Below are 72,089 nucleotides of genomic sequence, written 5' to 3'. Positions count from 1 at the left end.
CCGTTCCATGATACCTTGTGAACATATTTATACGTGATTGCGACATTGAATCTCCTCCATTAACTCAAAATAATCTTCATTTACTCGGGTTATTTTCTTTTCATTTTTATCACTGATATTGATTTTCACGCGTTCTGAAGCTTCCATATTGCCATATTTAACTTCTTCACACTCCAAATAGTGGTTAGGTTCTTCCAAACACGAGCATCACACGTCTAACTCGCTGTAATCCCGTGGATATCTTCTTCCGTGTACGTGCTTCCCTGTTTTCTTCTCACGGATTTTTCAGCCAAACTTGATCGAAACAAACACCCATACCAGCTTTGTTATGACATATCACGTCTACCCATTAAGTTTCAGCCCTTTAGTCTACCCAGAACTCCTTCAAGAATCGGTCGAAAGTTACACAGTTGAGAATAAAATTTTCCCGCTAAAACGAATTTTTGAAATGTTGAAGATGGTGTCCCCCTAACCAAACTGGGTGTGCGAATAGCAGGTGCCCAACTGAGATGTCCGTAATCCAAATTGACAGTGCCCCTTATCTAAATTGAGGGTGCCTTTAGTACTTTTCTCCGGGAGTCCAAATAGCACTTTTTGAGCAACTTTTTCCACACAAGTGTATTTCTCCAAAAACACCTACAAACACAAAAAGCATCAAAATTAGTACAAAAATCGAGCACTAACAACAGAGACATTGAGTACAATTTAGACACAAAAATGTGTCTATCAGTTGTTCATATTAAGAGACTCAAAAATAAGGTAGCGGATCGACTTGCACGTCGGGCTAGAAAGTTTAAGTTGAAAACTTCTTGGGTTTTTATTCCTCCCTTTTTGAACTCTTTGTTGAGGAAAGAACCTTTCTCGGATGTTTGTAATCTTCTTCTCAGTTAATGCCATGGTGTTGTTTCTTAGCAGAAAAAAAAAATACAATACAGAAGATTGGTTGAAGTATTATTTTTTCATTTTCGATATTTGTGTTCAAATTGCACTTTGGGAGGTGCTTGTTAACGGAAAACCAATCACTTGTTGTGCCCAAAATTAGCAATTTATCAATGATAGTGGGTGGTTTTATAAAGAACTCTGTAGATAAGAAGGAAGAAGGAAAAAAATATAGGAAATGCCGATCTAAGAGAACTTTAAAACTATTATATTCGGAAAAAAAAAATCAAATGCTTTAGGCTAAAGGGAAACAAAATCACACGAGAACTTAAATTTGAGAATTCTCAATTATGCAAAGAAAAATTAGAACAATTTTGGAAAGTATGCAATTTCACAGGGACCCTTATCCTTTTTATTTTTTAATAAGAAAACAGGGGAAAACCTTGAAGTTACATGACAGACAGAACACAAGTAAAGACAACGCTATGCGATTTCCCAATGATAGAATCTCGTAACCAGAATCCCGTAACTAGAATCCAATAATAATAATCGGACCATCGAACGGTAGCAGTGACAGTAACACCCGCAAATCTATATGGGAGAGATGATCGTTGGTGCATGATCAGACTCAGATGAATTTTTTTTCCAATAAAACTGACAAATCCTCCTCCACAAGGAGAGATGCTAAAAAGCCAAAATTGATCCATTCTTCGCACGACGTGCAGATTCCACTCTTCAGAGCTCCTCCACCGGCTAGAAAAATGCAAACCAAAAATGAGGTAATAAATCTCCAGTAGAAGACCATCACCAAACTTGTAGCAAATAATCATCAGTTCACAAACAAGCCAAACAATCAAAACTACAGACACAATCACAGGATCTAACAAATTATTAACCCTAGTTGGTAAACAAAGTACCCCTGGAAATAACAACTACCGATTACAGCACAACAAACTTCCCTAATTGATAAACGAAGAACCCGCCGGAAAAGCTTGTTACGAAGAAGAAAACCGTTGCAAATCACATTTATTAAAGACCAACTAAAACAAACTAACATAAGTAAATCTAACAACACAACCATATAAACTAACAGGGACCCTTATCCACTCAGGCCATCTATTACAACGAGCTAAGGGATATAATAGTTATAGTTAATGATCTAGATGCCCCTTACTTAAATTCAAAACTAATAACTTAACCGTAAAATGAGTCATTTGTCCAAATATTTTTAAAACATGGTTCTAATGGACGAGTAAAAATTAGTTTGGGTGAAATGGACATCAAAGAAATAGCAAGAATGAAACTGAATTCATCCTGGCTTAAACTTGAAAAAGAGCGAGGATAAAACTGGATGCATCCTGATGTAAATTAAAAATAAGAAAAAGCATTTGAAAATGGGTAGGATGAAACTGTTTACATCCTGGCTATTTTTTAATTTTCGTCCATTTAAACAGTATCAAATTTTACATGTCTTTTTCACCCAGGAATTAAAGTTATTGGGTTAATTGACCAATTTTGTGTAACTTAAACTTAATAACCTAATTGAAAATTTGGCCTATAAACATAAATACACAATTTTTCAACTAGCCTTTTTTCATTTTAGATTCTTCTCTTCTTGTTTTTCTTCTATTTTCATAATCGTTTTAAATATGGATTTTTGAAAATGTGTACATTAGAGGTACTTTCGGCTAACTAATATCTTCTTTACATATTTGTGATTGATAAATTGAGTAGTAATCATAAAAATTGAAGTTGCAAAGAGAAGTTCGGGTGAGAATTTTGTGAAAATGCTACAGTAGAACAACCTGATGGAAATGATGAACACGTTCAGAAGAAGAAAAAAAATCCTAATTGAACTTTCTGTAAATTTATGTTTGGTTTTCTCTAAAGTTCAACTAGGAAAAAGGTGGTCTTGACATTTCTTAACATAACTCTATTAAACTCAAAATAGAAATTCAGTCGGCTTAACATTTAAGATCATTTTCTTTTGGAGGAAATTTCATCAGGTCAATTAGAAAAAAAAATCTACCGAATTATGGATCATGCTTTTATGATCTTAGTGTTATTGTTACCATTACTAGTTGATGACCTAGTTATCATTATTGGATTCTGGTTACAGGATTTTGACTACAAAATTTTTTTATTGTTTGGAAACCACTTAATTTGCCGTCCTATATTCTGTTCTTGCTTTATCTATTTCAAAATGAAAATTATAATATACAGGTACTTCAGTGGGCAGTGGAAGATTTATTCTTCTACCATCTTCTTCATTGAATAATGTGTTCCTTTTAAGCATTGATGATGATGAAGTACTGGTCCAAGATATGGTTGCATTTATATGACAAAGAGAAAAGTAGAGATGATGACTAACTTTTCTTCTTCTTGAAATATATATCATGCATCCAACAGACTTCCTGTGGCTGTTCATTAAATGATATACATGTAACATGTGTATCCCTTCTTTTTCCATCGAAGAAATTAAACTGCGCTTCCTTGTGTTGCAACTTGCTAAGAGGATTAATGTGATGTTTATTCGAGACTTGCGACGAAACTTGGCATGTTCTTGTCAAGGATTAAAGATGTAAATTGGGTTGTGCCAGCACGAGCACGGTTTATCACAGCACGTTAAAATCTGAGTCTAGCCCAGTCCAGTACGTGATTTAGCCTAACACGTTAGTTTCGTGGGTTGTGTTGGGTTAGCCTAATCGGCACAGTAGCACAGCACAGCACACGGCACGGATAAGCACGTGACCCGGGCCAGCACAACACGTTAAGAAAGCACGTCATAGCATGCACAAATAACCATATAACATGACATAATGCATCACATTTTGTGTATATTTCACAAAAGAGTCACTGTTCTAGCTAATTTTTGACATTTTATGGTGACTTATTTTTATAACAACACATATAATACCTTAATATTTGGAAAATATATTTTAATATCGTTGTTATAATGTCGTTACCTATATTTGACTAGAACATTAATTTACATGACAATGATCCAATTTTATATTTGATGGGCTATTTCTTTTTATTGAATAAGCTTGTTAATTTTACTTGAAATAATTTCAATGATATGTTGTCTATTTAAATTCTCGTGATAATGTCCGACTTAATGCATATCATTAAGTGATTTCAAATTGTTTATAGCACGTGTACCAGCGCGGCACGGCACAACACGTTTATTCGTGTGATGTACCCGTGGGCTGTGTTGTGCCTAGATTTTGGTTAGTAAAACACAGCACGGCACAACACGTTTAAATCGTTGGCACAGCACAACACGACACATGACACGTGAAGCACGCGACTTCATGTGTCGGGCTGCGCCGGGCGGGCACGTTTTACACCACTATCAAGGATGACGCGCAAGAGCTAAGAATTAGTCCAAAAGAACAAAAACAGCGGATGTCAATGTAATTCATACTACCACGTAGATCCAGGTGCTGTGTCATCACCTCCCTATTAAAATCCTGATGAGTATTGCAATTAAAATTAAAGGCAGCTAAGGTGTGTGCATATTTTTCCTTTTTTAATATACGGATGTTGTTAGAAATAATGTAGTCAATCAAGGTCAGTCTTGTTGACCTTGACTTAATTTGTCCAGGACTCCAGTCTGTCATTTAGAACTTTCTCTAGTCGTCCCCTCTCTATGTATTATAGTTGTCTGAATTCATTTTGTAACGGTTAATCAAGAACCCTTACTCCAAGTATACGGTTTCTATATCACTTTTCATGGTATCATATTCTTGATTCCATTTAATCAATTAAACTATACTAAACATCAATATCACTTAAACATCATTCATAACTAAACACAAATTTGCCTATTTTTTTAGAGATGGACGAAGTATCAATTTAACATCAATTTATCTATCAATTAAACATCATTCTTCATTGTTTTTCATCAATTAAACATCTAAATGTTCTCTAATTCATCTTTCAGTTTTAGATCTACTTCTTGTTTCATTTTAATGGCGACTACCGGGAGTACGGCACATAATAATAATCACCACAATCAGTTTACTCAAAATCCTTGGGGAACAACTTCTAACTCTTCCGTTGTTTGTACCTCTGATTCCTTATCGATTTCTTTTTTACCTTTCACCAACATCTCCAATTTCATCTCAACATAACTTACAAGAGATAATTACTTACTATGGAATGACCACTTTGAGTCTATTCTCATCTCTACAGATCTGTATGGCTATGCTGATGGAGATATTCAAGAACCTCCTAGAGAAATTTTCATCGATGGATCTGCTTCTGTGAATCCGAGATGGTTATATTTGCGTAAGGCTTATCGCTTTGTAACAAGTTGTCTCAAAGCTACTTTTACTGAAACGATTTCAGGTGACGTTCTTGGTCTCCCATCTGCTCGTGAGATTTGGTTATTTTTAGAGGCAAGTTTTCGTAATCAGTTCACTGCTCGTCGTAACATGCTTAGAAATCAATTACACGGTGTTCGAAAGGGAAATATGTCAATATTGTTTATTTGCATAATATCAAATCTATCGTTGTTTCTCTTTCTGCAATCGGTGAAAAGGTTAGTCAATCAGATATCACAATGTATGTGCTTGATGGCCTAGGTAGAGCTTGTGACAATTTTGTGATATCTGCCAAGAATAGAGAAACACCTTTCACATTTGCTGAGTTAAAACCAAGATTACTCAATCATGAGAAGTGTTACTTGAGCAAGATCAAGATAATTCTATGGTTTTTGACTCACAACATCCAGCAGCTTTTTATAGCAGAAATGACAATAACTATAGTGGTGGAAAAGGAAAACCTAGGCCTTCTACTGACACTTTTTCATAGTCATTTTCAATTTGGTTCATCTTCACATGGTAGTAATTTTGGTTCTTCTAGTGCTCCTGCTCCCTCTACTGGAAGAAGATCTATGCCAGATTACTCTCATGTTGAGTGTCAAATTTGCAGACGCCTAGGATATCTTGCAAACATATGTTATTACATATGTGCACCTGACAATAAGAAATATCATTCTGCTAATGTTTCTTCTGAGGATGAGGATTTTTGTTAGAGCACTGCTCGGTCGAACTCGCATGCGTTGCTATCTCAAGCATGTTTGTCAATGTTAGTGATCAAAACTATAAGTCTTGATTTCTAGTGTACTATTAGCTAAGTCTCGGACTGGGATAAAAAGTGTAGTTGAGCTCAAGACTCTATGGCGATCATCATACAAAAATGAAGAACTACTTAAGGAACATGTGGAACTTCATCGATTAAAAGGTATGTGGAGACTTGAACTTATCTATCACTCAAAAGTCTATCTAATATATCTCATATCTTGAGACAAAAGTCGTTTTGCTATATAGACTATGATTATACACATTTTCTATTTCGAGCCGAGTTTATCTCGCTTATCTATTTCTCGAAATATGTGTTAGTAAGCTTTCGCTTTAGCCAAGTTCATCTTTACTAGTGAAGAAAGTCATATTAGTTTCAATTACTTGAAAATGGCTTTGACAAAAAATGGTTTGTGAATAACAACTATATAATGTCCTCTAAGAATGTTTCAATGATTTAAATGAGAGTTTAGAATATATAACCTTGGAAGGATATATACATTGTGTAGTAACACATATGAGTAAGTCCTTATTCCTTGAACCAAAGTATGCGTACTTTGCTGCTCAGGAAAACCGGAACTAAAGTCCGCGTACCAGTACACGCACCGTCGGAATGCATAATTGCAAACCGTGGCTATAAAGTTCATGAATTGATTCGGGTGAATCAAATCATTTTTACTTCGATTGTGTCTTGTATACTTATATAAGATCTAAACAATTGAACAACTCTCTAACTAGTTCATTTGAGTCATTTGAACTAGTTGTGGTAAAGAAGATATTGGTTGATATGAAAGTGCTCAAATGGCTAACCATTTGGTTAACTATTGTTGAACCAACTAAATGTACATGTTTGGGTACGGTTACACAAACCTAAAACGTGCATTTCATTTGTGTGTAACAAGCTAAGTTTCAATCTAACGGTTGAAAGATAATATCTTGTATCTAATCAGGTTTTCATCTAACGGTGAATATTGAATACTTTGTTACTAAGCTAACATTGATTGTAAACCCTGATTTGAAAGACTATATAAAGGAGAACTCTAGCAACTGGGAAACCTAATCCCCACACCTCCTGTGTGATACTAGTTGTATTAGCTAGAGTCGATTCTCCTTTAACCTTAGGTTTCTTCTCGAGACCCTGTAGGTTAACGACTTGAAGACCTCATTGGGATTGTGAAGCCAGACCCAACTATTTTCTCTGTAGTTGCCCGATCTGATCTTGCTGTTTCCATCGTATTTGAGTATAATCGTAAGATTGATTTGAGATTGATTTCTCCGATAGGAAAGATATAAAAGAAGTCACAAACACCTTCGTCTCATCGTTTGTGATTCCGCAATATCTTCTTTCGCTATTCGATTAAGATTATTGTGAGGTGATTGATAATTCTAGGCTGTTTTTCGGGAATATAAGTTTGGGTTATCAATTGGTTCTTGTTCACCTTGATTTATGAAAAGACGGAACAAAAACTCGTAGGTATTTCTGTGGGAGACAGATTTATCTATTATCGTAGACGTTTACGTGTGATACAGATTTGTTTATTAAAGTCTTCGACTTTGGGTCATAGCAACTCTTAGTTGTGGGTGAGATCAGCTTAGGGAATCAAGTGTGTAGTATTCTGCTAGGATCAGAGACATAAGGAGCGCAACTACACCTTGGATCAATGTGAGATTGATTGGGGTTCAACTACAGTCCAGACCGAAGTTAGTTTGTAGTAGGCTAGTGTCTGTAGCGTCTTAATACAGTGTGTGTTCAATATGGACTAGGTCCCGGGTTTGTTCTCCATTTGCGGTTTCCTCATCAACGAAAATTCTGGTGCTTGTGTTGTTTCTTTTCCACATTATATTTTGTTATATAATTTAAATATCACAGGTTGTGCGTTGAATTGATCAATTGGGAAATCCAACCTTTGGTTGTTGATTGAAATTGATTGATCCTTGAACATTGGTATTTGGTACCGTTCAAGTGATTTCTCTTGTATTTAATTAGACTCGCAGATTTCTATTTGCTTGAGTAAGTATTGAATCAAGAAAGTGAGATATAACTCTTTGATATACTTTTAATAAGATTGAGTCTCACTGTCTAGTTGATTCTCTTAAAAGTTTATTGGAATTAGTCCATACAGATTTCTAAGTGAAATATTGGGTGTGGTTGTTAGACCCCCACTTTTTCAATTGGTATCAGAGCAGGAAAACACGTTTAAAGACCTTACAAGTCTGTGTTTGTAGCAATCTGAGTTTGTAGGCAGAATCTCATCCCTGGATTATACGCATACCAAGATGCCTTCCAAAGCTTTTAACTATGCCAAATGTCTTGGGATCACCTCAAAGGATCATTCCTTAGCTGATTCTTCTGAATCCTGAGGTAAAAATACAGTTGATATATGTCCCTCTAATAAGACATTTGACACCATCGCAAAAGCTAAAATGGAGCTCACCAGAATCTCAAAAAATTCTACCGAGGCTATTGATTTTCAAAATCATACTCAGCTCATTGATGAATTTGAAAAGTCTCTTGGTCGAAAACGGGAACTCTGTAATATAATTGAGTCCTTCTCTAACAATATCAAAAAACTTATTCAACGAACCACTCTATAGCGCGAAAAGATTAGTGTTCTTGAGAATATTTTCAAGGAAGATTCAATTAGAGAAAAACGTTTGATCGAGGCGAATTCATCAGAAATAAATAGCTATTGTGTTGATAAAAAGAAACTCGTTGCATCTCTGCAAATTGCCCGAGAACAATGTAACTCCTTGAAAAAGGAAAACTTTGTTTTGATGATTAAGTCATCTTCTACATCTTCTCCTGATACTCACAAGGTTTTACCTAGTGTAAAGAAAAATTCCTACAAGGAAGTACCTACTGAGAATCACTTGAAAAATGTGCATGTGAAGGATGAAGGTTTGGATCAAGGCAATCATGTCTCAATTCCACGATGTTTTTCTTTCTGTGGAAAAAATAATCACTGTGCTCTTTATTGTTTTGTCAGATGTAGTTGCAGGAAATCCTACACTACACCCCTCATATGATTTCATTAACATTCAACTCATTTTAGATTAATAATTTTAATTTTATTGATGAATCTTTGAACAATCTTACAAGAAAAGATAAAGGAATTGAGAATAACCACTGCTCTAGATTTTCTCTCTCCTATTTACTTGTTTCTTACTCAAAAAAATGATCTCTCTCTTCCTTTACAACTGAACGACTATTTATAGGGAAGTACATAGTGGATGACAGCTAATCTGTCCTTTATTTTCGGATATGTCTTGCGACATTCTCGCAACCTTACAAATGTTAATCTCGCAAACTATCTTATTTTTGCAGAACCATCACATTTTTCTCATGAATTTAGCTGACGTCGTTTATTATGTCATTTCTGAAATTGTTCTGTGACGCTGTTGTGTTGTGTTGTTGATAATTTCGCTGAGGCATTATTGTTGCGAGATTCTGATCCCACATCTTGCCTCTTCTCATATCTTCTCTGCAAAGTAGAGAATGATGTGAGAAATGCCGCAGCTGTCGATCTCTTCATATTATGCATTTATCACACGTATTCTTTCTTCCATTTGTTTCTTGACACGTCTTCTATAACCGCTGCTTTTCAACCGCTCGAGTATTTTCGCCTTAATAGTGTTTATTTCTTCCAGTAAAAAAAAATCTTCTTTATATATTCTTCTTACTCTTCTTTCCATTTTCTTTTTACTTTCTCTTCTCTTTTTATTCTCTCATCTCTGCAACTCTATTATTCTTCCGTAAGTTCTGCTACTGTAATTCTTCCCTCTTCAATCTTCTTACTTTTTGTTCATTCCCATACTCTATATTCAAGTATGCCTCCAAGTGGCCATAAACATGAGAAAAACTTAAAAGACGTCCAAAAAGATCTTGTTGAGAAAGGTTTCACACTTTCTACCATTCCTGGTGAAAGTGCCAAGTCAATTCTTTCTATCAAACTTTTCTCTGATCAATATTGTGATGATCAATCAATCATAATTTCGCTAGGTCAAATTCTCGAAGGTCTCCCCATTCCTCTTTATGACCCAGATATTCCTCTGTTCTATGAAATTCTCGCTCACTCGGGATTTTCGCGAGCTATCTTCCAATTGAGTGGGGATTGCATCCGTCTGATGCTAGAGTTCGCTAACCGTGGTGCTGGTAAAGGATCTCTGTACTCCAAAGAACTTAGGGATCCTAAATTCGCAGACTTGGAGATAATTGCTGAGAAATACACAGTAGCGAGTTTCTTTGAAAATTATGAATTGATCTCCATGAAGAAAGAGAATACTCGCTGGGGTATTCGTTTGAAAAGGAAAGATAACATTGATGAAGCTAAAATACTCATGCAAGACATTGATTGGCATTCTGGTAAGAACACAACTCCTCGCCAATCCAAAGATGATAAATGGTGTGTTTTTCCCTTGATGCTAAAAGGACCTTACATTGCTGGGTCAAATGTTCTTCCTGAGAATCTCGCTACCTATCAACCTTGGGTATTCTCTTGGCCCGAGAAGAGAAAGAGGTATGTTTCTTCCAGTTTCGCTCACTTTATATTTCTTTATTTGTCTTTATTTTGTTCTGACTCTTGCGACATTCTACAGATCCAAAAACTGAAAGATAGTTATAACAGGACTGGGAAGCTAGTACCTTGTTAGCTCTTCGCTCATACACAGATGAGGTAAGAAATATTCTCTTATGATTTTAAACATATACTGTTGCTTCCATTTCTTATTTCTATCTGTGTTGAAGATTATTGCTGAAATAGAAGAACCTGCCAATGTTGCGAAGACTGGTGATAAAGGCAAAGGTGCTCTTCGCAGGGAAAAACCAACTGCTCCTCCTTCAAAGAAAGAAAAGTCCGTTCTTCCTCTCCTTCAAATATTCCTTCTCATGAAAACTCCGAGAATGATGAGGATGATGAGGATAATGATGACCTTGCTGCAAATGAAGATTCTCCATCTGAATCTTCTATGGCTAAGCTCTCTGGCCTCTTTTCTGATTCTTTGCAAGGAATGAGAGATAGTCAATTCGCTAACACCTGTAAAGCTCTCGCTACAATTGCGATGTTCCTGTTGGATGGGATAATCTTCGTGGAGTTTCTAGATCAGTGACTCCCAATTTCCTCCTGCATTCTCTTAATAGTCTGGTATGCTTTCATCCTTTTACTTCTTCATTGTTGTAACTCAAAATCTCTTTCTATTTTAAATACTTTTTATATTTTCTCGCAGGCTGGAAAAGCTTCTTTCGCTGTTGCCTCAGATCTAGAGAGGAGACGCGAAAATCTTGAAAAAGAATCTTCAATTTCGCACAAAGAATGAGGAACTGGAAGAAGTCAAATGTCTTCGCGAGAAAACAACAACTAGAAATTGATTCTTCTTCGTATAAGAACAAAATCTCTAGTCTTCAGCAAGCTAATAATCAACTCTATGGTATGTTACTTTTCTCCTTTCCTTTCATTCATTCATCCTGTTGTTTTATCTTATTTAATTGATCCTTTTTGCAGACATTTATGGTCTTTCTGATGAAGCTACCATTCTTCGTTCATTTCCTAATGCCTTGGATAATGATACCCTTCTTGAGCGTCTTAATAAATCTTTAAATAGTTTCTCAAATGATAAAATTTCATCTCTTTCTCTGAATGAACTAAGATCCAAATTTCGCCTCTTAGAAATTGACCATAGATCTAGTTTAGGCTTAGCCAACCGATTTAAGCGTCTCTTTCTTTCTAAAAAGAAAATCAATGAGAAAACCAAATTAGCGGTCTCATAGATGATAAGGATCGCATCTCTGATCAAGGTGCTAAGGCTTTGGCGAAATTCCAAGAGACCCTTCTTGAAGTTCAACTTGAACGAGATGAAGCTAACCGCAAGAATACCGACTCTGCGAAAGAAAAACCAAATTCGTTCTCGTCTCTTATAATAATGAGGATGAATTCGCTTGGGCTGCGAAAATCTTAGACGATGCCAGAAAAGATTTAGGTGTAAATGTTAGTCTCCAAGTTGAGCATAAGCCTTGATTAGAGATATGATTTCTGACAGAGAAGGTTATTAACTGTTCTCCAATACTAATCTTTTGTTTCTTATGAATTTTCATCAGTTATTAATTGATTGCCTTTTGCTCGCAGATTCTGAAAGTAGATATCGCAAAAGGATTGAGGAACTTGAAGCTGAAAAAGTGTAACTCGCAAAGAATATTTCTTCTCGCAACGACAATTATTCTAGATTAAAGAATCAAATCAAGATCATTGTTGCGAACTTTAAGAATGATGCTATGCATTTTCGCAATCAAACTATTCAAATGGTTTGTGATGACCATATTATTCCTCATTCTGATTATCCTTGTATCTTGGAGGAGATCCTAAAGAACATTCCTAGTATGATTATTTCTAATAGCGAAGCTGATGATTAAGAATCTGATGGTGATGAAGGTTCTGATGGAGATGAAAGTTCTGATGCAGACGAAGAAGGGAACAAGTCTGATGAAGATGATGAAGGATCAACTAAGAAGTAGTCTTTGTTTCTTTCTTTAATCTTCTGTAATACTTGTACATTTATTCCTCCTTTCTGTATATTTGCGAATTCTTTTGGTTTTCCATATTCCTTAATATATGAGTTTCTTTCATTTTGACCTGCATTCATTAAAACAATTCTTCCTTGCAATATGGTTAATCAATATAATCATTAATTTTTTAATTTTTGTGTAAATTTATCATGTGGAGACAAATAAAATTTTCTAATTTCATTCATTCCCATACTTGCCTCTGTTATTTGTATCCAAATGAGAGATTTTGCAGATTTTCTTATTGTGTGCCTCAACTTCGCAGTTGTTTATTTATAATTTCGCAATCTTATGCGAAATGAATTTTGATTCTTTTCAAAATCTCATTCCTGTGTGGTCTTATTTTTCCTTTCTAATTAAAGGTCTTATTATGCCACCTCTTGTCATTGCGACAAAATCGCAGGACGTTCTTGCACTTTCATGCAAAAACCCATTGATCTTGCCTTAACTTTTTTTTTTTTGTATTATGGCCTCTTCAAGAATGTTGCGACAATATGATAGGCCTAAATATTCTTGCGAAAATAAAGCCCCATGACATTGACGTCTTGCGACGAAATCGCAGGACGTCTTCGCACTTTCATGCGAAAAACCATTGATCTCGTCTTATCTTTTTCTTTTGTATTATTGCCTCTTTAGGATTGTTTCACAAATATGACAAGACTTAATACCCTTGCGAGTAAAAAGACTCATGACATTTGCGTCTTAAGACACTTATCAGCTCCCTAATGGAGGGTGCCGCCCTTATCTTCCACCTGGTTGCCCCTTCAAGGAGGCGTACTTCTACCATACAAGGTTAGATCCTCCCATCCAGTCTTAACAACAAACAGTCGTTTTCGCATCCTGTTATCCCTTTTACCTATAAGTCTTATGGTTACGAGACTGCACCCTAAATGGGGTTTTCTTCGGGTCGAGTGCAGTATAAGTCAATACTTGTCAATAATGGCAAGGTACGATTCAAACGCCCCTGGCACTCTTGACTCAACCCTGTACCTCAGTGCCTTGATCAGATTCTGCACTCCTTGGGAGAGTCCTTATTACCTTAGTCGCCTAACCTAAATCATATGCTTAAGCTGAGAATCCAAGGTGCCTCTCTCGGATGGGCTTTATTGACCCCAAATCTCCATGACTCAGGTTCCGGTGGCGGTGTAGCCTTTCCCTGAGTCAAGCAACAGGTACCCCCTTATATGACGTACTTTAGGTCTTACATTTGCCTCTTGCGAAATTGTATTCGCGAACTAGGATGTACGCCATAAAGGTTCACCCCTTTATCTTTTGTCATTGTTCTGTGATTGTCTTTTGTAGAATTCATTATCTCTGCGAGATTCTTGCACATCATCATATTGTATTTTCATTTCGCAATCTCAATTTTGTCATTCAATAAAATGTATTTTTGAGAATTTTATTTATAGCGAGAGTGTCGCAACAAATCAATCATTCATACATTACCTTTGCTATCCTCTACTTCTTTGTTATTTTCTGCTACTGTTTCCTTGGTAGTGGTATGTTCACCATTTTTTTTATTCTGAGCTAGCATTAGTTTCACAACATCTATTCTTCTTTTCTTTCGATTGCATCCACCATCAACCTCTCACTTCTTTGTGTCTCTTTGATTTTGTGTCGCCAATTTTCCTTCTTGTTTGCTCTTGCTTCGCAAGATTCTATCTCAGTTTCGTAACACCTCTTTCCTTCAACCCAATCTCCCTTTATGATTCCTACACCGCTGGGGTGTGGGAATTTGATGCACTGGTGGAAAGTTGAAGCTACGCCTAGAATCCCATGTAGCCAAGGTCGACCAATTAATGCATTGTAGGGTGGTTCTACATCAACGACACAGAATAGGATTTCAGAAGATATTCCCTTCAATGGAATTCGCATAGTAACCTCCCCTTTAGGCTTGTTGGCAGTACCATTAAAACCATATATCTTATATTTTAATGGTATAAGATCATCATCTCTTCCTCCCATAGTTTTATAAGTATGATAAAATAAGATGTTCACAGAGCTTCCAGTATCGATCAGAATCCTATTAATTTCCCATGAATCTTCAGCTTCATCATCCTCATCTTCTTTCGGTTTTGGATTAATTTATAATTTTACTACCAATGGATTATCATGTATCTCTTCACCTTCGGGGATTTCTTCTGCGGTAAAAGTTATAATATGTTTCTGCCATTCCTCTAGTGGTGAGATTTTCGCAATGTTCATAATTTCTCTTCCATCATTATCTCTTGCGAATACTCTACTCAAAACATTGTTATGAAAATATTCAATTGTCTTGTATGAATTTACGATAGAGTGACAAAATAGATTCTTTGCTTTTGCACCAACTTCTATGAAGAATGTTTCCTTCTTTTTCATCGTGTTTGCTTTGTGATGTTCTGGTGGTGGTGGCAATGGTTGAGATTGTGGGTGCCCTACCAAAAAGTGGTTTAGTTTTACTTGATCTATCATTCTCAGAATAATTCTTTTTACATTTCTGCAATCATTTGTAGTATGTCCATGAAAATGATGATAAGAACAAAACTCATGACTTCTGTGGTTTGGAAGTGGTTTCGTTCCCATGTTCCATGGTGTTGGTATATTCTCTATCAAAATTAGTGCTTCCATATTTTCTCCACACTTGCATTTAGATGTGGCATCTTGATTCCTTCCCATACTACCTTGTGACCTCCTTGTCCTCTATTATAGTTTTGTCTTCGACCTCCATAAGTTTCTTGTGGCTGATCGAGTCTTTGAATCTTTTTATTTCCACCACGATTGTATAAATTTCTTTCTCCTTCATACTCCTCTTGATCTCGGCTTCCCATATCCACCAGTTTCTGTTGATTGTTACCCGTCACCTTCTCTTGTTGTACTTGCGAAGTGTTCGCCACTGTGTTTATTATCTTGGGTAATAAGCTTGCATTCGCTGTTTGTGAACTGGTGTTCACAACTAGGTATGATTCCATTTCAATTTGCCTTTCCTCTAGAGCAATATATTCTTCTTGAAGTTCTCGCAATTTAGTCATTGTGATTGTATTCTTGACTCTGAAAATTTGGATATACAATAGGTTGGTTGCAAACATAGCATTGATAAATGATAATATAAGATATCTTTCATCTACACGGCCATCCATTTCGCTACACATAGTCCTCCATCTTTTAGTTAGGTGCTTCAAACTTTCGCCAATCCTTTGTTTTAATCCAAACACGTCTTCAATACCAGGTCGCGAAGAATTATTACTTATATATGCCCCCAGGAATGTAGTCTGCAAATGATTGAAGGATGTTTTATTGTATTCTTTGGTAGACCTTCAAACCATTTTAACGTCTCCCATGTTAAGCTGGATGCGAAAAATTTGCATAATACAGCATCATGATTTTCCCATTTCAACATGCACCTCACGTAGGCTTTAATGTGTTGAATTGCACAAGTTGTTCCCTCAAAAATACTGGTTAATGCGGGAAAATTTCATCTCGGTGGTAGTCCTCCTAGTTGTACTTCCCTTGTAAATGGAGTTTTCGCATCTTCTTCTATAGCTTCATCCAATTGTCTTCTGCCTACTTCTCCTCTATTGTTTAGCATTCCTCTCATTTCTTCTAACTCTTTCAAGATTTGTTTATTTACACCTGAATTTTGGTCCATTGGTCTTTTTAATTTCGCCTCCCTTCTTCAGCGTTCATGTATTTCTTCTCTCTCGAAATTTTGCATTTCTTCTTCATTATCCTTATCTCGTCTTCTTCTGCGAGTCTCTTCTTTATCTCTATCTTGAATTCATATGATTATGTCTCTCATTTTTCCCTTCATGATTTTGTTCATTTCTAATTAATTCCATTCGCTGTCTTTCAGCCATCCTTTGTATTCTATCATACTCTTCATTGATATTACTGTTATTCCGGTTTTGTGTATGCCTTCTTTCTCGATTGTCGTGATTGTTCTGGCGAATTGTCTCCTGAAGATCTTGTTCTTCCATTTCCGCTCTCAATCTTTCAATTTCTTCTTCAATCGTCGGTTGATTTCTTTGAGTTTCTCTTTCATGTAAAATTCTCCTTCCTTCCTCTCGATTTCCTTCGCCATCTTGGTCATTTCTTCCCTGACGTTGTCCGTTCTCTTGATTTCTACCATTTTGCCTATCATCAAAAGTTTTATTTTGTGGAACCTAACGATCATCAATTCTTTCTCTATTCTCGCGATATTCTTCATTAGGATTTGATATTTCTCCTTGAATATTGTTTCCAGCATTAATTGTGGGTGAGTTTCGCCTCATTTCTCTTCTAGTCGATCTTGAATATGATTTTGTAATACTTCTCGATCTTCTACTCTGTAGTCTCATATTTTCCATCCTTAATTCGTGATTTTGCCTTGTTAAATTCGCATGTTCTTCGGCCTCAACTCTTCTTTCTTCTTGTATTCTTCGTCTCAACGTTTCTAACGCTCCAATTTCCTCATCTCCATGTATTATTCCTTCATCTGCTTCTTGATTTCTCTCTACCTGTCTATGGTTTCTGGTTTGTTGCTCTTCTTCTACTTCTTCTTCTGAATTTGATTGCCAAGTGTGTATACTCACCCTATCATAATCTGTATTCCTCCCTTGTACTAGTGTTTGTTGAACTGGTGGTTGAATTTTATTTTCTCCATTATTTCTCATTCTAGTAGATTCTCCCATTTCACTTATTCCCTTTCCAGCAATTCTCTTGCTTCTTCTAACAGTAGTTGGTTGTTCTGATGTATTTCTTCTTCTAGCCATTTCTTCAATGTTAATGAATTGAAAGAAATTATGTAAAATTCTTAATCAATCACTCCAAATCTTCACAAATCTCAATATTAATCTTCAATTTTTTTTAGAATAATCTTTAATGTTCCCTGTTTCTAGCGCCATTATGTAGTTGCAGGAAATCCTACACTACACCCCTCATATGATTTCATTAACATTCAACTCATTTTAGATTAACAATCTTAATTTTATTGATGAATCTTTGAACAATCTTACAAGAAAAAATAAAGGAATTGAGAATAACCACTGCTCTAGATTTTCTCTCTCCTATTTACTTGTTTCTTACTCAAAAAATGATCTCTCCCTTCCTTTACAACTGAACGAATATTTATAGGGAAGTACATAATGGATGACAACTAATCTGTCCTTTATTTTCGGATATGTCTTGCGACATTCTCTCAACCTTACAAATGTTAATCTCGCAAACTCTCTTATTTTCGCAGAATCATCACATTTTTCTCATGATTTTAGATGACGTCGTTTATTATTTCATTTCTGAAATTGTTCTACGACGCTGTTGCGTTGTGTTGTTGATAATTTCGCTGAGGCATTATTGCTGCGAGATTCTGATCCTACATCAGAAGGAAATAAATTTCTAATCTTCATAATTTGCTTCTTTCTACTGTCAATGGAGTAAACCGTCGGACAACATCTACAGTGAGTTTCTTACCTACAGAAAACCAGAAATCTTATAAAAATGTCTCTCTTCAAGAAATCATCACATGTTGCATATTCCTCATTACGGTATAAACTCTTGTGCCACTAATGAAGACTTTCCCTGTATTTATAGGAGCAAATATGGTAAGTCTAGATCAACAAAATGGAAATCCTCCAAATTTCCTTTTCTAGAACTTATTTCTAGAGGTCCTATACTCAGTCCTCAGAAAAATCCTTCGGATGGACTTTTGAAAGGGTTTATGACTAATTCTTCTAGAATACGTTATAATCAATGGAAGGAAGGTAACACACAAGTAAAACGCTCAAAAAACTTGTACAACCCTTCTCCCATGTTTCGTAGTGAGATCAATTCTCACTCCTTTACCTTACTCTAGGCAACGCCATCCTTGAATCTATCTTGAGAAGTACAAGGATGATGATTATGGGAGTCGAAATAATTGTTGTATATTTTTGTGTTGTTTCTCTTTTGTCAATCAATCTGAGATAGGCAACTGACATAACTCAGGCTCTAATTTAATGATTATTGAGCTATATTGACAAACATTGTGTTTTTCTTATTAAATTCCCTTTTCCATCTTTCTCTTGTAAACGGTCTGTGAACGTCTGTGTCCTACTCCTGTGAATTCATATGGTTTCCTTAATGAGAAGTGTCTTCTCTTAGTACATATACATATTATATTGTATTAATCCATCCCTAAAAAAAACAATCATATGGAGAACTCTGCAAAATCTCAAGAGATTGTGCATCTTGATATGGAGGAAGACACTCATGGACGTGAGTCTATTCAAGAGCAAGTTCTAAAAATGATGCTTGAAAGAAAGGATTACAACTCTTGGATTGATGATTCTGTCAAGGATTTAACTCGTTTTCAGAACGATTCAAAGGTAGAGTTTGCGAATCTTCAACTGCAAATAAACCAACTCTTAGATGGTCAGGCCAGAATCCTTGCTAATCAGAATATTCTGATACGGAATCAAAAGAAGCTCATCATGGATTTTGTTAAGGTTAGACAGCTTGCTTGGGTTGTTGATCGTAAATTTAGTGTTCTAACTCACGAACATGGAGTGTCTACGGTCAAGAGAGTAAAGGAAATCAGTGATACCTTCTTTGACGGATTCATTGAAAGGTATGAGGTTCTCAGTGAACTTTGATTTTATTTTGTCTAGTAAATCTTCTTATGAGAATTTTATTCTTGAGTTTTTAGGAAGAATAACTAGAGTTTGGAATAACCATTATTGTGATTACACATAGCCATGTCCAACGTTTTCATCTTTTTTTTTAGGTTTATTTGGTTAAATTCTAAAATTGTTTGAAAGATGATTTTTGCAGTATTAATATTTATGGTTTTATATATTGCAAATATGTTATGGGATATATGTGTTTGCATCCATGAACTATGATTGTCCCATACTTTGTCAAAAGTTAAGTCTTTCGTATGTCGATATGCATGTATTGATAAAAGAATGAATGAACTTTTGACATTACAAAAGTTAAAGCCTTTTATGTCATATTTGATGGAAGAAAGGATAAAGCTTTTGTTCACAAGGATTATGTCTATTGTATGTCATTGTGCAAATAGTGATGGAAAATAGGATGAATCCTTGTCTATTCCGCAGTATTTGGTCGATCTTCGATCCACATTTTTGTACATATACTGTGTTTGTTCCATAAGGCCTATTTTGTTGAGCACAACCGACTGGGTTGATCATTCTCTTTTGATTAACTTAGTTGTTGCTCCGTAAAGTTCCTTATGTCGAGCATAACCAACTAAATTAATCATTCTCTTTTGGTTCGTTTAGTTGTTACTCCGTAAGTTTTCTTATGTTGAGAATTTCCAATTAAATTAGTCATAGTTTTTCTTGTGGTAAATTTAATTGAGTATTTTTTGATTCAAATTCATATTCGTATGTGATTTGACTATGTCTAAAGAAATCCTTCTTTTCTTGTGAAATTAAGGTCGCTCTTGTTGTTCTTTCGGGAATGACATTTTATGAGGGAGAGTTCTTAATTTAACTTGTGCTTAATTTCCAAATCTGTGTGGGGAGTAGGGATGTGGAATACCATAGGGTTTATCTTGTATCTTTATAAACTCCTTGATGAAAGCATTTAGCTTTGGCTTTATGATTGCATCTAAAAAGTTGATATGTGCTTGCTTTTGGTCATGAAATGTCTCTATGGAAATTTCATTAGGATCCCACTAGTTTTCGTACCTTTGCCAATTTTATTGACAAAAAGGGGGAAAATTAATGTAGTTCACACTACAAATACATATGGTTTTCGGATCATTATGTAAAGGGGAGTGGTTTCCATGTGAGATGGAGTATTGACTAAGGGGGAGTGATACATATCACCATAGTATTGTTGTCAAATTTGTGATACAATTAAACTTTGATGCTGTGTAATAATACTATGACACTGTGTAACAATGATTGAGAATTCTTATTTTCTCATTGTTATAGCTACGGATTTTCAACAACGATGATGCTAAACTTACAACCTTTGTAATCATTGGAGTACTTAGAAGTGACGAAGATTTCGAGTAATGTTGAAGAACCAAGGAGATCAGACATGTGGAAGAGAAGCTACAAAGTTTATTTATTTATTTTGTATTCCATATGTATTGATAGTTTTGTCACTAAAATTGACGAAGCGGGAGATTGTTAGAGCACTGCTCGGTCGAAGTCGCATGCGTTGCTATCTCAAGCATGTTTGTCAATGTTAGTGATCAAAACTATAAGTATTGAAATGAGAGTTTAGAATATATAACCTTGGAAGGATATAAACATTGTGTAGTATCACATATGTGTAAGTCCTTATTCCTTGAACCAAAGGATGCGTACTTTGCTGCTCAGAAAAAATGGAAATAAAGTCCGCGTACGAGTACGCGCACCATCGGAAGTTCACGTCCCGTGAAAATCTGCTGGAGTTTGTGAACTGAAAACAAACTTATTCCGGGTACTTAAGTCCGCGTACCAGTCCGCGTACTTAGGTTGGTTATTTTCTAAAAACAGTTATTCGTGAACTCAAACTTATATAAACTAAGGAATGCATAATTGCAAATTGTGGCTATAAAGTTCATGAATTGATTCGAGTGAATCAAATCATTTTTGCTTCGATTGTTTATTGTATACTTCTATAAGATCTAAGCAATTGAACAACTCTCTAACTAGTTCATTTGCGTCATTTGAACTAGTTGTGGTAAAGAAGAATATGGTTGATATAAAAGTGCTCATATGGCTAACCATTTGGTTAACTACTGTTGAACCAACTAAATGTACATGTTTCAGTATGGTTACACAAACCTAAAACGAGCATTTCATTTGTGTGTAACAAGCTAATTTTCGATCTAACGGTTGAAAGATATTAGCAGGTTTTCATCTAACGGTGAATATTGAATTCTTTGTTACTAAGCTAACATTGATTGCAAACCTTGATTTGAAAGACTATATAAAGGAGAACTTTAGCAACTGGGAAACCTAATCCCCACACCTCCTATGTGATACTAGTTGTATTATCTAGAGTCGATTCTTCTTTAACCTTAGGTTTCTTCTCGATACCCTGTAGGTTAACGACTTGAAGACTTCATTGGGATTGTGAAGCCAGACCCAACTATTTTCTGTGTAGTTGCGTGATATGATCTTGTTGTTTCTATCGTATTTGAGTACAATCGTAAGATTGGCTTGAGATTTATTTCTCCGATAGGAAAGATATAAAAGAAGTTACAAACACCTTCGTCTCATTGTTTGTGATTCCGCAATATCTTCTTTCGCTAGTCGATTAAGATTATTGTGAGGTGATTGATAATTCTAGGTCGTTCTTCGGGAATATAAGTCCGGGTTATCAATTGGTTCCTGTTCACCTTGATTTATCAAAAGACGGAACAAAAACTCGTAGGTATTTCTGTGGGAGTCAGATTTATCTATTACCGTAGACTTTTCTGTGTGATACAGATTTGTTTATTAAAGTCTTCGACTTAGGGTCGTAACAACTCTTAGTTGTGGGTGAGATCAGCTAAGGGAATCAAGTGTGTAGTATCCTGCTGGGATCAGAGACGTGAGGAGCGCAACTGTAACTTATATCAGTGTGAGATTGATTGGGGTTCAACTACAGTCCAGACCGAAGTTAGTTTGTAGTAGGATAGTGTTTGTAGCGGCTTAATGTATGTGTTCAATCTGGACTAGGTCCCAGGGTTTTCTGCATTTGCGGTTTCCTCGTTAAAAAAACTTCTGGTATCTGTGTTATTTCTTTTACGCATTATATTTTGTTATATAATTGTAATATCACAGGTTGTATGTTGAATCGATCAATTGGGAAATTCAACCTTTGGTTGTTGATTGAAATTGATTGATCCTTAAACATTGGTCTTTGGTACCGTTCAAGTGATTTCTCTTGTATTCAATTAGACTCGCAGATTTCTATTTGCTTGAGTAAGTATTGAATCAAGAAAGTGAGATATAACTCTTTGATATATACTTTTAATAAGATTGAGTCTGACTGTCAAGTTGATTCTCTTAAAAGTATATTGGAGTTAGTCCATACATATTGCTAAGAGAAATATTGGGTGTGGTTGTTAGACCCCCGCTTTTTGAATCATGTTCTCGATCATTCTACAAATCTTCATGCTATGGATCAATCTGGAAATGTTGTGGTGGTTGAGAAAGAATTTGCTGGCCTTTCTATGAGATTTGTCTCAGTTACTGATACTCCCTAAACATCATCTTCTTCTCATTGGTTATCTGACTCTGGTGTAATAACTCACATGGCAGGGGATCAGTCATTGTTGCAGACCTCATCTCCTAATGTTAGCAAGGATAAAGTAATAGTTGGAAATCGTAAATCTTTTTCTATTTGTTTGATTGCAGATTGAATCGAGCAATTGAGATATAACTCTTTGATATACTTTTCTTAAGATTGAGTCTGAATGTCTAGTTTATTCTCTTGAAAGTATATTGGAGTTAGTCCATTCAGATTGGCAAACGAATTATTGGGTGTAGTTGTTAGACCCCCGCTTTTTCAGCAACTTTCTCTTTATCTCATCATGGATATGTACCTCTTATTATGCTTCTGTTCCTTTATGGCATGACAGATTGGGGCATCCAGCCACCAAAATTGTTCAATTATTGCATAATTCCAATCACATTATTTTAAACTGTCTTTGTTCCTCCTCTGTATGTGATTCATGTCAGCTAGCTAAAAGTAAGAGATTTCCTTTTGCATTATCTTCTATTCATTGTCTTACACCACTCTCACTTGTTCATTGTGATGTTTGGTGAACAGCTCCAGCTTCTTCTCTATAGATATTACATTGTTTTTATAGATGATTTTAGTATATTTACCTGGATTTATCCAATGCATTTGAAATCTGATGTTGTTCAGAGTTTCTCTCACTTTAAAAATCTTACTGAAAATATGTTCTCTACCAAAATCATATCTTTTCAAGCTGATGGAGCTTCTGACTTCGTAAAAGGACCTTTTAAAACTTTTCTTGTCACACATGGCATTCAAATCAGGATTTCATGTCCAAAGACTCCTGTACTTTTAGCAATTTTATGTCATTAGTAGTGGAACTGTTTGATTCAGTCAATAAACACTTTTAGCGACTGCAGAACAATTTTAAGCAATCTTTGCTCTTTTTGAATACAATGAATAACCAATATTTCTCCAATTTTCGATTCATGATTAGCTAACTTATTTTCTAGGGTTTTGGAGTATATTTGATATGAATTATTAATAGTTTTATTTCTTAGACAATGATTACTCTATTATTTGTGTTGTTCATAACTAATAATTTCTCTTCTATAAATGCTTCGTTTTAATTGTTATGGAAAGTTTTGAAATTATTGATCTTTTATAAGTGAAGGAGGTTATATTTTTGTGTCGCGACGAGAGTCGCATAATTAATTTTAAACGTTTTATCTTCCAAATCATGAGATTTGGTTCAATATGGTTTGATTATTTTATGAGTAATTGTTTGAGATAATAAATTGTTAATTTTATAACCATCAAAAGTAGTGGAATCCAAAACCCTAGGTTAGCCTCTCCTTGATAAATAAAAAAATCAAGTTCATTAGTATTTTCTTTAGTCAATCTTAAGACTAAATCTTAGAAAATAGTCCGCGAAGCGAATCCATACTTATCACTTGTAAAAACTACATCAGGCGCTCTCATCTGTTTTTCTTTTTTTCTTTTGAATAAAATTTTAACCATTCTACTTCAAAAAGAAAAATTAAAAAAAATCATATTTTTCTATAAACATAACGAAATAAAATGATAATACCGTATACAATATTGAAGATTCATTTGTCCATTGGATTTTGTATTAATTTGCATTTTGGGTGCTTGTTAATGGAAAGCTAATTACATGTATCCCAAAATTAGTTATTCATCACGGGGAAGTTAGGCTAAGGCCCACAAAAAAAAAATTATCGTCAGGTCCAAAACATTTTTGGGTTACAGTGACACCCATAATAACTGAAATTATGAAAAACGTTTGCATGATGGGTTATGCATCCTAATTTTTCAGGAGTATAATTGTAAAGTAAACTTGAATATAACATGTCTAAAAAACCGCGCCTTAGAATTTTACGAATTTCATATCATTGGAAAGCTTTTAAAGAAAGCTACACAACCAGTACAAACAAAAATATCAAACTTTTGTTTTTCACGAAAAAAATCGGAGATGATCATCATTTTAGGCGAAATTTTCGAAAACTGACTACATATTCGTTATGCAGCCTCCAAAAAAGATGCATAACACAATATGCATACACCACAAAAGATGCATAACACTTTATGCAACCATATTTTTGTTCATGCATCTATTATTTTGGTTATGCAGCCACTAAAATGTTGTATATGCCTGAATCCAACAGAAAAAAAAGACGCATAACGAATTATGCAACCATTTTCTCGACTGAATAACAAGTTATGCATCTATAACAGGTTATGTAGCCATTGTTTTGGTTGATTTTAGTGCGGACAGATAAATTTGATGCATAATGCGTTATGCAACTGATAAGCACGTATGTGCTACATTTGACGCCCATATTTATATTATCTAGGACTCGATATGTTGGCTAATAACACCATTTTAGTACTTTTGTAGAAAGTACGACCGAATTCAATCATCCGGAAAATAAACGCCTAAATTGCTGCTTAAAGTGAGTTTGGGACGAAAATCATCAAAGTGGCTCACACATGGGGCTTGCTTCCGAGTTAATGTCTCACGGACACCTGCTTGGCTACAACTCATGGTTAGGAAGCAAAACAGGGAAACAAAGAGTTTTCTGTGTTAAAGCAGTGAACCATTAGAACATTTAGTGCTGTGCACCTAAGGGGTACCACTCCTTGGTCCATTTGAGTGACACCTGACCATGGGAGTGCATATTCTTGGGCGTACACTAGATACCTTTTCTTATTATTTTGAGAAAAAGGACCTGAGTTTTCTTTGAAACTCGGTTGAGATGAATCTGTAGCCGGTAATGAAGGAGGTTCTGATGGAGCTTCTGCTGCCAGTCGAGAAGAAATTGCAGATGGTGCTGTTTGTTGCTGCCTCAGTCCATAATGGAAGAACACACAGCAACGTGCAGTGAATGTGGAGGTTTTCGGTGGACGGAGATGGTGTCGAGACGGCAGTAATGGAGCTGCAGGTGGTGATCAGTGGTGTTGAGACGAAAATAAGAAGAGCAGAAGAAGAGACCAGTGAACTGTTAAGGGTCGAGATGAAGATGAAGATTTAGGCTCGTATGTGAGATGAACTAAATGAGAATGGGTTCGACTAATTTATGGTGTTGATTGTTCGCAGTAAAGAAGCTGAATTCAAGCTTCAGTGGTATGCTGTCCAGGTTTGAAACTAAAAGGAAGAAAATGGAGACGAAGTTATGCCGGAAGCTCGACAACAACGAACTGAAGATGAGATTATTTAAGAAGAATGGGTGTGGGGAATTGTAGCTGAGATGGTTATTGGCTGAGCTGTGAAGTCGTGTCCGAGATAGAGATAGTGCTGTTGCCGGATTCCGAAAGGAGTTGGATTTGGAAGTCGTCATCATGGCAGCAGCTCTTTGCAAGGTAATTTTACTTATTCTGTCACTCTCAGTTGTTTGAGTTCGATGTCTTCTTCCGAACTGTGGTGACTGTGGAGTTAAGAAGTATGAGTGGTGACTGTGGTAATGGAGTTCATCCAATGAGACGGAAAAGAGAAGAAGGCTGCATGGGAAGTGATGGCCACTGCTCGAACTGAAGATGGAAGGTTGGCGTGCTTTATAATCAGTTGCACAAAGTTCTTGGTATCTCGATTAATGACCGATTGGCAGAAACAACAGTTGAAGTTGGGAGCTGAAATGCAGTTCTTTGATGGCGTTCAAACAAATGAAAATGACTGGGTTCGGTTTTTATTAAAGGTGTTCTCTTTGTTGGCTGAGTTGAATTAGTTATGGGAGCTGTTGACAGTGGAGGAAGGTGCTCAGAAGATGGTGGCTGTGATGGGCTTACTGACAGCGTTGGATTCAATTTGCTGGTATTGGTTATTCGAGTTTGCGACATAGAGAGCTGGCAGTCAATGATGAGTATGGCTCTGAAATAGAATAGAAACTGGTGCCGTGGTCGAGTGTGAGAAGACTAATGGACTGGGCCTTGTTAGTTTGCTAGGGCTTAATAGATCAGTTGGCAGCACCTATATATGAGACAAACAGAAACAGAAGAAAGGGAGGCCGGTTTTGGGGAGTGCTTTTGTCTGGAGGCTGCGGCTGCAGAGCCGTCTTCAACAATATGCAAAGACCAGGGTTTGAAGCTTTGATTTTGATTGGCTTGTGATTATTTTTCATATGTTTATGGCTTTTGAGAAAGCCATGTCTAGCTAAATCTTTGTAACTAGGGTTTTTATGGTTTGAAACTACATGGATAATCGGCTATTTTGATTTGAGTAATATTGAGCAAAGATCATTATGATTTGAATAGATTACTTCCATGATTTTATTTATTGATTTAACAATGATATGCGTTGTTTCTTCTACGGTTTACAATAACCTTTGTGCCTAATTGTTAGGTCCATAATTTATTTTTATCTCATTATTTGATAATTCCATGCTTGGGTAAATATCTTTGATGGGTTATGCTTAGAAGAGACATATAATAATTGTGTACCAATACTTTAGTTTCGTATAACTTTCTCACTAATGCAATTTTATGGTCATGCTTCGGTTTAATCTTTTGATGTGTCATGCTTAGGGCGTCCCAGTGATATTTGCGACTCTAATACATATAATAGGTGAGGTCGATAGAACGAAGGATAAATAATTCATGGATTATGTTTCATTTCAGGAATTAAATAGAGATAGTAGTGGATACCATAGAACCCTAGTTACCGACGCTTCCATTGAATTCATTTTGTTAGTTTAGTTTATTTTTCTGTTATTATTATTTCAAAAATCCAAAAACATCATTTCTTGTTAGTTTATTAAAGATACTGATTAGAGTATTTCCACCGCTCCCTGTGGGTTCGACCCGTACTTGCCTCTGTCTACATATTTTCGGTTTATTATACATATCAGCAACCATATTTATTATACATATCAGCAACCATATTATACATATCAGCAACCATATTATACATATGGTTTATTATACACCATATGCACCGTGCGATTGAGGTTTATTATACATATCAGCAACCATATTTTCGGATGCATATCAGGTTATGCATCCACTTTCATGTCTGCATAACATGTTATGTATATTATTGTAGGTGCATGACAAGTTATGCAGTCTTTGTTTTTGTTGGTTTCAATAGTAACAAAAAAGTTGTTGCATAATGTGTTATGCAACCGTTTTCTGGACGGCATAACAAGTTATGCAACAAATTTTCTAGATGCATATTAGGTTATGCATCCATTTTCATAGCTGCATAACAAATTATTCAACCATTATGACCAACACCAATACATCCGTAGCTTCCCAAACAATAACGCCAACTCCTCAAACTCAACTTATCCAACCATTATCTTCCATCCGTAGCTTCTCAATCCACTACTACCAGTTTTCGAAGTCAAAACCATCTGAATCCACTACTCCACCTGCAAATCACATCTTATCCATTATGTAGCTCTTCCCTTTTTGTAATGTACAATCACATTCAATCAATCCTAAGCATACATCTAGTTAAACATTCTTCATCCCATCTCCATCTGGATTTCTCAAGAACACCGACACGAAACCTCTTCTGAGATCTCTTCAGTCATCACCAGATACATTCATCATTTCTAAAAATCCATCCAGTTACATTATCATCAAAACTGCAACTACAACACTCCATCTAACAGTGTTAACACCCATTTCCATTAACAACAAGAACACCACATGATTCCTATGGCTCTCAATAACCAACAACAAAAACCTAATTCTATCTTGAATATCAGAAACATCCTCAACTCCAACTGATTTGCAATTGAACACAAACTCATCTCATATTTCTTCCATCTTCTCCCAAATTTCTCTTCAATCTTTGCTCTATTTCGAACTCATAATTTTTAGATCGAAAATATCATATAATCCAAACCTAAATCAACAAGAAAATCAAACTAATTTCAAACCCAACTCCCAGAACTCATGAATTTAATTTACCACGATCCAACAAACCTGGCAGTAAAAGAGGAGGGAAAAAAGACGAACCATTTCTTAATCCGATGCTAGATTCTTCAGGATTGATGTTATAAAGGACACCTTCGTACCGGATTTCAAACTTAGATGTCAAACAAACTGTCGATGTATGAATCACCACCACCGTTGTTACTACCAGATCTCGGTGATGTTGTTGTTTCTGCTGCCATGAACTTCTCTGCAGAGTAACACATCAATTCTCAACCACCGGAATCCATTTATTGAATCTGCATCAGATCTATACCTTGTCCAAACCTTATGAGATACAAAATAGGGAAACCTGGTTTAATCGTGGGATATGAAGAAAAAAACGAAATACATAATTTTAGAAAATATGGATTTCAAAGAAATTTTATCCTAAAAAATGGGCGCGAGCGTGAACTTTTCTGAACGTGGGTTTGAGGGTGAGAAAAAATAAAAAAAAATGGTTATTCTCAACGCTATGAAGCTTGCCGCTTAGATGTTGGGTGGTTTTAGAAATAACTATTTTTATACAAAAAAGAAGGAAAAAAATATTCCAAATGGCTATTCTCAACGGGTGCGGAGACACATTGAGACTCATGAATGGATATTGAAAAGTGATGTAGCTCAAGTTCCTTCAGAAACAATAAGATCTTTGGCACAAGAACGCAGGAAAAAGATATTACTGTTCGAGTCTATGTAAAATAAATGGTCGTTGGTAAGGGTCCAAGTAATTTCACAAGTTATAGTCGTTAACATCTAGATGTTGTCGTGGCCCAAACCAAGTCAAAGGAAAGGAAGATTAACAATCTTTGAGGGAAAATGTTTAATAGGAGATCTTTCAATTGAGAAGATCCATCAACTTGAGACGAAGACAAAGGTCCATAAACATTTAATTTTTAGTACCCTGACAACAAATTGATGTTTCCACTGATCCGATACCCATTGATTTTTCAGAAAAGAATAATTTTCGAAAGGATATTGTCTCTTGTGGTTTAGGAAAGAGAATGTTCGGTTTTCTCGCGGCAAAAATGGTTCAGGATTTGGTTTTTCCCAGCAAGGAGCAGAAGGAGGATGATCAGCAAGGGAAGCAGATCGGGAAGCAGATTGACAATGGGAAGACAAATTTAGGAGGTGAAAAAAGCTGGGTTGTGGTGGTTTCAGGAAAAAAAGTCTCTAGTTCTTTGGATACTTCAACAGAAGAAGCAGTTGCAAATACTAATGAAGCGCAAGATGAAGGTTGGATCTCAGTTTCTCATAAAAAAAAATCTAATCCTGCCTCATCTGTTGTTGAATGTGAATACAAAGCGTTTGTCATAAGCAAATCTTCTGGAGGTTTTCTTTTCAAAGAAGAAACTAGAAACACTAAGCTTTTGATTCAGTTTTACTTGAGCAAATCCGCTCTGATATGGGTAAAAAATATAATGAGGAAGGAATCAAAAAAGGATTTTTACGGAGCATGGCACTAGATCTTTCATAAAGACTCAGAACATCTTCTTCTTGCTCGTGATTCAAACAAGTATGGGGAATTTTTTCGTCTTTCCATTTCTTCAAATAATAAAAAAATATCTCACAATAATGCCAGCTGCAAAAGGCAATGATATTCGAAAAATATTTGTTTCAAACTTTCATAAAATTCTCTCTGGTCAAGCTTCTGCTGAGCAGTCATCATCAACACAAGATTTTGAGAAAGAAAAGTCGTTTAAAAAGAAGAAGACGTCTGTAATTTCAAATGATGTTATTAAAGCTTCAGCAACAGATAATACGAAAGGTAATAACTGGGATAATGCTATTATCATTGATTCATCTCATCCTGTAACTTCATCGAGTTAGTTAGGAAATGCTATGTTGAAAGATTTTCTCTTCAATCGGAGTTCGATTTATACTCTTTTAAGGATAATAAAGCTTTCTTTTTCTCGTCACTGGAGAAAAGAAATATCTTCCTCAGTAGGGGTTTTTGGTCTGTGGAAGGAGTTAGTATTCGACTTGTCCTGTGGTGGCCTTCGGTCAATACTGTATCAACATCATCAAAAAGTCCAGAAGGTGCATGGATTGAAATCAAAGGGGTGCCTTATGGTGCGATGAATTTTTTGAGATGATTGGTATGAAGTTTGGAGGTCTAATAAAGGTTCATACATCAACACTTGCATGTGAAGATGTTTCAGCTATCCGTATTTTGGTTCAAGATTTTGATCAACAAGAAGTTACAAGTCTATTATGTTTCAAGGATCAATCTTTTCCTATTCTTATCTGACCTTTAGATTTTATCAATGGAGTTCCTAATCAAAAATTCAAAAAAAAATAGGTTTTCCTCATTTAACCCAATTGAGAGAATTTTTGATTCTTCAAAGATATCTTCTTCTTTCCATATTGGATGGCCGAGTGTACAACAAACTCAATTAATTTCGAGTAATTCCAACAAAGTTTCTTGTTCAGAAAAATCTTTGCGCGAGAATAATTGGAAGAGTAACGGAAAGAATATTTCTTCCTCTGTGGTTATAAATTGGAATTCAAATTTGAATTTGAATTTTATTATGGAGCCAAAACGGAAGGATAGAAGAATCCATATTTTGGATCCCGGCACCTCAAAATCTATTTTGGGGCCAGCTCCAGCGTTAAAGATACCAACTCATCTCAACGGTCCTAAGGATTCAAATTCTAACTCTTCAACGGCTACTTTATTAAATTTTTCTTGTCAGGAAGATGTTGATGATTATCTGAAAGAGGCGGTTTTTATACCTTACCTCGAAAAGCTAGATGCATGGTTTAATGGAGTATTATTATTAGAAGATTCAACATTCAATTCTTCAAATGATTCTGAAATTTCTGTTAGAGATAATTCATCTCAAAGTCAATGGGAAATGGTGAAAAATAAGGTTGATCTAGTTTTAAGAAGGAAATTTGAGGACATTGTAACTCAAATGATCAAATTGGGCCCAAGACTTGGATTATTCTTAAAGGAGATGAAGAAGAAAGTGTCGAAGTAATGACGGACATTATGAAAGACCATCTTAAGAACTTCAAAGAAGAAAAGGGTAAATTCACTTAACTCACCTTCTGTTCTTTGGGTTTTTTGGTTTTTTAATCTTTATGGATTTTAAGATTGTTTGCTGGAATGTAAGGAGTCTGAATGATTTGAATAGAAGAGATATTATCAAAAAGAAGGTTAGGGATTGGAAGCCTAGTATTTTTCTTCTTCAGGAAACTAAGCTTCAACAATGTACAAATTTGATTGTGTGGCAAACTTGGGGAAATAAAAATGTGAAATGGCTTGATGCTCGATCAGTAGGAAGATCTGGGGGAATTTTTTGTTGATGGGATGACTCCAAAATTATGTTCTTGATTCCCTTGTTGGTCACTATTCAATTACTATTCTTTGTCAGAATTGTGACACTAAGTTTGAACGGATATTCACTGGTATATATTCTCCTAATTCTAATAATACTAGTGAAAGAAAACTGTTTTGGAGAGAAATTGAAGAGGTAAGAAGTTACTGGAATCTGCCATGGGTCCTTGGAGGAGATTTTAATGAAATTAGGTTCATTCATGAAAGAACTACTGGAGGGGATATTACTGCTGGGATGAGAAAGTTAAATAGGTTATGCAACAAGTACTTCCAAGACCTTGCTCTGATCATTCTCCAATTACTCTTTTCTGTGATGGTGTTAAGTTAGGTCTTGGTCCATTTCACTGTGAGTCATACTGGTGCTCTCTTCCTAATTTCATTGATTTTATTTCAACTGCTTGGTCTTCTATTAATGTTTCAGGAGGAGCAGGTTTCATTTTTTGTAAGCAAATGCAGTTGTTAAAGCCTAAACTTAAGCTTTGGAGCAAACAGGAATTTGGTGATCTGGATAAGAGGATAGAAGAACTGGAAGACACTTTTGTTTTTCTTGATGCTGAGGAAGATATTAACAATGGGCTTACAGAATTACAATGGGAAACAAGGATACAAGCAAGGAAGGAGTATTGCAATCTGTCTGTTATTAAACAAGAGAAATGGAGAGCAAGGGCCAGGGTTACTCTAATGCAAAATCAGGATGACAATACAAGATATTTTCACAGACTATATACTGAAAGAAGAAGAAAGAGTTTCATAGGTGCAATCAAGGTCAATAAAGTTATGACTTTTGAAGAAAGAGAGATCAAGGAAGATATTGTGTAGTTTTTTCAAGATATTTTTCAATCCCAATCTGCAAGAAATGTCTCTATGGACTTCATGCATTTTAATTAAATTTCTGAAGTTACTAAGTAAACGTTGGAAAGTGATATTTATGATGATGAATGCTTAACAACAATAACGAATTTGGTCAATCAAAAGCACCAGGGCCTGATGGTTTTCCCATAAGCTTTTATGTTAGAGCATTTCTCGGTCGAACTCACATGCGTTGCTATCTAAAGCATGTTTGTCAAGTTTAGTTGTCAAAACTATATGTATTGATTTATAGACTACTTATATCTAAGTCTCGATTTAGGACAGTTTAGTGTAGTTGAGCTCCAGACTCCATGGCGATCATCTTACGAAGACGAAGAACTATTCAAGGAACCAGTGGAACTTCATCCGACTAAAACGTATGTGGAGACTTGAATTTACATATCACTCAAAAATCTATCTACTCTATCTCCTACTCTTGAGACAAAGTCGTATAAGTATGATAGTTTTCTTACATACACATTTGCTATTTCGAGCGGAGTTTACTCTCCTATATTTTTATCGAAATATGTGCTGGTAAGCTTTCGGTTTAACCACTATTCATCTTTACCCGTGACGAAAGTCATGATGACGTTTCAATCTTGAAAATAGCTTTGATGACGATAGTTGTGAATGACGACTGTTATAACATTATAGAAGAATGTTTCAATGACTGAAATGTAGAGTTGAGATTACGTAACCAACTACGGAATAAGCATATATAGTGTGTTCACACATTAGTGTATAAATCCATGTGCCGGAAACCAAGTGTGTGCATACGGTATTGGTGAAGGACACAGGTTGGGTACACGTACCCGTACGCGTACCAGCGAAAGTTTTCGAACCGAAAATTTCTGCTGAGTTTGTAGCTTGCAAACTGTTAAACCAGTCACCTTAGGTACGGATACCCGTACGCGTACCCACGGAAGTTTTCGACCGAAAATATTTGCGGAGTTTCTAAACTCCAATCTGGTAGCTATGGTACACGTACCCGTACGCGTACCCAAGCTGGTTATATTTCTCAAATTTGAAGATCATGAAATTAAACAATAAATCAATAAGGAATGCAATATTTGCAACCGTGGCTATATTGTTCATGAATTGATTCAAGTGAACCAAACCGATTTTGATTCAATTGTGTCTATTCATAAAGACCTAAGCAATTGAACAACTCATCAACTAGTTCTTATGAGTCATTTGAACTAGTTATGGGAAGAAGATGAATACGGTTAATATGGAAGTACTCATATGGCTAACCATTGGTTAACTATTTGTGAACCAACTAAGTGTACACGTTTAGGTACGGTTACTCAAACCTAAATGAAATACATTTCATTTGTGTGTGACAAGCTAAGTTTCCATCTAACGGTTGAAAGATATTAGCTTGGTTAAATCAGGTTTTTCATCTAACAGTGAATATTGAATGCTTTGTTACCAAGGTAACTTGGATTGAAACCCTGATTTGAAAACTATATAAAGGAGACATCTAGCAACTGGAAAAACTAATCCCCACACCTCCTGTGTGATACTAGTTGGTTTTGCTAGAGTTGATTCTCCTTTAACCTCAGGTTTCTTCTCGAAATCCTATAGGTTAACGACTGAAAGACTTCATTAGGATTGTGAAGCCAGACGAAACCACTTCTCTTGTAGTTGAGCGATCTGATCTTGCCATTTTCTATCATACGAGTTCAATTGAATAGACTTGAGATTATATCTCCGATAGGGCAAGATAAAAAGAAATCACAAACATCTTCGTCTCATCGTTTGTGATTCCGCAATATCTAGTTTCGCTACCATACGATTTAGATTATTGTGAGGTGATTGGTAATTTTAGGTTGTTCTTCGGGAATATAAGTCCGGGTTGTCAATTGGTTTCTCTTCACCTTAATTTTATCAAAAGACGGAACAAAACTCTTAGGTTTATCTGTGGGAGACAGATTTATCTATCATCGTAGACTTTTCTATGTGATACAAATTTGTTTATTAAAGTCTTCGACTTTGGGTCGTAGCAACTCTTGGTTGTGGGTGAGATCAGCTAAGGGAGTCAAGTGCGTAGTATCCTGCTGGGATCAGAGACTAAGGAGCGCAACTGTACCTTGATCAGTGTGATATTGATTAGGTTTCAACTACAGTCCAGACCGAAGTTAGTTTGTAGTAGGCTAGTGTCTGTAGCGGCTTAATACAGTGTGGTGTTCAATCTGGACTAGGTCCCGGGGTTTTTCTGCATTTGCGGTTTCTCGTTAACAAAATCTCCGGTCTCTGTGTTATTTCTATTCCACATTATATTTTGTTATATAATTGAAATATCACAGGTTGTGCGTTAAGATCAATCAATTAGAATATCCAACCTTTGGTTGTTGATTTAAATTGATTGACACTTGGATATTGGTCTTTGGTACCATCCAAGTTTATCTCTCTAGTATTTGATAAAGACTCGCAGATTTCCATTTGCTTGAGTATAGATCAAATCGAGAGATTGAGATATTAACTCTTTGATATACTTTTATCTAGATTGATTCTGACTGTCTAGTTGATTATCTAGAAAGTATATTGTAGTTAGTCCATACAGATTGCTAATTGAAATATTGTGTGAGGTTGTTAAACCCCCGCTTTTTCATTTTATGTCAAAGTCTGGAGATTATAAAGAAGGATTTACTGAAGGTTATTCAAGAATCGCAACACAAAAAAAAAATTAGATTGGAGGCTCCAGAAAACTTTTATAGCTTTGATACCAAAAAAGGATAATATTGAGGAGATTAAAGATTTAAGGCCTATAAGTTTGGTTCATGGAGCTTACAAAATTATCTCAAAGATTCTAGCTGACAGATTCAAAACTGTTCTACCAGATTTTATTTCTTCACAACAAAATGCTTTTATAAAACAGAGACAAATTTTGGATGGAGTACTTGTTGCAAATGAGGTCATTGATTCAAGGTTGAGGAGTGGCAAACCTGGTCTACTGATTAAAGTAGATTTTGAGAAGGCATTTGATCATGTTAACTGAGATTTTCTTGATGAAATTCTAGCTAAAAATGGAGTTTGGTGATAAATGAAGGTCTTGGGAGAAATGTTGTGTTGAAATGGTTAGATTCTCAGTCTTAGTGAATGGTTCTTCAACTGGTTATTTCAAGTCTAAGAAAAGAATTAGACAAGGATATCCCTTATCTCCCTTCTTATTTCTTCTTGTTGGGGAAGCTCTTTCTTACATGATCAAGCAAGCTCAAGATCAGAGTCTGATTTCTGGTTTTAATGTGGCTGATGATGGAAATTCTGTGAGTCATCTGCAATTTGCAGATGATACATTAATCTTTCTAGATGCAGATATTGAACAAGTCAGGAATTTAAATTTTTTTCTTTTAGCCTTTGAGCAGTTAACATATTTAAAGATTAATTTTGCAAAAAGTGCAATTTATGGAGTGGGATATGATGGAGATAATTATACAGTTTTCTTCTATTTTGGGTTGCTATACTGGTGTTTTGCCTACCACTTATTTGGGGCTTCCTTTAGGAGATAAAAGTGGAGGAATTCTTAAATGGGACAAAGTTATTGAGAGCTTTCTAAAAAAACTTGCAGGATGGAAAAAGACAATTCTCAGCAGAGCAGGTAAAATCACTCTCATAAACAGTGTGTTGGCTAGTTTACCTGTCTATTATATGTCTCTTTTTGTTATGCCAGCTTCAGTGGCTAAGACTTTAGAGAAAATAATGAGGAACTTCCTGTGGAATGACAATAAGGGTAAAAAGAAACTTCACTTAGTCAATTGGCCTGCTCTTCAAAGAATGAAAAAATATGGTGGTCTTGGTGTTAAGAGTCTCAAAAAGATGAATATTGCTTTCCTTACTAAATGGCTTTCGATGTTTGCAAATGAAGATGATGTTTTGTGGAAGAAAATTATTGTGCAAAAAAATGGAATTGATATCTCAGATTGGTTCTCTAAAGTCCCTAAAATCACCCATGACAGGTCTCTTTTGAAGGGCATAATGAAGTGCATTTCAATCTTTAGAAGTCACATTCGTTTCAAAGTCAATTCTGGTAATACCATCAGTTTTTGGAATGATTTTTGGCTAGCTGAGATTCCTCTAAGCAGAAAATATCCTAATCTTTTCTTAGTGTCAAGATCAAAGGAACTAAGGTAGTTGAGGTTTACAATGCAGATACAGATACCTGGAATTTGTTTGTTCCTAGAAGATTGAATTCTCTGGCAAGGACTGAACTTTCTTCTCTTCAAAATTGTTTGAATTTGGTGGTCATCAATGCTACAGTTCCAGATGAAATATGTTGGTCTGTTGGAAACAAAAGTTAGTTTTCTGTCAGTTCAATTTATGATTCGTTGACAGTCTCTACTTCAGATCAAGATCAACAACATATTTTTAAGTTCATCTGGGAACAAAAATTGCCTCCAAAAGTTGGTTTATTTCTATGAATTTTATCTCATAAAAGTTTACCTACCAGGGATGTTTTGAGAAGAAGAGGCAATAATGTGTCACAAACTTGTGTGTTCTGTGCACAACATGAAACAGTCGAGCATCTTTTCCTACATTGTGATTTTGCAGGTAGAATTTGGAGTCATTTCAAGGATAAATTGAAGTGGAATTTTGTTATGCCCGAAAACCTTTTTACTATGTTGTTGTCTTGGGATTTGTCTATGCTCTCTACTCAGTAGCTTCAAATTTGGCACATGATTTCAATAGTTATCATTTGGTGCATATGGAAGGAAAGAAATGAAAGGACTTTTTAGAATAAGTCGAGCACTGAAGCATCTTTACATAACAGGATCAAGTACACTCTTTTCATGCATGTGGTGTCTTGTATTCAAAATTTTTGAAGCTCATAGCTACCAGGATGTTTTGTCTAGTTGGCCCAAAATGTATTTTGATTATCTTTGACTTTAGAAGTAGCTTGTTGCTTCTTTTGTCTCTTTTTTCTCTTCTTCTTCCTTTATTTTTCCTGTATTCTTTGAGGGTGGTATAGCCTTTTTGTACGCTCTCTTTTTTTGATAATATATTCATCTTTACCGATAAAAAAAATTAAAAAAAATTGAGGTTTCGTATCTTATTGTTTTTTTGGTTGTATGTTAGGAATTCATCCTTATTGTTTCCATTAATATTTGAAATTGTCTTAGTTTAAAAAGGTCTGGACCTCACCTTGGGATATCCGAAAACGACCTGACAAGTGATGATCACAACTTAAGAGCAAATTAAAACACATTTACAAATACATGGCTGCATTTATTCTACTAACTACTCCAAGTGCATGCAAGGCTAAACTATCTAAATAAATTGAATCATGTATTTTTTGTGTTCTTTTGTCATTTCTTCTCAATAGTGTACATGTTGATTAATTTTCGATCACTTTGGTCATGCATTTAAGTGAAGTGGGGGTTGAGTATACATGATTCTTCTACAAAAGGGCGCAATGATATGTACCACCAGTACCAACAAGTCAGTCATTGGTTTCGGATTGATCAACTGCATTTCAAATGTCTAAAATTAAATGACGTTGGAAATTTTGCTGAGGATTGGACATTCTTAGATGGACAAGATCAGATATGATTTGCGTCATTTTTTTCGTAAAACCCAGACGAATTTAAGTGTAATACTTTGATGATATGTTTTTCTTATAAGACTCTGCATTCCTACAAAAAATGAACGGAATTCGATATAGCAAACCTCACCATCTAGCGATCTTAATTTCAACCGTTAACTTTTAACGACTGAAATTGAAAGGGGTGGATGGTCGTTTTATACATCTCGAATTGTGTTCATTTTTTGTAGGAATGTAGAGTTTTATAAGAAGAACATATCATCAATATATTACACTTAAATTCATTATCGTTTAGGTTTTGCGGAGAAAATGGCACAAATTTTGGCTGAACTTGTCTATCTAAGAGTGTCCATGTATCCTAACCGAAAAAAACAATGACTTTTTGCTTGATAACATTTCATTGATTCTTACAGGCGTGAGAAAGAGGACAAAAACACGCACACCCTGATAATATCCGTAGTCATTTGATAAGGATAGATGCTTAAAAAGAATGGTTTTATTTCTTTTAATTAGAAGTATATACTTGCACGCCAAGATTTGATTAATCTCTAAAACATGGTCACCCCGCTGTTTATTCATTATAATTAATTCAACAGTACGCATTAAACTAAGCAGCTGATTTGTTTTTTTGTCGGTTTAAGTTTGTAATTTCAGTCAACATAATTTCAGGTGGTTCAATTTGAAAGCTGCCCACGGTTTTTTTGTTGTTGTAATTTTCCTTTTTAACTTTAGCAAGTTGAGTTCGCTCATAGAAATAAGTAATTTGTAATGCATTGTTGCATTGCACTGCAGATGCAAGCTTTTATCCGTTCACGCGGTGGTCGTTTATGAAAGAGTCCACAATAGCACATCCCGCTACCAACTGACTGAACAACCAGTCAGTTGTGAATCTGGATTCATACTCTCTGACAATTGAGATGAAGAAGAGCCGCAAAGGAGTACCTCCATTATGGAAGTCAATGCAAATAGGCCAAATTCAACAGTCAATATGTATAGGTGCCTAATGCCTACAAAGTAGAGTCCTATTCTTCTTATTCTTTCGGATCAGCCCCCAAAATATCTAAGACCAAGACAAACAGCGAGAGGAATGTCAAACCGTGGAAACTAAAAGATGCGAAGATTTATTTGGCTTAAAGCTAAAGTCAATTCCGTAGAATATGATCTGTTCATAGAAACAAAAGGAAGAATCTCTTATATAATTGAAGTATGGAATCTACGGATCACGCAGCTCAACTTGTTCAATACAAGATCTTCTTTCCCCCAAACTAACTGCTTATACCTACACAGAAGATACGAGGAAGATGCATGATATGGAGTCAAAGCTAGCCGAAATGGCAAAAAGCTTTCTAACGATCAACCCATTACCTATAGAATGGTCATATAATATATGAAGCAAGACTTTGATTTTTTTTTTCATGTAAAAGGAGCAAAAAAATATTGATAAACTAAGAGAGGAAGTGCAGATTTATTTATAAAATGTACAAGTAAACTAGTAGAAAATTTACAAGATTGATGTTGTCTAAGACTTGTACACTTCGCATTTACAAAATGTAGACATTGTAAGAGTCCTTTTATCATGTCGAATATACAATATTTTAACAATGGTCTTTTATTGACTTCCCTGTAAAACTTGCAAAGTAGCTTTGACAACATTTACAAACCAACTTAAATCCTTTGGTTTTCCTTTGAAACAACAACGGCGACTGCCCCGAAGGATGAAAACCAACACACCCTAGCTTCGCATAGAAAGTGAGGAAATGAACATACATAGTTTGGCAGATCTGATCTTATTTGGCTGCTTCATGCTCACACGCTTTATGTGGCCGGCAAAACGCACGTTTGGCTGCTTCATGCTCATGCATGCTCACATACTTTTCTGATTTTTAAAAGGGAATTTTGTAACCTCGCTTTATTGGATCCTAGATTTATCAGGACTTTTTTATTTTTATATTAAACATTTTACGACCACAGTTTCATGAAATCTGAATATGGATTTATAGTTATAGACCAAAACTAGAATACTATGTGACTCCGAAACTGAACTTATCAAGGCACAGTTAAATATTGAGTCGGGGTGCTCGCCCTTTTGGAGTACACCATGCACACGAGGGGAACGGTTTCCTGCTTTCTCTGTCATTTCTTACGTACTATTTTTATTTTCATTTTGATCGACATGGAGATGGAGACTACAGTTGAGTGTAGTTGTGATAGTTGAAAAGAAGTCCTTAACTAATTAGACTATTCTTGGTTTAGAAAATCAAACCGACAGAGATAATCTCTTTCTCGTCACCACAGAAAATCCTCCTGCATCTTGAAATGACGCACACACAAGAACCCATAATTAAAGTGAATAAATCATGCATAATCATCACCCTGCTTATTGATCTTTTTCTTGGTAATTTCTAGCTGATTATCTATAACAAACAGCTAGGAGGACCACAACGAATGAAAGGGCACACAAAGTTTGAGAAGTAAAAAACAATAGATTTGACGGATAACGAAATGAAGAATTCGTTAAGCTGACATTTGAAAATTAAAGGCTAATGCATGCATGGATGGACCGACCGATGTGGCAGTGTCTGATTTGACGTCATCCATGCAGACAATTTTTGTTGTACTGTTACGCGCAAATGAACGTAAGCCACTAAATTAAATGCCTTTCTTATCTTTCATGGTTCCTTGTTTGTGTTTCCTTCCTAAGTTTCGTTGAAAACTTGAGACTCCTATTCGGTTTTTGATAGGCAGACTTCGTATTAACCTTCTGTGTTTGATAACTAACCATCTCATTTTCGAAGTAGTTGCAATGGGTCTATTTTTCATCGATTAATAAATTTCTTGTGCAAAACTAGCATTGGTCATGAATACGAGTTTTTCTGTCATTTTAGTATATTAATAGCGTAAACAGATATACATTATGGGGTTTAGGGAAGGAAATATGATTTCCGAGATACTAGCTACTAAAGGAAATTCCGTATAAATTTAAAATGAGAACAAGTCTTACATATTACATCTTGACATGATACCTAATTTTTGGGGTCGTGATTGTAAGAAAAAATGAAACTGGTCATATGCCATAATTTATTATGAGTTGTTGAAAAAAATAGTGTAACAAATCAATGAAAAGCAATTTATCATATGTTAATAGTGTTCGAAATTGTGATCTTTCCTCTCTAGTCTCTACTAATCAATCATATTGACTAGACTATTAACCATATGTGTACATTTATTGTTTAGTGTCTTAACAGAAGGATTGGATGATTTAGAGATGGTTAATGTCATCACACCATATGAGTCAAAAGCATCATAACAGTTGGACGTCTCATTGGGTTTCCCTACCAACAGGGCAAAAATCAAATGCTCAGTGATAAGTTAACAAATGCGATAAGTTTTCACCTCTCTAGGGTCTAGGCCATGAGCAACCAAGAGGTCGAAAACAGAAAAGAGAATAATAACTAGATGACCATTTCCAAGTCAAATGTCCAAAGTTTTATAGATATTATAACGCTTCTTATTCTATTAGTTTTACATTTAAAATATGAAGATACTCCTAAACTAGAATCTATTCAGGGAAATTAAATAAAGGATCATACTCGAGTTCTTCAACACAATTTTTTTTGGTCGGTTTTCCATCTGGAAAATGATGGAACTCCACTACAAAACCATTACCAGTCCCCGTTTGGCAGTAAAAAAAATGTCTAGCTTAGCTTGAGCTTCACTTCATAGTAATGAGAAACATTTTATCATCTTTACAACATGCACAAATTCCACCCTCTATAATGAATTAAAGGTACCATGACATCGCACCAAAAGGCCTGTTTAACCCGTAGTAAAAGTCTAATGCGCGGCATTCAGCCATTAGTTATACATGTTGGAATTTACCATTCACACTTATTTCTTACCGCAGCTATTTCAGTCCTCTGTTTTACATTAGCCAAAGGTAACATCATCCCTTTACCAGAAACAAAATCCTTACAGATTTGCTACACTTTTTTGTGTATTATTATAAAAGTTTTCTTATGAATGATGAGCAAGAAGAAAGTCAATATTCAACTTGGTTGTAAATTTGTTACCTCCCCCACTTGTCATCTGTCCCTTTGAGCCAGTATTTTTTCTTTATATAATCCCATCCACAACTCTCCAATCTCAGAAAAAAATAATAAACTCATAACCAAACAATTTCTTGCTCCCATCAGTCCGAATAATAACTGTTCTTATCATTCAGCAACGCTTATCATCAATTTGTAACTCTTTCTAGCTATTACTTTTCAGTTTTTGATCTCATTTAGTAACGCTTTCATTTGTTCCCAACTAAAACTGATTTAATCATGAAGCAGACTAACAGAAACAAAGGAGGATTCAGAAATATATTTTCATCACATTCAACATCTCCTAACAATTCAATTTCAAGATCATCAGCACACTCAATTTCATCATCATCATCAACATCATCACCACCACAATCACGTCCATCAACACCACTCCACACATTCTCCGAATCAATGATGGAAGAAAACATCGATAACGCAGAGCTATTAATAACCAAATGGAATCTAGAAACTAGCACCGGTTTTGCTGCTTCCTCTTCTTTGTTTTACGATGATCGGAAAGAAGCTAAGGATTTCATTTCATGTGTGAAAGATTTACAGAGAGCAATGAGATTCTTTATTTTACCAGAGAACTCGAATTCAGTTTTACTAGTCAAATCACAGAACCTGATGGAAATCGCAATGAAAAGACTAGAGAAAGAGTTTTATCAGATTTTATCAGCTAACCGTGACCGTCTTGATCCTGAATCAATCTCCGGTCATGGTTCGGAGAGATCAAGAGGTAGTACTTCTGATGATTACGATGAAGAAGTTGATCAATCATCTGATGAAGATGAGATACAAAAAGTCAGTGACTCTATAAATGAAGTCGAACAAGTTGGGACAGTGGCAATGAATGATCTGAAAATGATTTCAAACTGTATGATTTCAGCTGGTTATGGTAAAGAAATTGTTAGTATTTATAAAATTATCCGAAAATCGATTGTGGATGAAGGTTTATATAAATTAGGTGTAGAGAGATTGACTGCCGCACAAATCAATAAGATGGACTGGGAATTGCTTGATTTCAAGATCAAGACCTGGGTTTACGCGGTCCAAATTGCCGTAAGAACTCTGTTTCATGGCGAACGGATTCTTTGCGATTACGTGTTGACGTCGGAGATGAGCAGAGAATCTTGTTTTACGGCGATTACGAAGGATAGTGCTTTGGAGCTGTTTCAGTTCCCTGAGTTGGTTGCTAAAGGGAAGAAATCACCGGAGAAAATGTTCCGGATTTTAGACCTTTACGATGCGATTTCGGAGCTATGGCCGGAGATTGAGTCGATTTTTTCTTATCAATCGATGTCCAATATTCGAGCACAGGCTGTGTCATCGTTGCTTAAACTGGGTGAAGCTGTTCGAGCAATGTTGACGGATTTTGAAGCGGCGATTCAAAAGGATTCTTCCAAAGCGCTTGCTCCTGGTGGTGGAATTCATCCACTGACAAGATATGTTATGAACTACGTTTCTTTTCTTTCCGATTACACAGTAAGTCTTTCAGATATTGTTGCGGATTGGCCGTTGCCGGAGCATACTGCACTACCGGAATCTTTCTTTGACAGTTCACTGGATACAGATGAGGAAGGTACGTCGTCGATTGTTGTGAGATTCGCTTGGTTAGTACTTGTTCTTCTATGCAAACTCGACGGCAAAGCGGCGCTTTACAAAGATGTTCCGCTGTCGTATCTCTTCCTGGCGAATAATCTAAACTACGTCGTCTCGAAAGTTCAGGGTTCAAATCTTCGGTTTTTACTCGGTGAAGAATGGATTAGCAAACATGAATTGAAAGTAAAACAATATTCAATAAACTATGAAAGAATGGGGTGGAGTAAAGTTTTATCATCTTTGCCGGCGAATCCAACGGCCAGCATGTCCCTGGAAGCTACGAAAGAATGTCTTTCTAGTTTCAATACTGCATTCGAAACTGCGTACCGGACGCAGTCCTCATGGGTCGTAACGGATTCGAAACTAAGAGACGAGATTAAAGTTTCGATTTGTAAGAAAGTTCTGCCGGTTTATCAAGAGTTTTATGATACCAATCGAGCTGTATTGAGAGGAGAAAGAAATGTTGAGGCATTAGTGAGATACTCGCCGGATGATTTGATGAATTATTTGTCCGATTTGTTTTACGGGATGAAAGTATCGGGTTCGGGTTCTTCTACCGCACATTCATCCCATCATTCATCGTCTTCGCATTGAAACCGATGCGGCCATGAATTCTGTGTGTGTATTTGATTGAGATTTATATTTACTTTTATACTTCTGTAAATTTAACAAAACAAAAAGCTAATATAAGATTGAAGTATTTTTTGTTCATTGGATATTTGTGTTTGATTTGCATTCAAGTGCATGTTAACGGGAAACTGATTACATATTATCCCTAAAATTAGTTAGCAAATTCTTTGATCCTAAAATAAATTTGATTTTTATGGAGCTCCATAAAGCATAACTTATATATCCCAACACTAAGACTAGCAGGGATGCCATTTGAGTGATCTGACATTCAAGATCAATCATTATTTGTTTGTCTTATATATAACGGTATGAGCCACATTTAGAAAGGTATCCCCGTTATGATTCATACATAAAAATCTTAAAATTCAGGTTGGTCTCGTAAATAAGATGAATAATGTGAAAGTTGACATGTGGTTTTGGAAAGAACTTTGTTGGTAAAAGAAAGAAAAAGGAAATTCTCATAAATCGATTCAAAAATATCTCCAACACTTTGTATCCCTGAGAAAAAAGAAAAAGTAAATCACTATTTTTCTGAATGTCGCTGATCAAGTAAGAATTACATCTCATAAAAATTTATCATGTTAGTTTTGGAAATGGAATATAGAGGGGAGACCAAAAATCAAGAACAAGACACCTAAATTGGGTACCAGTGCATTCATTTAGCCACTCGTGGTCCTTTGTTTTGTTTTATAATTGAGGTCCTATTCACTAGTAGGGAAGAAGAAAGATTGGTGCCAAACCAAGAATCCAATGCTAATATATAGACAAGTCTTAGTATATTGATTCTTTGACATTAAAAGAAATTTTTGTTAGGTTTAACTGAAAAATAAGAGGTAGATGCGGTTCCAATTTTCAATCATAATCATATACATATTTTGTGGCAAAATTTTATTAAAGAAAATAACAAGTGAGAGAGACAAGTAGTTAGTTGATTTTAGCTTTGGTTTTTACCCAACTAACAAGAGAGAAGAAATGATTAGGTTCTTGAGAGTTAGGTTGGATGCATGTCAAATGGTGTTTGGCAGTTTTCTTCTTAAAGTCATATTTTTTTATTTCACTTTTTTATGATTGAGGCATCTGTGACCGGAGCATAGCCAGGTATGAACAAAAAGTTATAGTAAGGTAAGAACAAAAAGTTATAGTTGTTTGTCTGCTTAATGGGGTTTTGGCACGTATTTATGTATATTATGACGAAAGTTTTTCTAAATTTATCTTTTAATTCATTGTTTGTTGTATCCGGTGAAAATTTTCTTTTTGCCCTTCACATAAAGGAAACCAGGTCTTAGCTTACCTGGTTCCAGCCTTTTTTGAAGTCCAAACACTTTCTTTCATTACTTATTTTAAAGAGTGGTTTTTTGGACCATGGTTTTTTTTGGGGACTATGAGTTTATTTTAGGTAAAATATTTTGAAGTAATTCAAAACGACCGGTTATCCAAATATTTATGCTAATACTCAAATTACTCTTACTAATTAAGTTTGTGTAATTATTAGTCAGCGTAACTATTAGTTAGTATAGTGATTAGCTGAATGATTAAGTTAAATTAATTAGTGATTAGTGAGGTTTAATTGTTAATTTATTTTTTTTTATATAAGAAGAAGAAAAGTTCTTTCCAAAACCACAAAGTTAAATTGGTGAGGTTAATAATGTGAAAGTTAAATTACCTTTAGTAAGAAATACCATGTAGTCCTAGGAATAATATATTAGGGAGAGTCTAGTCCAGTTGACTCAGTCATGTGTATTTTTGGTCCTATTTTGGGAAAATATATTATAGTTTGGTCCTAGAAATTATGTTTTGGTCTTAGGGTGATGTCATGGATGATGTAATTGTCATCTTGTAGTGGCAGAAATACCCTTTTAGATTATGACCGTATATATAGTCAAACCATATTTTGATGATTTCTAATCAATTTTTCAACCAAAAACAAATAATAGTGATGGATTTTGCAATCAAACGAGAAACGTCGGATGCCTCTCCTCTCTCTCACATGTTTATTTTTAATTTTGGTTAATGGTTTATTATGTGAGATATATATGATCAGATTTAGGTAGTTACTAGGTTAGTTATAATTTAAATTGTGGTAAAAGGTATATTAATGTTTTCCTATCTTTAGGACACCTCATATAAGTATATGGAAGTTGGCCCAATCAAATTATGGTTCCAAAAATTCGTTCATTTATAAAATTGAACCATCAATCAAATATGTGTGAATTTTACGTCTTAACTATGGTATATGGAAAATGGTCAAGCCCATCCCACAATGATTTTCTAGTTCAGCCCCTAGTTAGCAATTCGGGATTCGGCAAACGTACGGAACGGCAAACGTACGAGTATTATACGGTTTCGTAAAATCCAAATTCGGTCCAAAATTCGGTCAACGGGACGTGATTCGTCATTAATTCGGAACGGCATACGTACGTGTATAATTCGATTTGTAAATGTGAGTTCGGCTCTGAAAATTCGGTATCTATATATAACAAATAATTTGTATTTATAAGGTCATAAACCAATTTTTATGCATGTGTGAGTTATTTAAGGAAAAAATAAACTCAATATGATGATATTAATAGTATATACAACATTGGTTATCCAAGAGGACGTCGTACGGTGGTTTAGATGCTTGGTTAGTGAGTTTGAGATCTCTCTCACCTTCACCTTCAAATTTGTTCAGTCGTTTTTGTTTTTTAAAAATTACAACACGTCTAATATCCGGTCGTGTATGCTCGGGAGGCAGTAAAGCCCCAAAAAATGGAGTCTTTGGAAAGTAAAAGCTAAAGAGTTTATGTCGAATTAAGCGGACGTATCATTCGGGATACGTAAAATTCGTGAACGATTCGCGAATAATCCGGGAATGCCACATAATACGCGACTTGGGTTCGGAGTTGCAAATGTACGTGAATAAGACGGTAAAATTCGTGATACGGAAAAATTCGCGAATGATTCGCGAATCATTCCCGAACTTACTAACCACTGCCCTCCGATCTCTATTCCTTACTTCGCTGCTTTTTCTTTCCAATAATTTTTTTTGCGAAAATGCTTTCTTTCTACCGGATTTCTACGCCAAAAAAATACCCCGCCTATGTGGCACCCCTATTCGTTCCTGGAAAGCGCCTCCAGACCCACCATTTCCCATCTATGGCTCACATCCATGACACATATGGGTGTATAATGATGGTGTAAAAAAACAGTAGATGGGTAGCAAGTTCGTCTTTTTTGCTCGAGTACTCGGTTTGATATTGATATTAGAGACTGACATGAGTCATGATAGAAGTTGGTTCCACTTTTTATGCCACTTGCACAGAATTCTTGAGTGGATTATTACAGCAATGAGAAAGTAGTGGACCGTGCAGCCTGTAGAAATATTTGGATCCACTGAAATTGGATCCATTGGGAAAGTAGTGGGCCAAGGGACATATTTCTTTGGGTTTTAAAAATGAATGATTTTTTAGAACCCTGATTTCGGGAGTACCAAAATCTTTCTAGGCATATTGAATAAAGACAAAAAAAAATTGTGAAATAGCAAAATCAGATAATCCCTTAATCCAAATTTTTTTAATGGCAAATATGCCCTTTACGTATTAGTGTTAGTAATATTGATTAGTGATTAAATATATTGTTTAGTGATTAAGATAATTTTCAGAATTATAAAGGTTGTTTAGATGATTTTTTGGATCATGGTTCGGCGAAACAGGTTAAGGTTCGGCTCACATCTATGAGCCGAATCTACCAATTGATGAACGGTTTGGCTCACAGAATCTGTTTACTGCATGCGTCGAACCTATAATTTTCAATTCCAACCCTTTTGCTAGACACTAGTTCGGCCTATATGAAAGTTTCATAGTAAGCCGAACAACATCCTGAATAGCCCGGAAAAAAAATAATTACTGGTTCGACTTATATTTCTAAAATCGTATGAGCCGAACATCAATTTGTTATTTTTTGGGTTAAAATATTGTTATTGGTTCGGCACATATTGAGAATATCGTAATAGCCGAACCTCGTAAATGTGCTAGGTTCGGCACATATTATGATTATCGAATACTCAGAACCCCTATGCATCTCTATCTGTGACTAGGTTCGGCTTGAAATTTCATGCCGAACTGTTCATATACACTTACAAGAATCTTTTGTGTAGAACAGTTCGGCTAAAAACGCAACTCAATTTTGAGCCGAACTCAACACTGTAACCGTCATTTAATTGATGAAAAACAACAAATAGGAGATTGGGTTTGTAAAACTTACTTTCTTATCCTCATTTCCGGAGTTGGAGATGCAGTTGGTTTAATTTCTGGTTCAATTGGTGGTTGATTTTCAGTTTCTACACCTTCATCTTCAATTGGTTTTTCTTCTTCAATTAATGGACTAGAAGACAATTTGGTTTTCCTAGTCCCTACTTTTCTTTGTACGAGTCATTATGTGGTTGAGTTTAACCTACAATCAAATTTTTACGAACCGACAACTAATCACGATGATGAACTTTTTTTTTCGCATGAAGGGGAAGAGTTCGGCTAGAGGAGGAGGAGGAAGAGATGTTAAGGGAAACTGATTTTGATTTTTTAGAAAACTGATATTAGATTTTTGTATTAAGGGTATATAGGTAATTGAACTACCCATAGGGTACCCCTTATAAGGTCACCCAAGATGAGACTATTGTTTTGTATGCCTAGAAAGATTTAGGTATGCCCAAAATCAGGGTTCATTTTTTAGGGATCATGGTTTTTTTGGGGGACTATGGTCTTATTAGGCCACCTTCCATATAGTTATAAGGGGTGTCCAAGAAAATTGAAATGACTAACCTACCCTTAACCTAATTTAATTTAAAACCAACACAATAACCACCTCCCTCTCTCTCTCTTTCTCTATATATATATAACCACCACCTCCTCTCACCACCACCTCCCACCACCGCTGATTACCACCACCACCACCAACCACCGATTACCACCACCACCTCCGATTACCACCACCACCACTATATATATATATATAGCTTAATTTAAAATATTAACAAAGATATTCTCACCAACCCATTACTTGTCATTCGTTTTTGGTCGAATAAATGAGAACAAATCATCAAAATGAGTTGAAAATGGAAGTTGTAGAGAAGTTTAATGGAGTTTTTTTTTCAGTAAAAAGTTCGGCTATCACAAATTATTTTTTTCTTAACCGAACTCAAAATTCGGTTGATTCGCAAAAAAATACTTTTAACCGAACTCCTTATATTAGAACAATACAAGTCTATAAGTTCGGTTTGTTCGCAAAATTATTAAGTTTTCTTTGTAACTGAACTCTACCTATAAGCCCAGTTCGGTTGATTCGCAAAATATGTTGAAGTTTGCGAACCAACCGAACTTCTAACACTAGGTTACTTTTAACCTGATGTTCGGTTGGGAACTTGGTTGCGTTGAAGTTTGAGAACTAGCCGAACACACAAGATGTACTCAAATAAATTGTCAAGTTCAAAGTTCGGTTACCTACCATTTTATCTTAGGTAACCGAACATTGCATTGTACGACCAAAACCTCCATTAACGAGCGAGTTCGGTAACCTGTGTGTTTGGAAAACGCAACCGAACTACACTTTCAGGTGTGTTTGGTTACATGTTTTTGACATATGGTAACCGAACTACACTTTCAGATGTGTTCGGTTACATGTTGTTGACACATGGTTAACCGAACTGGCCCAAATTTACATTAAAATTTTCATTTTTTTGAAAGTTTGGAGCAATTCAACCAACATTATCTAAGTTTGAAGCATACCTGGGTACCCATATACCCTTCCTCCGGTTGTGGTTGGTAAAATCCATCGTTTTTCATGTTTTCCTTCTTCATCTTCTCTAACTTTACTCTCTCAATAATTCTACTTCTTTAAAAAAAAACTCATCTGATTTTTTAATTTCACTAATTATCTTTAACTTAATCATCTCACTAATCATTACACTAACTATTATTAACACTAGATAATCATCACCCAAAATTAATCAGGAGGGTAATTTAGGTATTAATATAAATATCTAGATAAGGGGTGACCTAGATTCACTTCTAGTGTATTTACCCAAAATAAAACCATGGTCCCAAAAAAAAATCATGGTCCCAAAAAATCGTTTTTAAAAATACCCATTTGCATGTTACAACAATAGCATGATAACATACAAAATAGTGATGTTGATTGAACAAGGTAAAGAAAAGACATCACGTTCTACAAATATCTTCAAGCACCATTTGTATCCCACTGGCCAGGAAAATTGCCGTTCAACTCCCGGTAACACATCTTTTTCTTTTGGTATTTTTATCAATATTCATAGTAATGTTACAAGATTCTTCTATGGAACAAGATAAAAGCTGTTATAGGCCAACTTGGTCCGGTGAATTCGGTATTTTGGGAACATACTAAGAATTCTAAGTGATCGATAAAAAAAACACGGTGAAACCTGAGACCACCGAAGGCTATCACAAAAGACCATTTAAGGCATCAATAAAAAGCTTTGTGGTCCTGTTGAAAAGCGGAGAAGAGAGGAAAATAAATGCATTCTTATGTTCAGACACAAACGGAATTTAATGGAATACATATATGGACATGTTTCTGAATTTTTGATTCTTTGATGAATAGTTTAAGTATGGTGGTGGAGAACCATGGTTTTTCTTTTGAAAAGTACAAGTCCTTCTTCAAGAGGTCTACTACACCTATTTAATCTCTTCTACGGAGACTTGAACTGTTGAAAGAGTCCTTATCAATGTCTAGAGTCCTTGAGAAAACACGCCCTCCAATTTTCTAAAGGTACCATTTGAAAACTATGGTGTACCACCCAAAAATACTAATGGCACACATTTATCATCTTTGTACCTTTTGACTAATTCCATAACTATCTTTGACCATGAAAGTTAGGCCGATTTCACCATTCATTGATCCTTCTACCTCAATTCACTCCACACCACTGCCATGGAACCATTTGCCCTATATCTTCTCTAATTTTGATGTGCCAAATTTTTTTGGCCAACAATGTTCAATTCTTCCATGCACGGTATCCAACTTTTCTTTGCACTAGACTGCTTTGTTTTTTCTCGACCACTTATACTTTTAATCCAGGCTTCGCAACTTCGAGATTTATCTAAAGTTTCAACAAGGAAGGTGCAGTGATGTTGGTGACTATTGGAATTGTTTCTTTCTTCGTTTGAATTAACTTTCAATGGGGAACGAAAAGATACGGTTAGACAGAGTTAGAGTTGAGTTCCAAGTCTCCATACATTGCAAAGCATGCGAGAGAACAGTCGCCAGAGCGGTATCCAAATGCAAAGGTGTGGAGACATTTTCGACAGACATGGCAAACCATAGGGTCATTGTGAAAGGAAGAGTTAACCCGATTAATATACAGAAAAATTTGAAGAAGAAAACTGGTAAAAAAGTAGAAATTATAGTTCCTAATAAAGAAGTTGTTGCGAAACCTAATGAAGAAGATGATTCTACGAGCTGTAAACGAAATTCAATGTGTGATGATTGGGATGAATGCCAAATACTTACAATGTTTAGCGACGAAAACCCTAATGCATGTTCAATAATGTAGTAGATATCCATGAAGGCGATCTTTCGGCACCCTGAAAAGATCTTTCATTCATATGCATTAGCTTGTATAGCAATCATCCCAGGTAGAATCATAGATATGAAATCATGTACAGTATCCAACTTCTCTGTGCATAATGAAAAATGATTCAGACGCTAAAATCCGTTCTAAAATTCAACGCAGAAGAATTATAAACACAAACTTGTCTGCAGTTCGTTCATCCAGCGTTTGTAGTCCAACGGTTAGGATAATTGCCTTCCAAGCAATAGACCCGGGTTCGACTCCCGGCAGACGCATAATTATTTTTCGACTCTGATCCTAACAGCCTTCACTATCAGGAACCGGTTGAGGAAAAAAAATAAAAAAAATGGTTTCCCTTTTTTGGTTTCGGCCAGGTTCGAACTGGGGGCCTTCTCTGTAGTGGTTTCGCTTTTTTGGTTTCGGCCAGGTTCGAACTGGGGGCCTTCTCCGTGTTAGGAAGACGTGATAACCAACTACACCACAAAACCTATTTTGTTTTTTATTGACTAAATAATATATTTAACGGTCCACGAGTTATAACCCCAAAGGAGTCACTATCCTTCCACAAAAAATCCGTCAAAACAAAAGTAACACAAAAATTCCAAAAAGTAAAATTTTGATGAAACCTCGTAGAATATGACGAAACCAATGTTGAAATTTGGGGTTTTTGTATCAATTTTTTAAAATTTTGGAATTTTTGTATAAGTTAGTTTAAAATGGAATTTTAGTAAGTGAGATTTTTGTATCACAAGTTTGATCACCTTGAATTTTTATGACTAGTTTTGTATATTTAATCAGAATCTAGTTTTACATATATGAGATGAGTGCAGCTTAATTTTTACATTTCTTTTGAAACATTAGCTGTCACTGTATGGGGTTGCTGCCACAAAGCACAAATCCCCCTTGAGTTGTCAAAACTGGAAAAATGTGCAAGCATGTTGTAATAGGTCTATGAGTTGGAACACATCCATCGGATTCTTCTCAGTCCAGTTACCACTGGCATGCTATTCACATAACTTTGCAAGAGCCTCAGATCGGAGGGCAAGGGTATATTTTTGATCGTTGAATTTGGTGGGCCATGTGGTCAAAGGACTGGTGAGACCCACGTGATGCAAGACACAAAACCACGTCCCACCCGAACAATATTCAATCTAGGAGGGAGCATAAAAATCGGAACCGCGGATTTGATCCGTATCCGTTCGTAAAATTGTGGATTTCATCCAAACCACAAAACGTATGGGCCGGACACAGGTGAGATTCTCAAATCCGCACGTTTTAGCGGTTTGGGTGCGGTTGAATATTGAAAACCGCGGATTACCCGCACCGTAGGTTAGTAAAGTAAAACCTTGTAACATAAGACAGGCCCAGACCCTAATTCAATAGCATTGGCTTCCACTAGGCTTAAATGGGCTTCCACTAGGCTTCCAATTCAATTCAATAGTAAAGTAAAACCTTAAATGAGCTTCCACTAGGCTTTACGCAACGGTAGTAACGACTACCAACTAAAAACACGATGCCAAAAGACAGGCCCAGATCTTTTTTTTTTTTTTTTTATCCCTAATCCGCGGTTAATCCGCAACCGGACCGCACAATCCGCGGATCCGCGGATGTAAAATCCGCGAATGATTGGGCGGGTCACGGTTTGATTTTTCAAATCCGCAGCTTTGACGGTTTGGTTGCGGATGACCCCTAATCCGCAATCGTCCGTCCGTTGCACACCCCTAATTCAATCCTTTCTCCCTCTCCACCCACAGACGATTTCCGGCGAGAGAAACAACTTTTTAGGCGAGTGTCAACTACTCGGATCTGCTCTTCTTGGAGTAGATATGGGTAGTAAAAGTGTTTCTGTCTGTTCTCTACAGTTTTTCATAGATTAGAAGGTTAGGGTTTAGATTCTTTTCAGTTTTTGGCGTCGTCTTCGACGATGTCCACTCTCTGCCGTCAGTCTTTTTTTACTGCGTCTTCATGGGTTTCTTGTTGCGTGTTTATCACTCTTTTTCCTTGCAGTAATGGATATTCTACTTTGGTTTCATGGTGTTGTAAGTACTCTGGTCACCGGAATTTAGATTTATCTGGTCAAGAATTAAGAAGAAAACTCCCTGATATGGAGTATCTGGAGGTTAAGGTCGGTGTTTAAGTTTGAAAAAGAAGTCAAACTTTGTTTTTGAGTCGCTGGATTTTTGGGTTTGGGATAAACCAAAACTTGGACGGTAGTTTACTTGATCCTAAAGGTTAGGAACTTAATAACTAAGTTAGGATACCCTAAACTTGTAGGATAAGTAATATGTCTCCTATATAAGGAGATCTAGGCTATGAGTTTTAGCTATGGAATTTTTAAGGAAATTCTCATTAGACATGTGAGAATTTCATCCCATCTTTTGGGGTGGATATGAGAGACCATTAATGGTAGAAGGAGTATATCATTATGGTGCTTATGGAATGCTTATCGATGTTGGAAGATATATCGTTATGAAGTATTCGTATGAAGATGTTGGTAAGACATATTGTTAAGTAGAATATCATCTTGATGGCGCTCGATTAGATTATTGGCGTTGAGATGAAGGAGTCCATGATAATCTATGTCAGGGGGTGCAGAGAAGATCGTCTCGTTGTGGTAGATAATGTGGCAAACATTATCTCGTATGGGTGAAGACACTACTTTGGATCTTATAGGGTGATTTTGAGAGTTCTTGTGTTCGGTCACATTTTGGTGAGTCGATTAATTGATTATTCAATTCTTGTGTAATTCTCAATTGGTGGTTCTATAATAAAGAAAGAGGTCGTAGCCGTTTGGTGGATGTAGACAATATTCACACATCGTGCATATTGTTGATCCACGTTAAATCTGTGAGTACTTTATTTCTTGTTGCTTTTGTTTATGGCGTGCATCTGTTTAGTTATCTTTCTCTTCTTCATATCCTAGATCGTAGTGAGGTTCATAGAGCTATCCGAGAGATTAAGTGTTTCTTGTTAACTAGTTTATTTCGGCAAGATTAATTAGAATGTATAGATGGCTCTGAACCCCAAAAATTGGTATCAGATCCCTAGGTTGGATAGAAGATTTGAAGAGAAAAGTTTGGGTTTTCCAGCGACAGAAAATTTTGAAGACAAATGATTTGGTTTTATCAAGTATGTGAGGATTTGATGTTACCGCTTCCGAAGATGCAGATTTTGATGTTTTCAAGTATATGTGCGATTTGATTTCATCAGTTTCTGGGACAAAGCAAAGTAAAACATACTTTTCTAAAGGAATAGGAATTATATCAGGTGATCTGCATTTGATATGGTCAAGATGTATGGTCTTGATGTTTATGGTACTACATTGGAGGTTTGGCATTGATTCTTATTGGAGCATAAACCCTATGCATGGCTTCAAGTAAGTTTATTTATTCTCTATACTTCGTACCATATTCTTGTGTACTGTTTGAAAGACCTGTGTAGAGTGTTTTTCAATTAATTGGTGTTTGCTTGGCAAGACACAAGAAGGCAGGAATATAGTAGTTGGGATAAAATATTAGTTTGTATATTTGTGGAAGTAAAGATAGAATATTAGCATGTCAAAATCTCATTATTGTTCCATACCATGGGAAACAATAATTTTTTTATCAATCGTCATCAGTTATACCATGTTGCTGAGTTTCTTTAACATGAAGTTGAAGAATGTGAAGATGAATTCATACTCGTTCTACCTTAATTGTTTGTTACAATAAGGATTTGGGAAAATCTTGTAGTAGGTTTCGTTTTGGAAGTATTGATCGTTAGCCATGGATTGATATGTTCCAAAAGTGAAGAGTTTGATTTTCAGTCTTAGTATTTGAAGCATATGGCTACAAATAAATTGCAAGACAATGATCGTTAGATGAGATGTGATATTACTTGTGGTTCGGCTATGGTTTCTTATTTCTTGTTATTTTGTAATAACCAATTTGTCAACACAGTTTGTAGGGTTTGTTTGTCTTGTAGAGTATGGCATTATGTCGGGTAGGACAATATTTTTGGAGTTTCTCTTGTATTGTTTTCGATGGAGAAGCTAGACAGTTTATGATCTTCTGATTCTTGATGATGACGTTCAATCGAAGAGTTGGGTTTGGTTATACACCATTTGAAGTCGATCAGAGCTGGTTGAAGTGCAAGACCGCTGGAAGAAACAGGTTAGTCTATTGTGTTGTGGATGCGTTCCTATTTTGAAAAAGACCCGTTATGAGGAATTAAAAGGTATCACTTGGACACTTCAAGAGTTCAAAGAATAAAGATACAATAATATACAATGTGTATGGTGGTGTGGCTATGGAAGCTAGTGCATACTACAAGGAAAAAATGCAATGCATGAATTTGAGGAGGGCTATGATTCGGCTTGTTTTTCCGACAACTTTTTATTATCCATTGGCTATTTGATTTCCTGATGATCGGTATGGGGCTTTCTGTTGGAGAGAGCTACACTAAGGCAATGGTAATGTTTGGAGGTTTTCTCGTCTTCTAAAGTTATTGAATTTGATTTCAGTAGTGACAGAGCCTGTAGAGATGAAGGTAAAGATTTCTTTTGAGAAATTTGGTTCAACAACGATATAATTTCCGTCAAGTTATTTTCTATACATATAATGAGGATATAAACACAACATCGTCTTGAACTTCTTGGAGCTTGAGGAAGTTACCAAATGTTTCAGATTATGGTTGGGTATGATTGAGTGTTCGTGTGAAGGACGAATTATCAGATTTCAGAACGTTGGTGTACGTTTGGAGCAAGATTAGAAAATGGATATGCACAAGAGAGAATGTGACACATTATGTATTGTTACAAGGGTAACAGTAAATTCTTCGCCGATGGTCACAGTTACATCCGATTCCGAAGTATATTGTGGTTTGACTGTCATGAAGTCGATACTACATGCTTGCTTAAGAAATTGATGAAAGACTATCTTGACAATTATGTTAACGCTCGTAAAATGGAAAATGTTGTGAAAGCCCGTTGAGGTTGCTGAAATGGTAAGAAATTTGATGTGTCGGCTGTCAAAGTCTCTATGAAGCTGGACATGTTTTTCAGGCATGTATGCAGTGGTCGAAGATATGATGAGCTTTCATGGATGGGTAGAACTCAGTTGGTGATATATGCTCGTAGAATCATGATCCAATAGGAGATAGGCTGGGTAAAGAAAGATTCATAGAGATGAGCTTGAGATTGGCACGCAGTGACAATGATCCATGGATTGGTTGTATTTAGTGCGCAGTTAGAGTCATGCTCAATATGCTTTGGTACATACAAGATGGTTTGTTTATTGGAATCTAACATGGAGGCTGGTTTATTATAAACTAACCTGAAGTATCTCGTTAACTCGCTTTCGTGGAAATCCTCGTGGAAAGGATAAAGTGTGTAATTAGTTGTTTGAAGAAGCAATTGGCTTAGCTGGAATTTAGAGACATAGACTATAGTTCTGCTAAGGGTGACACTTGGAGGCTACTATGGTAGTTTCATTTGGTGATCTAGTACTTATGGATGTCAACCATAACGAATGTGGTGCGTAACTTGGAGTTAGTGGCTTCGAAGAACGTAACATTAACTCAAGTGGAGCAAGTCCAGTCAATACGGAGATGTGTTCGTTGTATGGAACAATTTCGAAGGTGGCAAAGGCTCAAGGGCGTATAATGACTATAACTAAGTTCGAAGATATCATATGGACAACGATCGTGTATGATCTGATTGAGTTGGCGTGAAAAACACCTATAATGATGCCAATCAATGTGGAGTTGTGAACATAAAGGAATAAGGTGTATTTTCTCAAGATGTTCCATAACGGGTGGTCATATGATGATGGTTAGTGAGATGGTCAATATTTTTCACCGTGGTGGAGATTTGTACAATCACTGATAGGTTGGATTGTTAACTTTGAGCTGGTGACTTTCAAGTTTGGTTTGCTCTCTTCTGGTGGAGGTTCTATGGAACAATTTGGGTGAACTACATTTAGGTTTGATTACTATTGAGGATATGTAGGCAACCAGTGATTGTGCAATCGATGTTCAATAGATGGGGGGAAAACAAGTTAATCGTCTCATGCATAAATGCATGATCGAAGGTGGAGAATTGTAGGTTAAGGGTCGGTGTTTAAGTTTGAAAAATAAGTCAAACTTTCTTTTTTGGGTCGGTGGAGTTTTGGTTAAACCAAAACTTGGATGATTGTTTACTTGATCTTAATGTTCAGGAACTTAATAACTAAGTTAGGAAACCCTAAACTTATAGAATAAGTAATATTTCTACTATATAAAGAGTCCTAGGCTATGAGTTTTAGCTATGGAATTCTTAAGGAAATTCTCAATATAGATATGTGAATTTCATCCCCACCTTTTGGAGTGGATACGAGAGACCATTAATGGTGGAAGGAGTACATCATTATGGTGCTTATGAAATGCTTATCGATGTTGGAAGATATATCGTTGTGGAGTATTCATATGAAGATATTGGTAAGACATCTTGTAAGTAGAAGATCATCTTGGTGGTGCTGGATTAGATTATTGGTGTTGAGATGAAGGCATCCATGGTAATCTATGTCAGGGGGTGCAGAGAAGATCGTCTCGTTGTGGTAGATAATGTGGTAAACATTATCTCGTATGGGTGAAGACACTACTTTGGATCTAATAGGGTGATTTTGAGAGTTCTTGTGTTCGATCACATTGTGGTGAGTCGATTAATTGATTATTCAATTCTTGTGTAATTCTCAATTGGTGGTTCTATAATAAAGAAAGAGGTCGTAGCCGTTTGGTGGATGTAGACAATATTCACACATCGTGTATATTGTTGAGCCACGTTAAATTTGTGAGTACTTTATTTCTTGTTACTTTTTTTATGGATTGCATCTATTTAGTTCACTTTTTCTTCTTCATATCCTATATCGTAATGAGGTTCATAGAGCTATCCGAGAGATTAAGTGTTTCTTGTTAGCTAGTTTATTTCCGCAAGATTAATTAGAATGTATATATGGATCTGAACCCCAAAAATTGGTATCAGATCCCTATGTTGGATAGAAGATTTGAAGAGAAAAGTTTTGGGTTTTCCAGTGGCAGAAAATTTTGAAGACAAAGGAATTTGGTTTCATCAAGTATGTGATGTTACTGCTTCCGAAGATGCAGTTTGATGTTTTCAAGTATATGTGCGATTTGATTTCATCAATTTTGGAAACAAAGCAAAGTAAAGCGTACTATTCTAAGGGAATGGAATCATATCAGGTGATCTGCATTGGATATGGTCAACATGTATGGTCTTGATGTTTATGGTACTTCATTGGAGATTTGGCATTGATACTCAATACTTCATACCATATTCTTGTGTACTGTTTGAAAGACATGTGTAGAATTTTTTTCGATTAATTGGAGTTTGCTTGGAAAGACACAAGAAGGCAAGAATAAAGTAGTTGGGATAGAAATATTAGTTTGTATGTTTGTGGAAGTAAACATGGAATATTAGCATGTCAAAGTCTCAATATTGTTCCATACCATGGGAAACAATAATTTTCTTATCAATCTACATCAGTTGTATCATGTTCCTGAGTTTCTTTAACATGAAGTTGAAGAATGTGGAGATGAATTAATACTCGTTCTACCTTAACCGTTTGTTACATAAGGATTTGGTAAAATCTTGTAGTAGGTTTCGTTTTAGAAGTATTGATCGTTGGACAGGGTTTGATATGTTCCAAAAGTGAAGAGTTTGATTTTCAGTCTTAGTATTTGAAGCATGTGGCTACAATTAAATTGCAGGACAGTGATCGTTGGATGATATGTGATATTAGTTCTGGTGGAGCTATGGTTTCTTATTTATTGTTATTTCATAATAAGCAATTTGTCAACACAGTTTGTAGGACTTGTTTTTCTTATTGAGTATGGCATTATGTCGGGTAGCATAATATTTTTGGAGTTTCTCTTGTATTGTTTCCGATGGAGAAGCTAGACAGTTTATGATCTTCTGATTCTTGATGATGACGTTCAATCGAAGAGTTGGGTTTGGTTATACACCATTTGAAGTCGATCAGCTGGTTGAAGTGCAAGACCGCTGGAAGAAACAGGTTAGTCTATTGTGTTGTGGATACGTTCCTATTTTGAAAAAGACCCGTTATGAGGAATTAAAAGGTATCACTTGGACACTTCAAGAGTTCAAAGAATAAAGATACAATAATATACAATTTGTATGGTGGTGTGGCTATGGAAGCTAGTGCATACTACAAGGAAAAATACGGTGCATCAATTTGAGGAGGTCTATGATTCGGCGTGGTTTTCTGACAAATTTTTATTATCCATTGGCTATTTGATTTCCTGATGATCAGTATGAGGCTTTCTGTTGGAGAGAGCTACATTAATGCAATGGTAATATTTGGAGGTTTTCTCGTCTACATTAAACTAGGTTGTCAGGTAGTCGAGTTGTGGATCCCTGAACAGATCGCTCGTTTCTTCCGTCCTGATGTCTGGATCGAAGTATGAGATCGAGGATTGAAAATTGGCATTGTAACCGAAAGATCAATATCCCACTGTGGTCGCCAATTGTTTATGGGTGAAATTCGTTTCTGCTGATTTTGGTAATTTCGGTAGGTGAGTGAGAAATAGATCTAAACCCTAAACAAATGTACTGCGCGGGAGTACTTTAGATTCGAGAGATCAATCTATACAAATCTGGCCTAAACCAAGAAATGGCCGTTCCGGATTTGCTTCGGTCACAAAGAGGAGGAGAAGGGCTGGTTTAGGGAGGGAAGCAAAGAGAGTGTTGAGATCAGAGCAGTTCTGGAAGAGTAGTACTTGACTTGTATCAGAAGGTGAAAGCTTTTAGAAAGCTAACAAAGTTGCCTTTCTGAGTATTGTATTTCTCCCTGACCAAAAACTTGTGTCTTGGTAGAGATAGGTAAGACCTATTTATACAAGTCTAAGTGAAACGTGCTCTGGCCTCGTAAGAAAAAAAAGATGGATGAGTTAAATGGGAAGAGGTGGTAACGCCTGGTATTGATGGATTTGATGGAATTGATGTTCCATAATGTAGGAGCGTTTTACCATTACTTCCTGCAGTGACTAACCGTTTTATTCTTATGACACTATCTTGAAACGGGCATTTGTGTATATCGCACGCTGTAGACCGCCAAACCAATACACTAATGAGCATCCCCCAGTTTGTGACATACGTTTTTGATGTCTCGAGTGTTTTCGTGGAAAACATGTAGCATGTCGCTGGTGTTTGATAAGTTGAGCTTGAGAGACGTGTCGGCTCAGTGGTGACCTTCGACGGTCGAGATTTTGTATCTTAAGAGGAATCGTGGCATTTGATGTAGGCGTGGCATGCCAAAGTGCAAGGATAGCACGACATGTGCCAATGTCATGTGTGGAATGCCTTGGCCGTAGGTTGCACATCGGGTGCAAGTGGCAATGCCAAAGTGCAAATGTTGCATGGCATATGCCAATGCCGCGTGTGGCGGCTTTGGCCTTGGTTTGCACGGCTTGGCATGCCAGGTTTGCAAGAGTTGTTTGGAATATGCCAATGGCGCGTGTGGCAGTTTTGGCCTTGGTATGCACGGCTTGGCATGCCAGGTTGCAAGAGTTGCTTGGCATGTGTCAATGACGCGTGTGGCGGCTTGGTTTGCACTGCTTGGCTTTCCAAGTTGCAAGAATTGCTTGGCATGCGCCAATGGCGCGTGTGGCGGCTTTGGCCTTGGTTTGCACGGCTTGGCATGCCAGGTTACAAGAGTTGCTTAGCATGTGCCAATGGCGCGTGTGGAGGCTTTGGCCTTGGTTTGCACGGCTTGGCATGTCAGGTTGCAAGAGTTGCTTGGCATGTGCCAATGGCGCGTGTGGCGGCTTTGGCCTTGGTTTGCACGACTTGGCATGCTAGGTTGCAAGAGTTGTTTGGCATGTGCCAATAGCGCGTGTGGCGGCTTTGGCCTTGGTTTAAAAAAGGTACCCCGATAGTTTTTGTGTAAGCGTGTTAAATGCTCTAATAAATATGTTAGTGTCACCGGTGACGTCATGCTATACGTGAGGTTTTACGGTTTTACCCCTGGTCCTAAAACCACCATCAACATTAAGTCCCCTGCTTAGCTTGTAACATGGGCCTTGTTGCGAGGTAAGCAGAAGATGGTGACAGACGAGGATAGAACTGAGACAGTAAGTCATGAAAGAGGGCCGAGGATATTCGTCTGACCTTTTTCGAGATGTAAGTAGAATCCGCAATCCTTGCATATGGTAGCTTTGCACGAATCCCAGTATGACTAGGTGTCTTTGGGGCCAGGCTTTGGGACGCGAGGCGGAGCTGCTAGCGTAGACTTGGCATGAAAGGGATTTGTCAGCACCAATGGGCTTGGAATGGGCGTGGGCCGCTTGGCAAAGCATGGCGTCGGCAAGGGAATCACGGCAAGGGGAAACACAGGTTGCCGGCAAGGCTCTGACATGGTCCACCGGTAAGGCGTTAGCATGGAAAGCGTGGATTTTCCTGGCTGGCGCGGAGCGTTGGCATTGTATGGGATTAGCATGAAAGGCGCGGAGTGTTGAAAAAGTTGACGTGGAGCGTTGGCAAGACTGGCACTGGAAAGGAAAGCGCGGATGTCTTGAGAGTGGCAAGGCTTGATCTTGTGGGCCCAATCGCCTTTCTTCATGTGCGGATTTAACAGGGAATTCTTTCCTTATTCAAAAATCTTTTTCGAGAGGTAGGTAGCATCTAGTAGCTTTCTGCAAATCCCGGTATGATTGGGTGTCTTCAGGGCTAGGCTTTGGAACGCGAGGCGGAGCTGCTAGCATGGACTTGGCATGAAGGGGACCTATTAGCACTGACGGGCATGGAACGGGTGAGGGCCTCTCTGTAAAGCGCTTGGCAAGGCATGACGCTGGTAAGGGAAGCCCTTGCAAGGGAAGCGCTTGCGGTTTAGGGTTTGACACGCCGAAACCCTAATTAGCGCCCTTTACTAGAATCGCTGTAGAATCCGCGTACGGACTCGGATTTTGACGCTCCACCCTTTATCGGACACAAAACATAATTATCTATCTCCACACGAAGGAATATTTAGGTTTCGAGCTTGCTTAGGAGGTGAAAACGGCCCGACAATGAAAATCATGAATAAGTCAGGAGGGGTGTTGCGGACCCGGGGTGACATAGTCGCGCGCCAATTACCTATTCCCGTTCATGGAGCAAGAAGGAATCTTCATTCTGTTCAAGATCTAAAAACTATGTCCGTATGAAAAGAGGTATCGACCCTCTTCTATTTTTCTGTTGTTCCTCTGGATCCGTGTTTTCGTCTGCAGTGTATCTCTAGTGGATTCCAAAAGTTTACCAAAACTCCGTTTTATTCTTGGGACAGATGGATTAAATATATGCTCGGAAACGATCACGTCAGGGATAATCTTGGAGATTGTGGTTGCGTCGTAGGTCCATCCTCGACCTTAGTTTGTTCAGTGGACCTTTTGATCGTGATGATGATGTGTTGTGAATGCTTGCATGGTCGAAAAATTCTGGCGCCCCTGGATGAAATAGGGAGACGTTCCATTGCCGATGTGCTGCTATCAAGTCTCCTGGGACTTTTTTCCAAGCTACATCCTTCGAACCATTTTCTAAATCTTGGATTATCGTACGGAATGGGATGCGGTGAGAAGTCCCCAGTTATACTTCGGTTTGATATGATGGCATGGATGAATATGTTAATGTAACCTTCTGGCGTGCTTTTGGAGTCTTTGGTGCACATGTACGGCTTCATGTTGAGAAATTCTCGCGTCTCGTAAAACCTCGACAGTGATGATGTTGAAATCAGTAATAACCTGGTTGAGAGGAGTGAAAGCATCTCATGCTGGTAGTCCCCATGCGTAACCTACTTTCACTACATCGCCTTAAATCCCCGTCCACAGGATTCAATATAAGCCTATCGTACTCTTCTGGATGTGACACTGGGATGCTCAGAAATTACATGATGAAATATTCTGGATAGTGAAGGCTTGGGATCCTCCTCGACCTCGTAAAGTGTTGAAGGCGTCTTTTAGACAGAGAGGTGATGATATTCTTACGCTGCACCCTTGAAGAGTAGATGACCTTGTTGTGGGTATGACATTTGGTTGACTGTGTCTTCTGAGCTTTGACAGTGAAGGGATTCCGTGTATATCCTCAGTCCTCAAGTATGGTTTACATGTTTCCATCTTTGTAGTAATTGCTGCTGTGGTGAAGCTCTGGCTGGTATCAACGAATAAGCGACAACAGTTCTTGGTAGGAGATGTAATCAGAAGAGACTACATTGTCGTAGTAACAAAGTAGGTTGGCTGGAATTGCATGGGCTTCCATGGAAGTAAAAGGATTGGCTGGATGCGTAAGCGAGCAAAATGTCCATGCTCCCGAGTTTGCCGAGATGGATTAAAAGGTGGTCATGACTACGAAGATTGGATGGCTGTGACCATGATCCTTCACATGGAGAGCGTGGTGGTACGAACCTTTGAAGGAAGAAGCGGGGTTGAAGCAGCTTTGTCCCTTGGAGAGTATGCCGAAACTTAAGAAGCCAAACGCTAAAGCTTCGGCTTCGGATCCTATAGCATCTTATGGAGAGAACGCTGAAGCGGAGCGGCTGCTGGAGCGAGCGTTGAAGCGAAGCAGCTTTCGGGTGAACGTTGAAGCGGAGCGGCTGCATTAATCAGTGGGCTGTCAAACTGGACACCCTTCAGGCGAACAATGGTGGAGTCCCCAGTTCCATCTATCAATCGTGCTTTCCAAGAGAGGTTGGGGTTTGGAAACGACTTCTATGGTTGGAAAAGGATGCTGCCCTGGTGCGGTGCGGTTGAGGGATGCGAATATGTCTTGACGTTGTGCCTTGGGGAAACATAGAATCTCACATAAATGTTTCATCATGGACCGCACGTTTTTGTGGGGCGAAGTCCCCAGAAATCATGCGTCTCTTGACAGGAAGATAATCTTCGTGAACCCAGGGGGTTTGCTGATTTTCCTTGCTTCGATTTTGGAGAAGTCGTTCCTGATCTTTACGTGTGATGAAATCGGATTGCTGATTCCCTACGGCGGGTTCAAATGCAACGCTAGAAGGATGCAAGATGCCAGCGCTGGGAGGATACAAGTTGCTGTAAAGATGCAAGCTGCTATAAAGATGCAAGATGCCGGTATCGGAAGGACACAAGCTGTCAGCGCTGGAAGACGCAAGTTGTCGGTGCTGAAGGACGCAAGCTGTCGGCGCGCTGGAAAATATGCAAGTTGTCGGCCCTGGGAAGATGCAAATTGTTAGAGCTCAATCTTGTTGGAACGAGCGTTGGCTTGGCATGGACGCTGGCTTGGCGTAGGCGATGGTTCCGGCGTGCGCTGTCTTGGCGTGGCGCGGTAGCAGTAAAGTGGGCCAGCATATTCCAGGTATGTACTCCAGTGTTTCTTGTGTTGGTGCAAACCCTAGCCATAGGTATGCCTTCCATAAATCTTTAGAAATATTGTTCTTCTCTACGAATATTACCATGGTAACGTCAGCTACCTCATGAATAGTGACTGGTAATCGTTATGATGCAAGGTATGTACTGATAGACACATTTTTGGGTATGATTTGTCTCGATTCTATATATTGATAGTGCTCATTTTTGTACTTATTATGGTGTATTATGTATTTGTAGGTATTTTTGGCCAATAAACATTTTTGGAAAATTCGGCTCGAAAAGTTGCGCGGGGCACCCCGGAGGACAGTTGCTAAACGGACCCCAGATTTGTCTAAGGAGCACCCACGCTATGTATAACCCAAACTTGTCCGCAGCGCCCACTTTTGTCCATAACACCCAAGTCATATGATAAAGGCACCCCTACTCTGGATTAGGGGCAACCATCTTCATTATTTGAATTCTGGTTTTTGGCGGGAAAGTTAACTATCATACATGCAGATTTAGGGTTGAGGTTTTAATCACGTTTTCAGGAGATTCAATGGCTGAAATTTATGGCAAGCATCTGTTAGAGCAAAACAGGTATACTAGGAGTGATTTCGTCGATTGAAAGTGGATAGAAATCGAGTTAGAAGGAAACACAGGTGTGAACTTTTCACGGGTATGTCTTGCAAGACCCAAACAGGGTTGGTAATCAATTCAGATTCGGCAAATCAGGGTTTAATTCGTGGGTCAAGCAAAACAGGGGAGTGAGTTTGCACGGGTCTCTGCATGATTTATTTTTGGAATTTCGGGGAGACTAAAGGCAAGATATTCTTTCCTAAGATACGCTTATATTTAAGGAAGAGTTTGGGAGTTGTTGGAAAGCTCAGAAACGCGTCAAACAATTGTGGGAAAAATTATTGCCGTGACTTGCACGGAAGGAAAACAGAGAATTAATCGGGTTCTAGAGGGTTTGGAGGTGTATAAAAGGCGTGCTCGAGTCCCAAATAAGGGGATGCAAGTTTAGGAGAAGTTAGGGGAAGTTTAGAACACCACAGAGTCGAGAAATCGAAGTTGCAGGAAGTCGAGTTCTGCTGCTGCTGCTGAAGAACACGAAGAACATTAGACCCTTCAGAGCAGTCTTTTATTCAACAACATCTATTTTCTATCGTTTCCTGTAACAACACCTATTGAAACAGTTCTCTGTAACAGCGGGTTCTGTAACAATTATAACTGTTACAAACACACTGCTTTATACCTAGCCTCTTCTTCAATAAAACACCTTTTCGAGCTATGAATTATTATTTTGAGCGTGTTTTCACCATAAAGAGCTAAACCCCTTAGCTTAGGCGACGGAGGAAGCCATTGTTCCATGAAAAGTGGTATATTTCTATTTTAATTAATTCTTGCAATTTCTTTTATGATTATTTACATGGAACTAATATTGGAAAATTGATTTTTATTGAATGATTGTGATCCGTTTTGATGGAGCATGCTTAGTTTAAGACTTTTGATGTTTCATGCTTGATGTATACAATTGTTACTTCAAAAATCTACTAAAGGCAATATATTAGAATCACTTTAAACGCAAAGAATTGCATGAATATTGATTAGATTAAATCACTTAATTGGTCAATGGTGGAATCCTGAGTCTCGGTGCTTTTTATAATCTTGATAACAACTTTTTCTTGAGTTTTTATTTTAATTTAAGTCTAAAACAAATCTCCACAAGTATGAGTAAACGACAACTTTACTACCACTTTCTACAACAACATAAAAACCACATCAATTTTTGGCGCAGCTGCCGGGGAACGAACCCGGGTCACCCGCGTGACAGGCGGGAATAGTTACCACTATACTACAACGACAGGCACCATCAATTGAACCCGGGTCACCCGCATGACAGGCGCCATCAATTTTTGGCGCCGCCGACGCGGATTTGTGTTTAGGTTAGGGTTTTAGATTTATTTTAGGTTTTGTTTTTGTTTTAATTTTATTCTTCTTGTTCTATTTTACGTTTTTGGGTATTTGTCTATTTATTGCGGGTTTTGAATCAAAAAGAAATTGGAGACTAAAGACCTTGGGGATTGAAACAAGAGACAAAGCGAAAAGAACTGAAAAGAAGACAATTTTATTTTTGTTTAATTTTTAGGATTTTGTTTATTTTTTCCTTTTTTAGAAAAAAACTGTATTAGGGTTTATTTTTAATTTTTGTAATTTTTCTTTTCTCTTTGGACACTTTGGACTTTAAACTTTGAGACATTATTTTAAACCCTACGGAAGGGTAGTTTAAATATAAACTGTGTGCAGAGAAGGACGGCGATTACGATATCGCCTCGGCCCCTCGGGTTTGTACATGACATAGGAGTCGTGGTCCGAGTCGACTACAACCTATTCATCCCCCGTCTGGAACGGGAGGTAAGATTCTAAACACCCGCGAATCTCCTGTCAGCGGGTTTACTGTATTCCTTCGGTTGCATATATGTTGAGGACTTGAAAACGGCTGCTTTAATTTCCTAGTAAAGGGCAAGGACTGGCCATACAAGATAAGGGTTCGGATTTCATCATCGTTCTCTTCTTGTCCGCCTTAGGAAAACGAAACCAAACGCGAACCTAAGTCTAAAATTTTGACTAGAACGAGACCTATAGGGTAACGAGCTTAATAGGAAAGTCGTTCGAAAAATATTAGTTACTCTTTTGAGCATACTTCGAAGTTCATGATGGTTTCTGTGAGTTGAATGCATGACTGCGCCGCCTTGTAATACCGGTGAGGCCTTGGGTATCAAAGCTCCACCGAGCTTCCCTCGCCTCTATTCAACTTACTTTGACTCGGATTGATTCCAGAGGGGTTTGCTCAGATTGTAACGATTTCCTTTTCGAAAGAATAGAAGCTGGTCTAGAAACAATCTAAGTGGAGCCATCATGGTTTTTGTTTGCTAGAAATCAATAGGTTTGATTAGGTTGAGTCAGCCTTGTTTTGTGATTGCGTAGAATTCCCCACCTTATTCTTTTGCATGCCTGAACGTAAAAGAGACGCCCTAGGTAGATTTGTTAAAGAGAAACCTAATAATTCTAAGCATCTCGATTACCTCAATTTAGAAAGCCCGATTCTTGAAGATTCCGTTTTTGAACGTCCGTTTGAGGAGAAAATCCCTGATATTCCAATAGTGCCAGAAATGACAACTTTGAAAGCTTTGTTGAACCCTACTAGGACTACTCGTCCCTCGTGTATCAGGTTATCTGAAACTGAAGCAAATTATGAACTTAAGCCTGGAACCTTACAGTTGCTCCCAATATTTTTAGGGAAAGAAAACGAAAACCCTTATTTCCATGTTAGGGACTTTGAGGAAATTTGTAGTACCCTAAAAATTAGTAACCTTGATGATGATACTTTGAAACTCAGGTTATTCCCCTTTTCCTTGAAAGATAAAGCCAAATCGTGGTTATATAGTTTGGCTTCCGGATCAATTGAAACATATGAACAACTTACATCTTCCTTTTTGAACAAGTTTTTCCCTAGGCACAAAACATCGTCTATTAGGACGCAAATCTGCACATTTTCTCAACAGGAGGGAGAATCCTTGTATAGGTATTTTGGTGTGAAAATGGGGAGCACACAAAACACTTGCAAGTATACAAGGTCAAGATTTATAATATAGTGATGAGTGGGGGTTTGTCCACAGGGAGAGGAGCATACAAGAAGTCTTCCTAGCTAAGTTCACAGTGAGCTAATGGCAGTGACTATAGTGACAGTGACAAGTTTCTAGAGTAGAAGTGAAACAAAGGCAGCAGCCTAAGGCAAGGGTATTGAGTAATAGTGACTGACAAAGAGCAAAATGCAGAATTGTGTGAAGTAACTAAGGCAATTGAATCCACCTTGTGCCCTAATCAAGCAATGCAATCTAGGTTTAGTTGGAGTTCCTATGCATACATCTAGAATGAGATGAAAATCAGCTTGCTCACTGATATGCCCCTAGAATTGATTGTCTTTTGACAGCACAATCAATCACAGGCATGCCAGAGCACTGAGTACTTCTCATTGCTCAAGCAAACAGGCAATAAGAATACTATCCTAACCATGCATCATCCAACAGTGCACTAGGCTTCATCAGAGCCCTAGTTGCAGTGAATTAGCTCATGCTAGACATGAGTATAACCAAAGCATTCATCCAACAGACTAAATTCAAATGCAACATACATACAAGAAACACACATTCAACTGTTGCTAAACAGAAATTGGGAAATTGAGAATTGATTCAATAAATTGTTCACTGGCTAGCCCAGAGATAGTCTATAACACAACCCAACAGTACATATTTATACCCACAGATTAAAATTAGGGTTCTTCCCCCTTTCCCAAAAATCAGAAATTAGGGTTACCTAATTTGTTGAAAATTGAGCCTTGAAATCGAGCACCCATGCTTTGAATCGTCCTTATGCTCCCTCCTGAATCTTCTGCTACCATTAATTTCCCTAAATCGAGATGTTTTATCAACCTCACCTAGGACAGTTGGTGAGAGAGGATAAAACAGCTAGGTTTAGGGGGATTGTTTGGGGGTTTGTTCTGTCGGGTGATGGTGGAGGTTATGGTGATGGTTGAATGATTTGGGGAAAGGATGGTGGAGTGATTTGGGGGAGAAGATGGTGGAGTGATTTGGGGGAAGGGTCACTGTTGCAGGAGAGGGGAAGAAGATGGATTCGATGGATTTGGGAGAAGGGTGTGTTTGGCTAATGGGTGTAGGGTTCGGGTACTAGGGTGTTGAGCAGGTGTAGAGGATTTTGATGTTTCGCGAAGCTGGACCTATGGATGGGAAGATGGTAGGTGGATCTGACGGCAATGCGGAGGCAGGCGATGAGCGACCGTCGGATGAAGAGATACAACGAAACGAACGGTACTTGATGGAGTTAGGTACTGTAGTGTAAGGCGGAGATATCAAACTTCGATGCACAGCAAGGGAGCGACCGTCGGATGCTTCTGAGAACTGATCTGACGGCTGAAGACGCAAGCGGGTATGGATTTGGGTTTTAGGCTTTTGGGTATAGAATATGGGTTTGGGAAATGAGTTTGGGCTTGGAAAACCTTGAGCCCACTTCTTCTTTAAGAACAACTTTCTTCTTCTTGAGCCCACTTCCAGCTTTTTGGACGTGCGCTCCATTCTTTGCGGCTTCCTTGCGTAATTCCTCCCGGCTTTTCACTACTTTTCTGCTCTATTCCGCTCCGCAATTCATCCAGACTTTATTTATTACCTAAAAATGCAAAATTAAGTAAGAAAAATATTTATTCTTGAAAACAATGAAAATACAGAATATGGGATAAAATGTAGAATTAATGCACAAAAGATGAGTTAAAATGCCAACAAAAAGGGATAAATATATACATTATTTGGCACTCATCAAATGCCCCCAAACCTGAATTTTACTTGTCCTCAAGTAAAACAAAACTAAGGAAATCCTAACTATACCACTGTCGCTGGTCTCTCGAATGCATTTAGCGTATGCACTAAGCCTTTTAAACCACTAAGTGTCCCTAGTGGACGAGTTGAAGTCTCGTGAAGGTTTGCTTAGAACGTACCTACAAAGTTCTAGGTCAAAATATAAGCTCAGATTCCATCAAATGTGACATGTGCAAAACAGTTTAAGCTCACAGCAAAATGGAGATGTCAATCTAGCTATCGAAGGCACAATCCTAGCACTGATAAAAAAAAAGACATGTGATAAGAGTGTAAAGTGTATCTACACATGTGTAAAGAAAGATCTGAAGTATGACTACTAATCACCAAGAGATAGTTTCTCAGGCTAAGAACTGAGGTCGAAATCTAGCTAGCTGTCCGGACTTTACGAGAATTGTGAATGAGTTGGAGGTATTTCACAATTACTCGCGTTGTACATCAATGGCATACACCCTCCTTGCTTATTACAAAAACAACAAAAACTCTTTACATGACTCTTATTTACATTGACTATTCTCTTTTATTTTTGGAACAAGAGATGATGGAATTGATAAATACTTGATTTTTTTGTATTTTTCTGATATTTTTTTTTTTTTTTTTTTTTTTTTTTTTTTTTTTTTTTTTTGAAAAAACACTTTTGATACATACAAAAGGAAACAAAATTACATGACACTTTGCAAGAGGTAGCCCTTTTTGATGCACCCAGTTAAATTCGATGGTTGTCTTTCTTAATGTAACCTCCACCTTCTATCCCAACCAACCAAAGAACAAGCTAGTCAAGTTTCGTTCAGTATTCTAAAGTGATTGGCAATCGTAACTTCCTATCAAACACCTTGAAGATCGAGGCCATACATGTATTGGTAGATCGTGCGCGTGCAAATTTCTTATCACTATGTGAATTGTGCTAGAATCAGGGTGCCTAAATATCTAGACTAAGACTCCTAATAAAATACATATTTGCACAAGAGTCAACATTTCAAGGTAAATGAGCTCCATTTTTATGCCCTTTTTCATTTTTTTTTTTTCAATTTTGATTTTTCAATTTTTTTGGAATTTTTCAATTTTTTCAAAAAGAAGGAGTTCGTTTTCAATTATGGCA

General features: G+C 36.9%; 2 protein-coding genes and 2 non-coding genes across 4 annotated transcripts; 3 read left to right on the top strand and 1 right to left on the bottom strand.

The window, feature by feature from the left end:
* The first annotated feature begins 35,838 nt into the window (after window positions 1-35,838).
* Window positions 35,839-37,062, top strand: LOC113311449. Its single transcript, XM_026560286.1, has 4 exons — window positions 35,839-36,090; window positions 36,203-36,362; window positions 36,435-36,720; window positions 36,870-37,062. Exons 1-4 carry the CDS (start codon window positions 35,839-35,841, stop codon window positions 37,060-37,062), a joined length of 891 nt encoding a protein of 296 aa, XP_026416071.1.
* Window positions 37,063-42,434: 5,372 nt separating this feature from the next.
* On the top strand, window positions 42,435-44,709 carry LOC113313154 (exocyst complex component EXO70H1-like). Its single transcript, XM_026561885.1, has one exon. The coding sequence runs from the start codon at window positions 42,629-42,631 to the stop codon at window positions 44,585-44,587; it is 1,959 nt and encodes a 652-aa protein (XP_026417670.1). The 5' UTR covers window positions 42,435-42,628; the 3' UTR covers window positions 44,588-44,709.
* A 7,696-nt stretch (window positions 44,710-52,405) lies between these two features.
* Window positions 52,406-52,477, top strand: TRNAG-UCC. The gene has a single exon. It is a non-coding gene; the product is annotated as a tRNA-Gly (tRNA).
* A 139-nt stretch (window positions 52,478-52,616) lies between these two features.
* On the bottom strand, window positions 52,617-52,690 carry TRNAV-AAC. Its single transcript has one exon. It is a non-coding gene; the product is annotated as a tRNA-Val (tRNA).
* Between the last annotated feature and the right edge of the window lie 19,399 nt (window positions 52,691-72,089).

The sequence above is a fragment of the Papaver somniferum genome, chromosome 9, assembly GCF_003573695.1.
Source record: "Papaver somniferum cultivar HN1 chromosome 9, ASM357369v1, whole genome shotgun sequence".
NCBI lineage: Eukaryota > Viridiplantae > Streptophyta > Magnoliopsida > Ranunculales > Papaveraceae > Papaver > Papaver somniferum.
This window is presented reverse-complemented; position numbering and strand designations above follow the sequence as displayed.

Excerpts from the sequence above, each read along its gene's own strand:
- LOC113311449 (XM_026560286.1), top strand. The coding sequence starts at position 35,839 with ATGGTTAGATTCTCAGTCTTAGTGAATGGTTCTTCAACTGGTTATTTC. Across the intron at positions 36,363-36,434 it reads GACAATTCTCAGCAGAGCAG|CTTCAGTGGCTAAGACTTTA; the intron begins GTAAAATCACTC and ends TTGTTATGCCAG. Across the intron at positions 36,721-36,869 it reads CCTAAAATCACCCATGACAG|TGTCAAGATCAAAGGAACTA; the intron begins GTCTCTTTTGAA and ends ATCTTTTCTTAG.
- LOC113313154 (XM_026561885.1), top strand. The coding sequence starts at position 42,629 with ATGAAGCAGACTAACAGAAACAAAGGAGGATTCAGAAATATATTTTCA.